At 40.3% G+C, this 72089-nt stretch overlaps 3 protein-coding genes across 8 annotated transcripts in view; 2 read left to right on the top strand and 1 right to left on the bottom strand.

Moving 5' to 3' along the window:
• Window positions 1-8942, top strand: part of rgs12b (regulator of G protein signaling 12b) — a 44237-nt gene extending 35295 nt beyond the window's left edge. For 3 of the 4 annotated variants that reach the window (XM_028597726.1, XM_028597734.1, XM_028597743.1), the window contains exons 7-19: window positions 2560-2729; window positions 2940-3032; window positions 3236-3379; window positions 4402-4584; window positions 4827-4977; window positions 5115-5209; window positions 5462-5674; window positions 5804-5877; window positions 6025-6151; window positions 6253-6349; window positions 6477-6547; window positions 7580-7751; window positions 8165-8942. In XM_028597726.1, coding sequence (XP_028453527.1) covers window positions 2560-2729; window positions 2940-3032; window positions 3236-3379; window positions 4402-4584; window positions 4827-4977; window positions 5115-5209; window positions 5462-5674; window positions 5804-5877; window positions 6025-6151; window positions 6253-6349; window positions 6477-6547; window positions 7580-7751; window positions 8165-8784 — 2210 coding nt within the window. In that variant the 3' untranslated portion in view covers window positions 8785-8942. The remainder of the gene's footprint in view (window positions 1-2559; window positions 2730-2939; window positions 3033-3235; window positions 3380-4401; window positions 4585-4826; window positions 4978-5114; window positions 5210-5461; window positions 5675-5803; window positions 5878-6024; window positions 6152-6252; window positions 6350-6476; window positions 6548-7579; window positions 7752-8164) is intronic. The other variant, XM_028597752.1, reaches the window with a different exon arrangement.
• Window positions 8943-16591: 7649 nt separating this feature from the next.
• dok7b (docking protein 7b) lies at window positions 16592-42400 on the top strand. Of its 3 annotated transcripts, none has more exons than XM_028595316.1 (13): window positions 16592-16685; window positions 16803-16848; window positions 17716-17804; window positions 18201-18351; window positions 21462-21662; window positions 27795-27914; window positions 32147-32254; window positions 32804-33708; window positions 38919-38990; window positions 39566-39611; window positions 39940-40086; window positions 40237-40461; window positions 41088-42400. In XM_028595316.1, exons 1-13 carry the CDS (start codon window positions 16632-16634, stop codon window positions 41207-41209), a joined length of 2286 nt encoding a protein of 761 aa, XP_028451117.1. In that variant the 5' UTR covers window positions 16592-16631; the 3' UTR covers window positions 41210-42400. The 3 variants fall into 3 exon arrangements, with proteins under 3 accessions (XP_028451117.1, XP_028451126.1, XP_028451110.1); XM_028595325.1 differs by having other exon boundaries at window positions 32144-32254; window positions 40237-40434; XM_028595309.1 differs by having other exon boundaries at window positions 32144-32254.
• On the bottom strand, window positions 40685-53386 carry lrpap1 (low density lipoprotein receptor-related protein associated protein 1). The gene is made up of 8 exons (XM_028595336.1): window positions 53084-53386; window positions 52114-52258; window positions 48258-48388; window positions 47527-47647; window positions 45624-45779; window positions 44883-44965; window positions 44191-44367; window positions 40685-42922 (listed from the first exon to the last, which is right to left on the bottom strand). Exons 1-8 carry the CDS (start codon window positions 53243-53245, stop codon window positions 42854-42856), a joined length of 1044 nt encoding a protein of 347 aa, XP_028451137.1. The 5' UTR covers window positions 53246-53386; the 3' UTR covers window positions 40685-42853.
• Window positions 53387-72089: the final 18703 nt, after the last annotated feature.

The following is a 72089-nucleotide window of genomic DNA, read 5'->3' as shown; positions in this document are numbered from 1 at the left end:
AAAAGCAAGTGAATTGAATGTAAGCTTTAGAAGTAATACAGAGTTAGGAGTGATGCTGTCTGTGGACCTAATTGTGAGAATTCTGTCACTGTGCTTTGCATTTACACAGTAATCTCTATCTTAGTGGCTGATTTCCTTTTGCATGCTTAGCTTAATGTACCGTCTGGGAAAAATCTACTTAATTGTATTGTAGTATTCAGTAATCTTACTTAAAGCCCCTGGAAGCTTGGTTTTAAATCTTAAGTATTTCTCTATAAAATTTATTGTTTTCAGGGCCTTTAAAACCTTCCTCTTTGAATATTTCCATTTTATTTTAGTAATGAAGGTGGCATAAATTCTCTCTCTCTCTCTCTCTCTCTCTCTCTCTTGTTCTCTAACTGTGTATATCAAGCTCTATTTATTTTCTATTTTGCAGACTATACTTGTATTTTAAGCAAGCATTTTACTTGTTTGGCTTGTCTGTTTTTTAGGGAAGGATATGGGAAAACATTTACCATTAACTGAATTTTTATTTTGAAGAGGAACATTTGGGAATATTTCATCTCTTGTGCTTTAATATGCAATGGTGTCTGAGACTCCTTTCTTGTTGTTTATAGCCAGACATTACTGTTGTGATAGTGTTGCCCTGTGTCTCCTGCCTCTGTGGCACTGAATAGGATAAGTGGTTAAGACAATAGATAGATTGATTAATGTTCACATCTCATTCACAGCAATATATTTCAATTAATGACTGAAGCAGAAGTCGTAGGAGTCGTTTACTATGCAGTTTGAAACCGAATGAGAGTGAATGAGCTCAACGGTTTGAAATAACTTAATCCTCAGTATCAAAACTTTCATTGATAACATGAAACCGGTGGAAAATGTGCAAAACTGGAAATCACACTGGGATTATTCATTAATAGCTAAGTTTCAAAGTCTGAAATCACACATGACTTACTGGGCAGCATGCTGGTCTTTCAGTTTATTTAAAGGACGTGCGTCGTCTCAGGCACCTGACTGGTGATGCCTTCCCTCTGGCTGTTCTTGTATTTAGTTTTATCTCAACTGAGCATCCCACTTCCAGTTCACCAGGCCTGAAGCTCTGTTATTCTGGGTATTCTCAGCTTGTGCCTTTGCAAGTCTGTCCAAACATTAGGAACACAGACATACTGAGGTCTAGTGGTGGGAAAAATAATCAGCTCACAGAACGATGAAGCGTCCATGCACAAAACTCCTTAAATGGATTGTTAAAATGGCGCTTCATGAGTAGCTACAGTGTTCAAAGTATTAGGCAAATACTGTACTGTCGGGAGTTGTTCAATATTAAATCAACTAGTCTGTGAAAACTAAGTACTACACAAGGATGATGTGTGCAGTGGAGCATGTTGTCAACATACTTTCAACAGAACCGAACTGAACAGCCTGAAGCTGCAGGGATACATCTGTTGCAGTAATAAACAATAGTGTAATTGCGTTATTTTTCAATGTATTGATGTATTGTATTGTGACGTGTTATTTTACACAATTCTCTTGTCTACAACTACAGTAGTTCACTAGTGTCTGCTGTAATCAGGGCTGTAGTACTTTAGTCCGGACTTGAGGCGCTTTTCTGTTGTCTCGGACTCGTCTTGGACTCTGACTTGTCTCGGAGTCGGCATTGGACTCGCCATATATTCTAGTTGGTCTCGACTGAGTCCAGCACTGTATGCTTTTGTTCTAAAGTAACTTCCTCCTTCAAAACAAAACCATTGATGAAGCGCCCTCGTTCAGAAAACAGGCATTAGTTTAATTCAAAATCCATCTAGAACAGGCATTGAGATTGGTCGCCTGGTATACGTCTGGCTGCATCATATACAGTAGGCTACCTCAGTCATCAGGTATCAATCATTTTCATGGCCTTTATTATGCAGGACAGCGGAAGATGTGAAAGGGGGGGGTAGGGAATGACATGCAGCAAAGGGAAGAAGAATATCTGTATGTTAATTAACACACTCAGTGGCCCGAAACACACACTCTCACACACACACACACACACACACACACACACACACACACACACACAGTTGAAATGAATGGTTAGATCAAATCTGTGATATTGGTACGTACTGCAGGGATTGTGTGAGTGAAAGTGTGCTGTAGGTTTGTTAAGCGAAAAGCAAAGCAAAAGACGAAGCAACAGAAAACCACAGAAGTGACATGTGTGGGTAGAGAGTTTTCACTGGACGGGCTGCTACTCGGGCCTTATCATCGCTATGGGCCACACTGTGCTGCTGATAGTGCTGCCTTCAGGTAAAGCCATGCACACAGAGGAAAACAAAACAACAAACAGGGAATATTACTATTTGATTTTAACCATATCACCCATCCCAGACCAGACCACACAGTGCTCATGCTGTTGTGAATGTGCACATAGAGTAAAAAAAAAAAGTATGGAACTCTAGAAGCATAAAAAATTAAATTTTAATTATTGCAGCCTTAATGAAATCACAATGGGGGGAACCCAGAGATTCTCAGCCATACTAAAGTCACCATCACTTCAACTATTTTGATGTTGTGTGTGTGTATCTCCATGTTGTACAGAACTTAACAGCGTGGAGCTGCAGGGCTGCAGCAGCGACAACAGTCTGAACAGTAATGCCAGCCTGCCCAGCGTTCAGAGCCACCGGCGCCACACTGAGAGGAGAGTGGCCAGCTGGGCTGTCTGCTTCGAGAGACTGCTGCAGGACCCCGTGGGAGTCCGCTACTTCTCGGTACTATAGCAGCACTTGGCAGGTGTTGGCCAGCATGATCACATAACAGATAAAAAGGGACTTTAAGCAAACCTTTCTGATGTTGCAAAGTTAAAAGCTGATCAGATTTGCTTCTGTCGGGTGGGTTTTCTGGGTCTTCTGGCTTTCTGTGTATATTAGTTTGCCTGATTTGTGCTTATTTTTGATCCGCATTTAATTCCCGTGTTTCAGGAGTTCCTGAAGAAAGAGTTCAGCGAGGAGAATATCCTCTTCTGGCAGGCTTGTGAGTTCTTCAGCCACGTCCCTGAGAATGACAAGAAGCAGGTAACAGACATTCAAGACATCCATTTACACCCCGATAATGAGGGGAAATGTTAACGTCTTAAACAGCTCTCTTCATTCCTCATCTTCTTTTATTACTGTGTCTATTACTGTTTTTTGTTTTTTTTACCCATACCTCATCCTTTCCTCCACCCACCATGTCCCCTTCTGCCGCTCACTCTTCCTGACTCTCCCACCTTCTCCAGCTCTCTCAGCGTGCCAGGGAGATCTACAACAGCTTCCTGTCCAGTAAAGCCACAACACCGGTCAACATAGATAGTCAAGCCCAGCTCGCTGACGACATACTCAACGCCCCCCGACCTGACATGTTCAAGGAGCAGCAACTGCAGGTAGCGTATACATTGACCACCAATTCAAGAAGTTACTTATCGAAATCACAGGAAGCACGGGGGCGGGGGGGAGAGAGGGGGGGGATGAAAAGAGGCTTTCCCTGAAGAACACATGTATTATTACTCATAAAACTGAATCAAAACAGAACAGACCTCTATTGAAAACACAACATAAGATCAACTATTCATATTTGCCTGCTTTCTAGTATCATGGATGTGAATGGCTTCTTACATGTCCCCATGTTGTGGGGGGTGGGGGGACTCCGGATGTTCAAACTCTGATGAGAGTCACGAGGCGAGAAGGATATCCTCACCATAACCTCCTTTATTTTTACACATCAAACATGCACACCCAAAGACAGACACACACACACACTAACACGCACACGCACATGCACACATATCAAAGCTTGAGATCAACTTTTCCAAAATACCCCTGGGCTCGTTAAGATTTTGGGTCAAACTTATACACGCGTGTGGACGTATGCATACACACATTGATACACACATATTTTGCGCTTCATAATGCGCCACACATTTTCATTGGGAGACAGGTCTGGACTGGAGGCACACCAGCCTGGTACCCACACTCTTTTACTACGAAGCCACGCTGTTGTAACACATGCAGAATGTGGCTTAGCATTGTCTTGCTGAAATTAAGGGACAGACACAACTTATTTTTTATAACCTCGTGGTTTTAGGATTTCAAGAAATCAAATTCATTTGTATGCCCGTAGTCATTTTTGAACATGAGCAACGCCAAAGGGCTGCTCGTGGGATATTAGACTTTTACTTCCTCTCGAATCGACTTCCTTTCTCCCTTCCTCCTTTCATTCTGTCTTTTTTCCTTTTTGTTTCGATCCTTTTGCCATTGCATGTTTTTCCATCCTCTCTTCTTGCGCTTCATCCCCCTTTCCTTTCTAGTTTTGCTTTTTCCTACCCTCCTTTTTGTATGCTGTCATTGCTTTCTGCTTTCAGTATTGCCTACTGATTACAACTTTCCTTCCTTTTCACGCCTTTAGATCTTCAACCTGATGAAGTTCGACAGCTACACGCGTTTCCTTAAGTCTCTGCTGTACCAGGAGTGCATGCTGGCGGAGGTGGAGGGGAGGCCCCTACCTGACCCTTACCACATCCCCAGCAGCCCCACCTCCAAACACAGCACCACAGGCTCCGACCGCTCCAATCTCTCCACACCCAAGAAGGTAACACAATGCAAAGCCTCCACAAACACTTCCACTTGGCTGTGTCTCGTCACAGTATCAACAGTATTATTATCAGAATACACAGAAACATTGGGAAAAAGGTCAATCGTGGCATCTGGTTAGTCTGTATGTATTTCTGTTGGAGTTCTCCACTGGGCTTTCATTCATCCTTTGGTGGGTGTCTATCTGTGTGTTCGCACCTGTGTCTACCCCTCTTCATTTATTTTGTTTGTATCTAATAGGAGGACAAAAAGAGCAAGTCGGGCAGATCTTTAAATGAGGACAGTCGAGATGATTCAGGAGACCGGAAGAAAGGCATGTTTTTCTCCTGGTCTCGCAACAGGAGCTTCGGCAAAGGCCCGAAGAAACGAGAGCTGGCTGACTTTAACTACAGTCAGTAGTTTTAAACGTCTTCAAAATGTTTTTATTTAAAGTGGAGGGATAGTTTTTTACGGGGGATACAGAGATTTGGAATTATCCCCTCGTTTGTCTTTCTTCTAGACGCTAATGATGAGTGTATTCCTTTACAGATTTCTCTGGCAGCAATGGTCGCCGAGAATCCCAGGGTTCGCTGTCTTCAGGAGCCAGTCTGGAGCTGGGGACGTCAGGGTCAGGGAGGAACGAGGTCAGTCTGGAAAGAGACCTCACCATATAATTAGTTTGGACAATAATGGGCACATAGACATTCATTTCAGCACGGAGCATCGTTATCTTCACCCTCTTCCTCTCAATTTATCTGCTTAATTGACAATAGTAAAATAATGTCTGATTTTCCTCCTCTCAACCTCCATTTCCATTGTCTCTCTTATTTTTTTTAACCCTCCTCTCACTATCTCCTCTCCCCCTCCCTGTGTCTGTCTCTGTTTTCTTCCCTCAGGGTGATGTTTCCCGTGGCGCAGTATCAGTGTCAACAGAGCGCGGAGGGGGCAGCGCCCCCTTGAGGCAGTGTAACATTAGCTTGCCCAATGGCTCATGTTGCTCTGTGCCACTGAGGGCCGGAGTGTCTATCAGGGACCTGCTGCTTGGTCTCTGTGAGAAGCTCTGCATCAACCTGGCAGCTATAGACCTCTTCCTGGTCGGAGGGGAGAAGGTAAACGATGATTACAAGTACAAATTATTAATATAATTGCTGCTTTATTTAGAAGTCAGTGATCCCACTTAAGGTTTAGACAATGATTTCATGATGACTTCTCTCTTGTTCTCTGTCTCACTCTCTCAGCCACTTGTTTTAGACCAAGACTGTATGACATTGTGCTCTCGGGATCTCCGACTAGAAAAACGCACTCTCTTCAGGTACAGTAATATGCGGTGATGATAAGCGTTCAAACATTTCAAACCAATAATACTGTAGGAGTACACCTGAGTGTACGTGCCGGCCTTGAAACCATGATCAACACTCATATTGCTGCTACAGAAACGGTTTCTTTTTTTCTTTTCCAGACTCGACCTGGTCCCTATTAACCGTTCGGTAGGCCTAAAAGCAAAGCCCACTAAGCCAGTGACTGAGGTCCTCAGGCCTGTGGTGGCCAAATATGGCCTGCACCTTGCTGACTTGGTGGCACGCATTGTAAGTCAATTCTGGCTGCCTGTAGATAGACAGAAAGAAATGGGCAAACAGGCACTGTATGTGATGATGTCAAACTCATATCGTGTGTGTGTGTGATGCAGAGTGGGGAGTTGGAGCCATTAGATCTAGGTCTTCCTATATCCAACCTGGACGGGCTGCGAGTAGTATTAGATATTGCAGAAAACACTCCTGGAAAAGGTAAGAAACACACATGCAGTTGCTGTTAATAAAAATGTAATCTGCTGTCTCTCAATCGCAACATACTGAACAAAAAACTAGTACATGTATTGTCTCAATTTTGCATCTGTATGTTCCCTTCATTCAGCAGACAAACAGAAAGTAGCTCCCTCTAAGAACCTCGTCCCTGCGTCAACAAGCAGAAACCAATCGACAACAGTAAGATCTCCCACAGCTTCTTATTTTCCCGTTTTCTTCTCACCCTGGAATGTTCCATAACCCACCGAATGTCTCCTCTTCCTCTTTGATAATGTCACGCTACTAAGTGTCTCTCTTGCTGTCTTCAATCACCCATGTCTGTTTTGCAATATGTAAAAAAAAATGTGCGCAGGTGTATGATGTGTGTCTCTGGCAGCATTCCGCCTGTGTGTGACTCTGTTGCTGTGGGGGCCGAGAGCCCTGTCACACTCTCAAGGTTCCTAATGTTCCGTTATTGTGGTCTGCCTGTGGCCGAATGCATCGTCGACTTTTCTCTCTGGTTTGCTGGTTCTCTTTCTTCCATAACAAACCCAGTGTTCGGGTGACGGTAGCCCAGCATCGCAGAGCGTTTGCTGGGTCTCAGAACCTCAAAGACCTCCTCTGTGCACCTGGAAAGAACTTAGTTGGTGGTGGCAGTAGCACTTCAGAATGCTGTGTGGGATTTCTTGTTTTTATTGGGGCTTTAACCTGGTTCATGACCATCTGTAATGGTCATTCATGCTTTCTTGGTTGATTTTTAAAAAAAAAAAAAAAAAAAAAAAAAAAAAAAAAGGTTTTCTCACTTGAGAGGCAGTAGTGTGGCTTTAAGTAGAAGAAAGTCGGTCCCTGTGGTGTTGTGTGTAAGCCTACATGTTGGTGATGCTTAGTACACACAATGTTAAGCCTTGTGGTTGTCTGAATGGAACATTCCACCTGTCTTTCAATTAGAAATTATTGTAGATATAAAGTTTTACTACAGTTATATTGATTATTGTAATTACACAAAACCAACAAATTCATTATCATACTTATTTTGATCCCACTTATTTGACCAGCATCGTTGAAACGTGTGCCCCCAACCCCCCATTAGATTGTTCTCATTTTACAATTAGTTACCCTCCTCACCATCAGTAGCACTGGTCCCTACATGTTGTCATTACTTGTGCCCGTACTTGCGCCATCATGACTTACCAGGGCTCTAATGCCCCGCTCCGCTCTCCTTGTGGCCCTCAGGGGGAGGACAGGCCATCAGGGAAAGCCGGTTCAGCCCACCCCCATGGGGAAAACGGCAAGACTGGGCCCAGCCCTGACACAAGCAGCCAGCCCTTACCCAACCACTCTGTCTCTCACCATAAGGCTCCGGAGAAAAGAAAACAGAAAAAGATTAATGTAGACGAAGCTGAAGGTAAAGACTGAACGACCTCCCTCTCTCCCTCTCTCTCTCTCTCTCCCCTTTGTTTCTGTAGCTTGGTTGCTGTGATCACACTAACCCTTTTGCCTGTCTGGAGTATTGCAGAAGCAGCACCAAATGCTTTCAAAGCTAGCTAGCTACATGTACCCCAGTCACCTCTGCTCACACTGAATGTAGCTTTGACTTGTCTAACTGATTGATACATACCCTTTGCTGCATGTTTTTCTGAATTACAATGAATGTGTTTTACTGTTTTTAAAGATGTTATTATGGGGGATTATTCATTTATATGTGTGCGTGTGTGTGTGTGTGCATGTGCCTATGTGTGTCTGTACATCTGTTTGTGTGTGTGTGTGTGTGTGTGTGTGTGTGTGTGTGTGTGTGTGTGCGTGCGTGCCTGCCTGCAGAGTTCTTCGACCTCATATCCAAAGCTCAGAGCAACCGAGCAGACGACCAGCGAGGCCTGCTAAACAAAAGCGACCTGCAGCTCCCAGACTTTCTGCGCCTGTCACCAGTGGCAACCAACCAGGCTGCGCCTCCTCCCTACGGCCCTGAGCCCAGTTGCTCCACCCCTTATTCCCGTAACCCCAACAACGGCAGCTTCCCTAGCAGCGGTCGCCGGGGCAATAAGGCGAACAGCAACGACAGGGGAGGAGGAGGCGGCGGCGGCAGCGGCAACCACTTGCTCAACTCGAGCCATCAGTCCCAGAGCTTGGACTCTGCACTGGGAACTGAGAGTGGAGGGGGGAGGAAAGCCCAACCACCTCCTCCGTTTCCTGGCACCATCTCCCCCATCCACCCGTCCCAGAGTGGCCAGCGTGGTCTCCTTCAGGACTCTGGCAGGGGAGAATCGGTCCAGATGCTGGAGGAGGACACGCTGTCTGATTTAACTCTCGTGGGAGAGGGGGACATTAACAGCCCCAGCCTCAACTACGTCACTCCCTCTGCCCTACAGTGCAAACCCCACCCCCGACCCCAACAACAAGCACAGGATGGTCGGCCTAGCTCAGGTACTTCCCCTGTGTGAACTCTAAATACTTTTTGAACTTTCACCTCTTCCTTCACCTAACTGTGAGCGGGACTGGAGACCCGATAAAGTCAGTTTGAAGTTCCTCATTGGTCACACTCGGCCCAGAATGCATCCAGATCTCCTCCCTTTATTTCATAAATCCCTTTCCAAAACTACAGAACATTTAATTCCAGAAGTGTAAAATACAGTAAGCAATGTAAAAGACTGAGCTTTTACTACATTATATAGTAGAAATGAGTGTTAATTTAGTCAAACAATGGATATAGTGAGTTATTATATGATATGTATATATGTATGTATGTATATATATATATATATATATATATATATATATATATATATATATATATATATATATATATATATATATATATATATATATATATATATATATATATATATATATATATATATATATATATATATATATATATATATATATATATATATATATATATATATGTATGTATATATGTATGCTCTACCTTGTGCTCAGCAAAGACTATAAGTCGGCCTTAAGATATATATATATATATATAAATATATATATATATATATATATATATATATATATATATATATATATATATATATATATGCTCTACCTTGTGCTCAGCAAAGACTATAAGTCGGCCTTAAGATAAACTAGATCAGACACATGAAGAGAGGAAAAATGGATGCATAGGCTTGTCCAGACATTTCCCTGCGTGGTTTATAGCTGTGTGAACTTTTGAGTGGATCATGGATTTTTTTCTGTAGACGTAAGCTTGAGTTGGTGATGAACAGTGCCAAACTCCCTCCTCCTCCCCCAACCCCTTCTAGTGTACAGAATCTAACAATGCACTTTAGCCAATTACAAACAAGACTTCACACATCTTTACCCATTTTAAAAAAAAAAAATTTTCTCTTTGCTTTTTTTAACATGTCAAAATGTCTGTTTGGTACAGGTGGTTGAGCTGCCATAGGTTGAGAAAACAATTGATATATTTTCTAAAAAAACACTAGCTGTTCAGAATCCACAGTGGTATGGAGGCTACATTACTGTACATCTAAGTGACCTATATATTTTCAATTTATTACATGCTTTTGAGCACACTGCATGCTGACACGGCTGGTCTGACCCCATAAATACATACACATGCTACAGTACCATGAACACGCACATTTGCTCAGCTGTTCTTTTTTCGACTCGAGCACAGTACATTCTGTGTTTCCACCACCGTTCTCTTACCCCAGGCCTTTCTCGTGTCACTCTTAAAAAAAAAAGACCGCAGCGAGTGCGCACACATGCCATCTCGCCCTCTGACCAAATGATCCAGAAGCGTCTGCACTGACTGTACATGACCAGTTTTTCATGCCCCATTTTTCCTCTTTGCACTACATCAGCATCTGTTTTTCCACAGTCTAGCCATCCAACAGTGTTCCAAACTGTCTTTCCCTGCAGGGTTTAAGCTGGACAAATTTGGACTAACAAGTCAAACCGTTTCACTATTTAAAGGTTTCACTTACTTTATCCTGTACTATATTCTCAAGAAGTGATTAAGTTATCCCACGTCTTTTTCATTTTTACAATCTATCAGTTAAAAGTATTAATTTGTATATAGTCAACTTTGTGAAATCACCTTATCGCTGTAGTCATTGTTGAACTGCAATGCAGCCATGTTGTTTCTTCGGTTGTGTCACAACAGAAATCAATTATTGTCTCTTCTTTTCAGTTGACTGTACTGTCTGTAAATAGATCAAATAAATGTTTTAGAGGTTGAACTCTCTGCAGAGCCTCATGTGAGCGGCCTCCTTCCTTTTCCTAAGTCTTTCAATAATATCCGATTTATTCTCCTCACTTCATCTGTTATGAGTGTTGTGTATGTGTGTGCCCCATAATTTGTTCTGTGCATGGAGGCGCAGAGCTGGTATCAGGCATTACATGCATGTTTTCATCTAAGTATTTATATGCATCTTCATATGCTGATTTGTAATGTCAAACACCATGGGCATAACCAATGGTGAAATGAAACTAACTTGTTACGCAGAGCAAAGTTCAAGAACCTCAAAACTGTACTTCAGAACCGGTATTCCCATTTTGTGTTATACTTTTTACTTTTTCTCCACTACGTTCCAGAGGGAACTAAAACATATCTGACAGCTTTAGTTACTAGTTGCCTTGCAATAGTTTTAAATAGCTATATTTAATTTATCTCATGGTTATCAGACCTTAAATGTCTTATTCTGAAATTGACCAACAGCTATCCTAGTTCAAATGACCAGCTAAGAGATTCTTCACTTTATTTTTTTTTCCTCTGACCACCTCACTCCCTCTGTACAATCTCTATCCTATCTCACTTAATATTCCTCTCCATCTCTCTCTATTGCCTCCTCGTGTGTGTGTGTGTGTGTGTGTGTGTGTGTGTGTGTGTGTGTGTGTGTGTGTGTGTGTGTGTGTGTGTGTGTGTGTGTGTGTGTGTGTGTGTGTGTGTGTGTGTGTGTGTGTGTGTGGACTGGGCTTTTGTTTCAGTGTACAAAGCCTTTTGGGGGGACTGGGCTATTAGCTATGCATGGGTTCCCCTCGGCTCAATGCCTTGTTAGTCAAGCTTTGTCATGCTGGCCTCTTTGGTAGCCCACAAACAAAACTAGCTTCTGTTTCTTCCTCCTCCTCTCTCTCACTCACACACACACAGATACTCATTTTCACTTCACTAGACATGCTCGTGCTCACCTACCAACACGGAGCGGCTAGATCTGTGTCGGTGTTAGTTGTGTCTGCGACAGCAGCAACTATATTTAATGGGCCAGATAATTAAAAAAAACATGTCCGTGCAGAAACAGAGGGGAGAAATATATTTGCCTTTTTCGACTTTGTTCCCTCTCACTTTCCACACACTCAGACACTCAAAAAAAACTTAAGTTCATGTATGACTTGATGTATTAGTCTGTGGGATTTTGTTGTTTTTTTTAAGATTATTTTTGGGGGCTTTTCCGCCTTTAATTTTGACAGGATAGCTAGGTGAAAAAATGGGAGAGAAGGGGGAAGACACACAGGAAATTATCACAGGTCAGGTTCAAACCTTGGACCTCTGTGTCGAGGCATAAACTTCTCAGTATATGTCCTCCTGCTCTACCCACTGATCCAACCTGGCCACCTCTGTGGGATTTTTTAAGTGTTCACCAGACGACTGTCGGGGAAAATAAATAGGAAAGGGGAAAAAAACAAGGATCTGTATCTAGATTAGGACAGTGGATAGTGGAAGTTGTCTCCTTTTATGTAGACCATAACATTAACTTGGTTAAACACAATTTAGTCAAATCTTGTTGAAAATCATAACTTGAATATCAAGGAAGTGCTGAGAGTTCTTCACCATAAACCAATCTCTCGGTCTGATTCTTGTTTTCATGCCGAAGGACCCACAGAGTTAATTGTTGCTGTAATTGCATGGGAAAACCTGGTTAGCAGAAGCTGTTGTATGAGTTTTGGCATTGGTGCTTCGATTCACAGGCTCTTGCTACGACCGTTCCATTGTCCACTGGCCAACAAAATAATTGCCTTTTAAGTGCATCAGCAGCGCTTCTCATCTCAAATGGGTCCATCTGCTGGTAAGAGAAGGAACATAGACAATGGTGGAAAGAGAGGAACAGGGGTTGAAAGAGAAGGAAATAGAACATTTTCTAAACTGAGCTAAATATATAAATATAAATAGCCTATATAATATATAAATATATATATATATATATATATATTCTATTTCCACTTGAAATATTTTGTACTTAACTATATATAAGAGTGAGAAATAAAATAGTAGGCCTACAGTTGCACTTTTATGGCACACTCAGTATTGCTCTGCACACCCACGCAGGTGTATTTAATCAAAAATAAAGGTATAGAATGTAAAAGGTTAATTTGTCCCTACAACGCTAACACAGAAGTGATGGAGATGTCAACCAACTGCGCCCACACAGAGGTCTCATCAGGCAATAAGTGGAAACACCTGTAGACCGAGGGTGTGTAGCGTCTTTGAGATGTTTATTCGTAGGCTACCTCTGTTTTAAAGCTTAAAAAAAAGAAGGCATTTTTGAACTCTTGTAACAATTCATCTTACTTGCAGTTGGTAAGTAGGACGATTTTGTACTACTGTATACTGTACATTCCCCTACAGCCATGTTGTGAGGTCACTTGCGCCCAGCGAGGCTTTGAGCTAAATGCTAACAACAGCCTGCTAACATGCTGATGTTAGTGACGTTACACGATGTTAACCACGTTTTCTAGTTAGTTTAGAGTGTTTTTGTTGTTATTTTAGCTTGGCATGCTAGCATGTGCTAATTAGCAATAAACAAATTAAGAGCTGAGGAGGATTACGTATTACGTTATTACAGGTCATCCTGTCTGAAGATACTAGGCTCGTTCGAGATGAACTGCGCCTCGCCTGTAAAGTAGACGAGAGCAGGCGGCGGCAGCCGGGGGCGGTGACAAAAGTCCGCTCTCAAGTCGGACAGTTTTCAAGCTGATTCCAGCAGCATTCAGGCTGAACAGGAAGTGACACAAACACGTGGTTCGATTCCGATTTAATAAAATTTTATCAGACCCATATATCAGCTCCTACAGTCTCCAGTTGATTTTATTATGACAGAGTAGCTGTCAAAATTCTCTACATGTGATCTGTTGCTGTTTTTAATTAACAACAGACTGTAGATGATCTGTAATCTGAACAGATTTAGTCTCTCTGACTTCTAAACATAATTATAATCGAGCCTAATTTCAAGCCAATCGATCCAACAGATACTTCAGTCTGGATAGCATTGGGCCGAACGACAGTGGCATTCATACAGTCATTTAAAAAAAAAAAAATTACACTTCTTAAAAAAAATATTTTAAGTATGTGATGTCGCATTTTATTATCTCTTTATTCCTCCTAATCATTTTTTTTATTCTTTTTACTATTTTTATAATTTTGTATCCTTAGTAGTTGGCTTTCTGTTAAATTGTCTTCTGAGTATTCCGCTTCTGGTATCGATTTGGCTACTGGAGGGTCTTGGCTGTAATATTTCATTTGAATTTGAAAGAATGTAAATAATCTTAATTTCTCTCTCTTCTTCACATACAGAGGGATAAACATATCCTGTAGCTTTAGTCATAGTATGGTGTTTTTCTTTTGTAATTTGACTTCTTCCAGCACCACAGACCTTTCCCACCAATGCAGAACATTTTGCTCATATTTTGTGTTTTCTGTGCGTGTTGCTGGCATGTGTATGGTTTGCAGTGCTGGTGAGTGCTTTGTCATTTCTTTTGTCTCCTGTTTGGTTTGTTTTGTCTTCTCTCTTTTTAAAGCAGCCTCTTCTTCCTCAGGTAAAGACAGAAACAGATGGAGGGACAGGGAAAGAGGAGGAGGAGGAGGAGGAGGAGGAGGAGGAGGAGGAGGTTTCAAAATGCCCAGCAGAAAAACATCTTCCAAGCCCATCCCTCCCTCTCCTTCTCCTCCTATTCCTCCACCACGGCCTCCTCTTCGCTCGCGTCGTAAATCAAAGTCACCTTCATCCCGCTCTAACCACTCAACCCCAAAACGAGCCTTGGATTTGGACGAAATCGGGACTACTATCCCAGAAGACAGCAGGCAAACTGGCCAAGGGTCCCGAGACCTAAGGGGCCCCCAGGGTTCAGAGCTGGACAGGAAGTGGGAGGGTGTGGCCTTGGAGCTGCATTGCCGTGGCAGCAGGATGAGGTCGGCAGTGTATCAGACTTCAGACTTGCCCTCTATGGTCAAAGCCAAGAGACCGTTGGAGCAGAGTGAGGGCAAGGGGCAGATAGACCGGAGTAAATGGAAAGCAACCTTTGTTTGAGTAGCCTGATGTTTAGCTGCTTCACAGAGTGCCTGGCCCGCTGACGTCGTCTATGTGACTCTGACCACACTGATTGTGTCTGCAGCAGCTGGAACATCTGTCTAGCTTTCAAGTTGAGGCAAAGGGCTCGGTGACAACTGACCTGCTGCTCCCAGACTGTACACGGAGGGCTGCTGTTAGAAGATAACAGGCTGAGATTAATCTAATGCTGTGTCCCAGTTCCATACTACATCCTTCTAACTGTACTGTGCAGGGGTGGAAAGTAATGTGTTCACACAAGTTACTGTGCAATTTTGAGGGACTTGTTTTGGACTTTACTTTTCATTGAATGCTACTTTGTACTCTTACTCCATTACATTTCAGAGGAAAATATTGTACTTTTTACTCCACTCCACTTAGTTTCACAGCTATTATTACAAACAAAACATTTTGCCTTATGAAAGATAATGCATATTTAGTTGAAAATGCCCATTACACGGAACACCTCAGAACCCCCCCCCACCCCTCAAAAAAAAAACATTAAATCTTATTTAGCAATCAAGTTGTGAAGGCATTACAAAGTCACAAGCTGATTGATGTCTGCTCAGATTTTGAAAGATAACTTTATTAATATGTTGTAGCCTATATTAACTACGAAAACCACATCTACAGAATTCCTATACAGAGTGTGTAGCAAAGAATTGGGACACAGAAAAGCACTTCCTGGCCTAGCTGAAGACCGTTGTGCCCATGCAGGAGAATAGCCTACTTGTAACACCAATAGCTTTTTGGTTCTGTAGGTTGTAAATCTGTAAATTAAAGTGGCACTTCAAGGATTTAGTATTGCTTTTCCATGAAGTTGGAAGACTTGCAAACAGGCAAACTCGAAGCAGCAGAAGCTGAAATATTCTTTCAGTCCTCATGTTGGAACATACGTTTCCCATAATGCAACTTAACAGTGTCTTGCATTAGGCCCTCCCTGCCATGATGACATCATCAGTGTTATTTTCTCAGTCTTGACCAAACTCCTCCAGAGCCACAGAAGACCTTATACATCTTGTTTTCACAAACTCAGTATGTCAACCACCTGCATTACAACTTAAATATGGACATTTTGAAAAGGGAACCCTGAAACATTGTCAACTGTCTGCATTTCTTTGGATAACATAGTAACGGCAAGATTCTGAGATAAGTGTTCCTGGCACCAGCTAGTTGATTACATTCTCCTGTTAGTCCAGGAATAATTGCCCCTGAACTTACAGAGGCCCTGGAGGTAATACCGCCTGAACAACATCCAGTCCTGAGTCAAGTGCCTTAGAGCAACCCAAGGATTTATATCACAATGGACCTCTGAGACAACAGGGAATCAGTAAAACCAGCAGGACTGCTCTATTCCACTTTTGCCCTCAGGATGTGCTCATTCAGTGAACATATGGGCATATCACATAATAAAGTATTTTCTTGACAAGTATAAGTAATATCTCATATCATTTATTTATTGTTGCGGATTTTAAGCTAAATTACTCGTTTTACATCTCTTAATTGGCATTACTCTCGCGCCCCCTTTTCCAGATTAAACCGGCTTTCCACAGACCGAGCTGAGGCTCCACTGATTAGCATTAAGGCAACCTGAATCCCTGTCTAACACCCGGCTCAGAGCCAGCTTCATGAGTTAAGTGAAAGGTGCGCGAGTTATGCACTTTTAATCGAATTAGCTAGGCTACATTGTAAACAATAAGCACTTGACGCCGGATGACAGCTGTACTAACTTGGCAGGACCCCGCGGTGGGAGGCTGGTATCTCTCCCCGCCCCGGTGGTCTGATATTCGGGGAGAGTGTGCAGTGTGCCGGCGGGGCTTGGGACTGTAAATGCTATTTTGAAAAATGACCTCCCTCTCTCTCCGTGGACTGAGGGAGAGTCACACACACACACACACACACACACACACACACACACACACACACACACACACACACACACACACACACACACACACACACACAGACACAGACACAGCTGCTAGGAACCATGTCAGAAGATGACGGATACAGTTGTCGCAAACGGACAAGTCAAGTTCAGAGATGGAAAAAAGGTTAATTTCTCCAATATTCCTCTTATAGTTAAACTTTAAAATGTATTTTTATACTTCAGGGTCAACTACAGGAATATGCTTTTGTCATTTATTGATTCTTTACAAACTTCTCCACAGTGGAAGACTCGGTGCGTCGTTCTTCGGAAGCCCTCTCCAGTCGCAGGTATGTGGCAACCCGCTTTCATTTTTACAATCCTTTTACTATTCCCATTGAAAATGTGCACATTTATACATCGACAAAAAAAATCAGTTAATACATCCGCATCATTTAGCACTAATATCTGCTTTTCTGCAGTTCTCTGCTTTTCTCACAACTTGTGAATTGGCCGTGAGCCACAGGAGCGCATAGCGCAACATATCAACGTCAACACGTGGGTATATCACGCAATACAACAGCTGAGTTGATCGATTGAGTTTATTTAATTGACTAAATTCGTCTTTTAAAGGGTGCAGACAAATGAGCGATGTATGTCCCCTACATATAAGTCTGGATATTAAATTAAATCTTAAGGGTTTTTAGTGGCAGTTGGATTTCAGGTAACCTTTTTTTTGAAAGATTTCCAGCTAATATTGTGACATTGCCACAGTGTAACCAAGGTTTCTCTCTTCAAGCTGGGCAGAAAATGAAGACAGCATGTTTCAAAACAGAATTGAGTTTCACTTGAGACGCTGTGGACAGCCACACTGTTCCCCTCAGCATACATAAACATTTGGCTCAAGGTGTGTGTGTGTGTGTGTGTGTGTGTGTGTGTGTGTGTGTGTGTGTGTGTGTGTGTGTGTGTGTGTGTGTGTGTGTGTGTGTGTGTGTGTGTGTGTGTGTGTGTGTGTGTGTGTGTGTGTGTGTGTGTGATCAGCTGTGCCAGTGGATCAGTTCATTGTTTTAGGATTTGTTATGACAGCTGTGTGCCATAAACACAGACAAGACACGCAGCGGAGATTACAAAAAAGTGAATCTGTTGTTATTCTGCTATTAAGCACAGAATTGCTGTCTGTCTTTTAAAGCTCCTCACTCTGTGTGTCTCTGCATTAGACTGTCTGTCTCTGCTGGTGTATAAGGAGAAGAAGAAAGGGAAGGAGAAGGGCAGCAACCAGAAGGAGAGGCTCAGTGTAACTCTGGAGGTATGTTCAGCTGCAGCAGCCTCGCTGCTTCTGATCTCAGTGCAGGTGAAACACACCGGTGGCAGCTTTATTACAGCTCTTTGGTGTCGTTGCATCACATACCTCAGGCTTTCTACTGCTATCACACGTACAAGGGGATAGACCAAATAATGTCACTGCCACATGGATGGATAAGGACTTGAGGTAAAAACAGGAACGCAGCATTAAACAAAGGGGAACACTTCCTTAAACTGACAAATCCACCTGGCCTCAATCAGGAGAGACACAACTCTTTTGATTGAGGCTGATACGACTATTTCCATTGAGATAATACAAAGAATACAGCATTAAAGAGAATATTAGTAATACAATCTAAATTCTCAGTGTAATTTACTTCTTTTTTTTTTCCCACCCCAGGGGATCTGTGGTGTAGAGCCAGGGCCCGGATATGACGGGGTATCCTACACCCTCTCCATCCTCTGTCTGGCACACACGCTGGTCCTGGGCTTCAACAGCCGAGACGCCCTGCTGGCCTGGGATGCCCGCGTCCGCTACAGCCTGGGAGAGGGTCAGTGGTTGGACCTTGTGTATATGTCACGGTCTTGAGTGCTTGTTCTAGGATGTGATATGTGAATGATTTATGTACTGAAGAGGAAAGTTAGTTTACTAAGCTGCAGTTGGATTCCACACATCAAGAAATTCAGCTAGTTTTATATCAGGTTAGTTTGTGTGTTTGTTTTAAGTAGCAGAAGCAAGGATCTCAGAGTTTCTTAAAGGTCCCATGGCATGAAAATTTCACTTTATGAGTTTTTTTTTTAACATTTGTTTAATGTGCGTTCCCCCAGCCTGCCTATGATCCCCCAGTGGCTAGAAAAGGTCGATAGGTGTAAACCGATCCCTGGGTATCCTGCTCTGTCTTTGAGAAAATGAAAGCTCAGATGGGCCGATCTGGAATCTTCTCCTTATGAGGTCATAAGGAGCAAGGTTACCTCCCCTTTCTCTGCTTTGCCCGCCTAGAGAATTTGGCCCAGCCATGAGAGAGAGACATAATGGCTTTCAAACGAGCAAAGTGGCAGTTGGTCAAGGCCACACCCCCCCCTCTCTCCTCCTCAATAGCTACAGACACAGAAATGGCACATCCTAAGGAAAGCTCATTGTGGGACTGGCTCTAGTGGCTTTAATTCTGCACCAAGGCTGGATTTTGGGAAAGAGACTTCAGATACAGTATTAGGGCACCACTGAGGTCTATATAAAAGCATCCAAAGAGGACCTTTTAAAAAGCTGAAGTGGCAGTTGTTTTTGTGGATTAGTAGTACCAACTACCCTCTTATAGGGAGTTTTTGTTTCAAGGAGTGACTGATTCAGCATTAGTATCTAAAAATATTACTTAAGTGACATCAGATGCTCCGTAACCCAGTTCTTATTGCCCTGAACATGTTTTAAAGCCTGAATGTGACAGTAAAAATATCCTAAGTCCTTTTGTAATTTGGTTGGCCACAAGGTATGTATATGTAACGGTTTGGCAAAAAAACTTAACTAGAGGTCATTTGCTCAAGGGGCTCAAAGAGATGACAAGTGGATTTACACAGACAGATACAATCTGTCCTCCATCACTGTGGTCATTCTCTATCTGCAAAATCTGCTATCTCAACTTCACAACTTTCTTTTCAGTGAAAAAGTGGTTAGCTGAGGATAAAGGAGAATGACAAAGGACACTGAATCCCATTTACGTATATACGTGAACTGTGCTAGATAGAGTTGCAACAACTTTTGAGATTTAAGTATTATTCGAAGTGTAATGTGGTCAGAAGCAATGTTTTTTTTTTTTTTAGAAATATTACAACTGAAGGGTCATTTTTATTGTTGCACCTCTAGTAAGCCTTTAGATGCGTCCTCTGCACAATAACGTGTTTGAAAGAAGAGTAAAACAAGTGCACCTTTTTTCTGGTACCTATTACCCCGCTAAATTCGGTCCACCCGTTCATTTGATCTCATCCACCTACTCTCTTAACACAGTCCCAGCCAAACAGCTTAAAGAAGACTTAGACCACAAGCATTTCATCGATTGTTAAAAACTCTGGCTTCCGATTATAAGTTTACAGTAGTCAATCTAAGAATTCTAACTTGGACCTCTCAGAAATTACTTTTTACTGCTGTCCAAACTTTCTTTTTAAAATTGGTCTTAAATATGCTCGCTATTATCATGAATTGTAATAACCTATCAATAAATCCAGCCTGATTTGTAGTTGTACTCTCCAGCCAGTGTTAAATAAGGTATTTTGTGCAGTACTGTCAGTATTTCTAAACATTTTTCTGAACAGGTAATTTTTCTTCCCCCTCTTTCCAAAATATCACGTGCAGGATATTTTCGAGGTTCCATCCAACCCCATAATCATACTATCCACAAGCATTCTGTTCTTCTGTCACTATGTGACTGTCTCATCATTTCGTCTCTCTTTGAAACCCTGCAGTTTTGCTAATGCATGTCGGAGAACATTTTCCAGCTTAATAACAGCAACTCTGTTCTTTCCGGTCTTCTGACTGTTAAAATAAAATCCACAGCACATTAAATATTTTATTTTACAATGCAAAACCCACTGTTAAGAATCACAATGTAACTATTTAAACACAGGATTTGTAGCTGTGCTTTCTGTGGCTGAGAATAGTTCTAAACGTATCCACAATTGTCTTTGTATCCTCTTGAAGATTACTACAGCTCTCTTTACCTGACAAAAGTTGTTATCATGCCTGCAGTTTGTCCACAATGCTGCTAGCCAAATATTGAAACCATTTCACCTCAACTTACCCTTCTTGCAAATTATGAATACTTTACATTGCTGTTAACGTTTTCCAAAGCATCCTGATTCCCTACCTTCAAGGCAGCCTTTGGTTTAACATCATTTCATTATGCTAGAAAAACACCTGCTTGAGATTAGTAAACCAACACACCTGCACGATGCTGCCCTCAGCTACATCTTTGAATGTTTAGCTCCCTGCAAGCCAGACTGCACCCAGAGGTGCTCAGGCAGAGAGCTCTTCAGCCTGTTCAGCAGTCTGTTGAAGGTGAAGAGAAGTGAACTACATAAAACCGTTTTTCAAGTGCTTTCTAAACTATTTTTTTTAATTTATTTTGTACTAATTCACGTTTTTCCTATAACTTGTTTAAAAAACCCCACTAATTGTGTCGTACTGTATGTGCACATACTGTACATAGATATAGTGTATGTGCATACTACATGTGACCCTATACAGTATGTGTTTGGCTGCGAGAGGGAGCGACACACCTTGGAGAAAGTGCCATCTGTACAAACTGAGCGTTGACAAATTGCAGCCAGCAGAGCTTAAAGAACTGCTTAATCATCATTACCGCAGCCATTGTTACACTGTACATGAGTGTTCATGTGCTCGTGTGTGTGAGATATGCCCTTTTAGTTAGTTTTTTTTATGTTCACCCTCATTTGTTGTGTGATAAATGTGCTTTATGGTGTGTGTGTGTGTGTGTGTGTGTGTGTGTGTGTGTGTGTGTGTGTGTGTGTGTGTGTGTGTGTGTGTGTGTGTGTGTGTGTGTGTGTGTGTGTGTGTGTGTGTGTGTGTGTGTGTGTGTGTGTGTGTGTGTGTGTGTGTGTGTGTGTGTGTGATAATTTCTTCTCAACTCTGTCTCTCTTTTTCTCCTTTTAGTCCACAGGTTCAGTGTAAATGTCGAGCCGGGTACCAAACTGGAAAGCGGACCCGCGTCCCTCCACTTGTGCAACAACCTATTGGTACTCACCAGAGGCGTCCCTCCTGTCGTCATTGGCCACTGGAAGTTGTCGGCGTTGCGTCGATATGGTGCGGTGCCAAATGGCTTCGTGTTCGAGGGCGGGACTCGCTGCGGATACTGTGAGTAACTCCTGGATTGAGGAACGTTTACTGCTGTGTGAATTTAGACACTGTGGCATGCAGCCAAAAAAAGGCGACTCTTTTAACACTAATAGCTGAATAACAGCTATGGGCAATGTATAGTACCTCACATCCCTGGCTCTGTTGTCTTATTTGTGGGTAACTGACTGAACCTAGAGGACATAAATTCAGGGCAATTTCTGGCAGAGCTACAGTAGAGCTTAATGAGGGAAAAAGTCCACAGGAATTTAAGATGTCTGTCCCTCAGAATCAAACAGCTTCTTTCTATGTTCCCATTTTACACCAATATTCAATCCATCATTGGAAGCACCAATGACAAGACATGTTGCATTTTGCATAAGCAGTGTGATTTAAACCTAAGCCAACACTGTTGGTCTTTTTTACATGTCTATATAGATTTTATTTATCTTGCAAAGCAGACAACCCAACAGGAAACACAACAACAAGTTGAACAAAGAAGAAATACATTTCTACTCAATGAAGAATGATATTTAAGTTGCTTGTTTCCTGTATGAATTGAAGATTATACCTAAAAGATACCCTCAACCAGTAGGAGATTTAAGGGGGAGGTGCCACTCCCCTTGATAGCAAAATGATCAAAATGCATGCCCCTTGTTAACCCTCCATCCCTCATCTTCATCCCCTAATAACAGAGCGATGGCTGGGGCACAGGGGTTCTTTGGTTGAATATGTCTAGTCTGCCTGAATCATTGATCCCCAATCTCACTGAGGTTTATGCAAGTTAGAATCTATAGCCTGACCATGGCTCTGAAATATCAGTAGCCTTACTGTGCTGTACATTGATAATTCCATGGGGCTGTCTGTGGCCCCGCCCTTCTGATAGTTTCGTCTTGGATCTGTAATATACCAATAGAGTCGTTCATGGGGCGGTACGCTGTCACAAAATCCATAAGAATGCATTCAACCATTGGAGACTGATGTTCAGTGTAAGAGTGAGTGAACTTTAAAGTTTAACCAACCAAGAACTCACTGGACCAGTAAATTTGTCCATGTGATATACAACCACTGCAGCATAGATGTCTAAATTACACTTTTTAAAGTGCTTCCCTTAGATGAATAAATTCTCTTTTTTCATTTCTCTCTAGTGCGTAAAGATTGATAGATCTGTCATTTAACACTAACAGACTCCCATAAAAACCTGTGATTTATTCCAGGTGTTTATAGAGTAACTTTATCCACATAAGAAATTACTTTCTATGTATGAACCCACCACTCTGTACGCCTGCCCACCAAATAATGTGGTGTGTGTTTGTGTGGTTGCCAGGGTTTAGGTATCCTCCGAATGTCCCGTTGATGTCGGCATGAATGTGAAGAATGAAAGGTGTGTGTGTGTGTGTGTGTGTGTGTGTGTGTGTGTGTGTGTGTGTGTGTGTGTGTGTGTGTGTGTGTGTGTGTGTGTGTGTGTGTGTGTGTGTGTGTGTGTGTGTGTGTGTGTGTGTGTGTGTGTGTGTGTGTGTGTGTGTGTGTGTGTGTGTGTGTGTGTGTGTGTGAGATAAGAGTTAAAATCTGACAGTGTTAATTTATTGTAGGGACACTTGGCAAAAACTGCTGTGTTCCCGATTTTATTAAGATACCTGAAAATATTTGTTTTACTACCTCTCCTGTATAGTGTAAACTATCTCCTTGCTGACATTTTGTTTTAGAGGTGTGTTAGTGTTGAGGGAAAGTTTGTGTGTGTGTGTGTCCCCGCAAACCGTCTCATGGCTCCTACAGGAATAACCATGAGGGCCCAGGCTCTGGTTTCAGTGTTCTGATGGGCAATGTCTATAAATACCAGCCTCCCCTGTAGTGGTCACTCAGCCAATCACAGGCTGGACAGCTAATCGCTTCACTTCATCTGTATATTACCCAGCAGCCACTGGGGAAGTAGAGAGAGGCCCTCTTGGCGTTGGTGCAGAAACCGAGTGACAGAAAGATGTAAGAGTCAAATCGGCAAGTCACATTCCTTGCATGAGTGCAAGGTAAAGCCGAGTGTTGGTTTACATTTGCACATGTTTATTTGTATTTGGTGAGTACATGTGAGACATACCAGTGCTCAGCAGTGATATTATGTTGTTTTGTCTGGTTTCATCCAAAGCAGACTGTATTTGGGGCTATTACACGCTTACTTGTCGGCTTATTGTCATGTTTTGAGCATTTATGTGCACTTATATCGAAGCAACCGCAGTGTAACATGGCTAAGATGCTGTAGTAACATTGTAAAGTCTATCTTGGAGTCAGCTGTTGTGTGCAAATACCACAATACAATTTGGGTACTTGTAAATCATGCAGAAACATTAAAATACTGTAAATAGAAACACACTGATGTGCTGCAAAGAAAATCTTGGAGCTTGGGAGAGCACAAGAATCTCTTCAGTAACACACAGGGCATTGGTATGCTTGAAAAGTACAAAATACTAGAACATATTTATATCAGGCCATGATCTGTGCAAATGGTGCAGAACAATTACTGGCTAATATTAGGTTGCACTTTTTGAGCACTGTACTTATATCCAACATCTGATAAAATAACTCCTTTACCCTCTCTGCTCCCTAATTTCCCTTGAGGCCTTTTCGCTTCAGCAAATCAGTAAGGGGGGCCCTCGGTCATCTAATGCTGCTGTGTATAAAAATATTTTACCCTTGACTGCCACTGGGCTCTTTGCTGCAGCTGCACTTTGAAAGTCAGCTGTGCCTCGGACGATAAGATTTCTGGCTGCAGAGTAGAAGACATATACCGCATTGACAAGACAAGCCTTACTACTGCTATGGACACACGCGCGCACACACACACTGCCTGACAGCCAACTAACCACTCCTGTGGCACAGTGGGCAGTTGTGCTGTGCAAAGCCTTTTACTAGACAGTAATCAGTTGAGCTGGGGTCTTCATGGATGTCTGTTGGACATGTGCCTTTGGTTGCACCATCATATGCACACAATGTAGCACTGTGAATCAGTACATAGTGAGATCAGTACTCCAGATAATGAGGCCATGATGTTCTGTAATTGATGATATTTGGAGCAGAGCTGTGTCTTAGCTAGATGGAAATTTTCTGGCTTATCAGGTCCATAAGCATTCCTGCTGACCCTGTACCCTACACACACACACACACACACACACACACACACACACACACACACACACACACACACACACACACACACACACACACACACACACACACACACACACACACACACACACACACACACACACACACACACACACACACACACACACACACACACACACACACACACACACACACACACACACACACACACGATCCTCTGCAGAGGTTAGATGTTCCGTCAAGCTTTGTTATCTAGATAAAAGCAATTTTAAGCTGACATGCTATGTCAGCAATCTTTCAATATCCCTCAGTGGGCATAAACACACTCGCACCTCATAATGTAGTACAGTAGTATGTCGATGCACGTGGGACGTTTTTCCCTTAAAAACTATATGATTCATCTTAAGAGGTTTATCCTGAGATAATAAAGTGTCAGCGTATCCTGCAGCAATTTTGCCTTACAGTGTCATTATAGTAGTTATCCATCTTCATCTAGATCAGAAGATTCTTCATTTTATACTCACAATCATGCACGGGAGAATTAAAAGGCTTATAATAAATGGCTATAATCAATATTGATGTGCTATGTCTGGAATCTGCAGTTCTCCCTGGCTCTCCTGAGCTTTTAAGCAGCTTTAGATCATTCAGGACTCCAGACTAATGTTTTTCACTAGGAGCACAGTGGCCCCCAACTGAAAATTTTAGGGGCACAACCAGAAAATTTAGGGGCACACACCGTAAATCAACATGCTAACCAAATATTCACATTTCTACTAATTTCCACTGTATTACTAATAAATACTTTGATAATAGATGCAGATATTGCAAAAAGAGGAATAAAAAAATCATCTTTTTTTATTCCTCTTTTTAGTCAACTTTAGCATGGGTATGTAAACTTCTGAGCACAACTGTATGTATTAATAATACGTCAAACGGCAGGCATTACGGCACTCAGGGACAGCTTCGTTATACCAGACTTATATAATAAGATTTAACAGAACTATATATTATATCCAAACAAGCCTTAGTGATAAAGTTGAAGATTATGTATAATATTTATAAAAAAAACAACTGTGTGCTGTCTGACATTTCCCTCTGGAAACAGCCGGTTTCCCCCAGAGTGGAGAGTACCTGTATTTGGACTGGGATGGCACTGTTCCGTCACGTTTCCCTCTCTACTGGACCCAATTCAGTACATAGATCCAAGAGCTCAGCGTTAGAGAATCTAAATTGGCAGCCAGTCATCATCATGGTCCCTGAAGTCTCTTTTTCTCCTGATTCTTCCATTAGTGTAGGCCTCCTGCAGGGCCAGCAGTGCCATCATGCAGCATTACGCACGGGTTCACCGCAGTATTTCTATGTTTACAACAATTTGTGATTAACACCTTGCCAACACAGCATCAACTAGTGGTATCCCCCACCCCAAGATACAATTTGAAGACGAAAGAAAGTATAATAGGCAAACACACTTTTCTTCATGCAGGTTTTGTCACAAAAGGTATTAAAGTTCGGACTGATGAGGACATTAAGGGTAACAATGCATGAGAGCTTAACGGCTGTATTTTCAGACTTTGACATTTGATGATATATGCACAGTTTTAAAGACAGATATTTAGTTGTTTACGCTGTGTTCAGCAGTTATCTAATTGTAGGGTATTTGATATCCTATATTCCATGAAATTGTATTTAAGATTTGAGTTGGAGGTGTTTATGGAACAAGTATCACTCAGTACAAGCGCAAATAACACTGCTGGATTTAATCTTCATGGTAACGTGGATGATATGTAGTGAAAAAATATGCGTGAGGCATCAATACTTGAAAATCTTATGAGTAATCTTATTCCCATTTTACTTTCTGCAGTCTGACTTCAGTTCACCACCTCCCCATTTGCGTCGCCAATTCCTATTTTGTCTCCAAAATGTGTGTACGCATGGGTCAGAGTTTGCGTAGAGGACCGCACATTCTCCCGTCAAGTTGGTTTTTTATAAATCACAACCTTTTGCGTGGGATGTGGCGTACGCACATTATCAGCCCCGTTTTGTGCGTACGCCACGTTTATAAATGAGACCCCTGGGGAGTTAATTAGCAGCTCCAGCATTTCCACTGACTCAGAAACTACTATAAAATACATTGTAGGTTTCATTTAATTTCCAGTGATGATTCAGCTTTAGGAACTAAATGGTGCTCTGAAAGCACATTTTAATAGCATTGAACACATACTAAATAGGAGTAAGTAAAATATAACCTTCTAGTTTGAGATATATATATATATATATATATATATATATATATATATATATATATATATATATATATATATATATATATATATATATATATATATATATATATATATATATATATATATCTCTCTTGTCCTGTTTCGTCACCTATGGGTTTTAAAATAAAAAAGTACTAGTAGTATTATCTTCTTCTTCATTTTCAGCAGTTTTTTAAATGTTTTGTTTGAAATTATATTCAAAGCAAAGAAACTCAATTTTCTGCTCTACTTTCTCAGCTGTTTTTTTTTCTATTATAGTATCTGCAAACTCTGTTCCATAAGAACAAATATGATTTGTTTACCCAACCCCTGAGTAATGGCTTACTTTGTCTGTTTTTCAGTATCTCAGCAATGTGACATTTTGATGTTTCATTATATATATAAAATATTTTTTTTTGCTTGCCTTGTGTTTGTGGGCTTGAGTGGACGGTGAGGAATGAATTGAGAGACCTTTTTATTTAACCTTTAGAAGAAAGCGTGGTTGCTACTGCAAAGAACAACCTTGCCCTTAAAACAGCCTTCTGAACTTCACTGAATATTGTTTGACCTTGCTCAAAAATGTGATTTTACTCTACATTTCACTATTTACTACAGTATTTTTTTTACTTAACTCTGCCATTTACCATACCTATTAATACTGCTTCATGCTGTTTAATTTTTCTTTTTCTCAACTCCATCATTTTTTGAGTCATCCATTATATACGCATGTCTCTCATTGTTGGTGCTGTCTGTGTTCTCCCCTTCCATCTTCCAGGGGCTGGTGTTTTCTTCTTGTCCTGTTCAGAAGGAGAGCGCATCAGTTTGCTGTTTGACTGCATCGTCAGGGGCATCACCCCCAGCAGGACCCCTCATGGCCTGCGCCCTGTCCTGCCAGGTCAACACACACACACACACACACACACACACACACACACACACACACACACACGCTTTTTCAAAAAATACAATATGCTTGCAATCACTGGTCCCACTGTTCTGAGCTAAAACAATCAATCACAGTAGTATGTAACTGTGACTTCTATTATAAAGGTTTACAGCCTTGTTTAGTGTTCATGTTTAGCATTTGTCAGGCGCCATGCAAACGGAAACACCACATGCTTAAAGCCCCAAGGGTCACCGCATTGATTGAGGGGTCATGCCTTGTGTGTGACTTGTGTGCTATTGTAACGTACTGCTAACTTCACAGGAATTTCTGAGACCACAAATATGTCGACAGAGTTTAGTGACAGTTGGAAAGAGAAAAGTTATACAGGGCACATACCAGGGATCTGACAAATCTGCAATACCTCTGAGTAGACACGGAGACAAGCCCACCTCCCTGTGGTACAGTGGCTTTGGAGATATGCTTTGGAGGTCCTTTTGACCTTCAATTCTATTAGCTACTGCCAATATCAAACTGCGCTTAACACGTTTTGCAGAGTCAGTTATCATTTAAAAGTATAATATTCACCTGGACCCAGTTTCCCAATCTATTTCCATAATACTGATGTATTTTAACTTTCCCGTCTGTAGGTCTCAGGAGAATAATCTATCAGGGAGTTCTCTACTTGCAATCTTGTTCTGCAGAAGGACTCAACCCTAAAGCTTGTTTTATTCATCACATCGATGGCCCACTGTAAACCAGATCCTTCTTATCAGTACAGTCAAGGCTTTAGGAGGCATGTTGGTACATCTAAACTCTGTTCTTTTGTTTAGCTGAAGTTCTAAAACATAACACAACAACCACAACCTTATGACATGATAATGTTACACTGATGGGGCAGTCTGCTGCCTCATGAGCATGTTCACTTTTGATACTTTGGTTGTTACATCTTAAGTAGATTTTAAATGTATGACTTACTTATAATGGAGTATTTTCAAATTGTGATATTGCTCATTTAACTTAAACATACAATATTTGCTGCTAGGGGTCTCAATCTAAACCATGGATGTAAAAACAGACTTTTGATGACGTTGTGAAATTGCATGGGATCATGGGAGTTATCTTTATTCCTAACCACCATTGCTGATTTAAAATGTTTCTGTTCACAGACAAGTTAATAATAATAAAAAATAAATAAATACATTATAACTAGGGCTGGGCAATGATTAAAAGTTTTAATCGGATGATTTCCCTGATTAATTGCGATTAATCACATTGTTGTTTGCAAAATCCAATAATGAATTCAAAAGTAGTGTATAGCTCAATTTTATTTTAAATGTTCTGCCATATGAACGAAAGTGCCATAACATTTGTTCTGCAAAAACTTAACATCAGCATTTTGTTTATAAAGTAGCAGTTCAATAACATATTTAGAGTAAATCTCAACTTAAACAATGTAATCAAAGCAAATACAAAATTAAAGCTTATTGCCACTGCCAGGGCATTCATGTTATCCTGTTTGTTTTATATATAAAATAAAACTGCCCGCAAAATCCTGAGCCACAATCATAATATTAAAACTGTAACTCCGAGGTAATTATTGTTACCCAGTGATGTCCTGTAGTCCCCAGTGAGAGTAACAGCAGGTGCACGTTGTAAAGTTGTCGCTTTTGCCATCCTCTCCTTTTCATACAACTCATGTATTCTTCTTGTGATGGTGCGTCTTGAGGGAATCTCATACCTGCCGTCATTTGTTGCGATTCTCAGAATGTTTCTCAGACATCCTCCACAACACTAACGGGCCTGCAGTCTGTAGCGATCCACTTCACTATGGCATTTGTTAGCTTCTCCCACACGCTGCATCTAACGTAGTCTGCCGACGCGCCACTGTTTGTTTCGTTGAATGATTTGCTGGTATCAACTGTGTGTATTGCATTTAGGTGATATTTCAGACTGGAAGTACTCCGGTGATAAGAAAATTCAACTTTGCCGTGGTTACAAATAACTTTGGTTCTGTCTACTGCGTCATCTGGAAGAACTTTAAAATTAAACTGGCCATGTAAAAGTTCTGTACCCTTCTCCATGTTTGTTGGTTTGTTTATCCGCCAATTCTTTTACAAAATAAAAGCCTGTGAGCAACAGACTTTTACAATAATAAAAGAAATAATAAAAACTGCATTAATGCGCAATAAAATAATTGTCGGCGTTAATGAGTTAACGCGATAATAACGCGTTAACTTGCCCAGCCCTAATTGGAGCAAATCGATAATAAAAAGCACAATAAATCCTAGTAAATCTTAGTAAAACACAAAAGCATAAAATACATAGGAATACAGTCAACAATGTGGTTAAACGAACGCCTGACTATAGAGGCCAGGATAGGCGTAATATGACATGACCTCCCTGATCTTGTCAACAACCTAGCAGCAGCATTCTGGACCAATTGTAAACGATCTACAGATGATTTACTGAGGCAAGTAAAAAAAAAAAAGAGAATTACAGTAATCCAATTGTGTCGATCATAGATGTATAATTAAATCGTGTAGATTCAAACCACTTCCCAAACCGTTTACGTGGTCAAAGCCTCTGCAAAGAACGTAACCTAACTAGTTGTCTGCTCTCATCTCGACTCAAGTCTCTTAGTGCCGGGACTCAGGCAGACAGACTGTGGTGCTCTAACTGGCCAACTTAGCATTTTATTAATCGAATACACTTACAGCTGACAATACGTGGCAAATTTAAGGTTAGCCCAGCGCTGTTAACCGTGTTTAATGTTGCTGTAACTGACTCTTATAACATTAACTACGATTGGGCCACCACGCATTAGCCACTTGTCAACTAGCACATTGTAGTAAGCTCGATCGATAATGAAATATGTCATTAAATTAGGTCTCTACTTAATTACTGTGTTGCAAAGTGGCATGTAATCAAATTATGTGTTACGGAGTATAATTCTGTGACGTATGAGTTGCAATTACTCTTGAACGTATCCTCTGCTGTTTCCCATATTTTGACCATTGACTGTAAAATTAATATTAACAGTCTATGGTTTTAACAGAAGTAAGAGCAACTAGAGGGGTCAAAGGTGACAGTTTTTGACGCCATTGACACGCAAGCAAACAACACTATCATTGATTACAATTAGAGATTGCTCTAATGCAAGTACACAACTAAAAATGTATAACTTAAGTAGCCTATAGTCATTTTTGTCTCTTGCACATGTTGCAAAGTCAGGATTATTATGCAAACAATTACTGCAACAACATTTATTCTAGTGTGAGGCAACTTGTGTCAGTCTGCTCTGAGGCCCACTCTAACCCTAACACATCCAGTGCTGTTAAGCAGCTATAATTAGCGTAGACCAGCTACGTTAGCAAATGTTAGCTGACACCTCACATAGCATAGTGAAGAAACTTGGCATCTACACGTTAGCATTAGCTGCTGCGGTCCAGAGGCAGAGATCCAGGGGTCAGGTTGTTGACACCCACACACACACACACACACACACACACACACACACACACACACACACACACACACACACACACACACACACACACACACATGTATATATAGCAGGCATTAAGTGTGTAATTGGCAGGGTTTTACACTAAATTGATGTTCCAACAGATAGTTGAGGTGCCTACAACCTCCTAGGAGATATTACATTTACAAGCGGGTATAACAGTTGGAGACACACTCACACGCACGGCAGACATCTTAAAGAGAAGGCTGATGCATACAGTAGCACTCTAAGGACTTCTCCCTTAATTTCTCCAATTTGTTTTAAGATACAAATGAGTTCTCTGGCCTAGTTTTGTGAGCTCTGTATTTCTAAAAATACATTCTAGTGCACTGTTTTCACACCTTAGCCTTCAAAAACTAAAATGTGAGTTTTGATTGAAATATTTCTATAGAGGTTTTTATTTACATACACCATTTAAATTGCAGTGGATTCATTCCTATTTGCACTACAAAGTAAAAATTTTATTTAGGCTATGATGAAGACTGTTGATCCTCAAACTGCAGATAGTTCAGTTCTGAGCTTTGCTGTTAAACTTTTACTTTAAAACGTGACAAGGTAAACAATTTGGACAGGAGTTGGTTTGTGTTAGAAAAGAGGACAGATAAAATGTGTTTTCCAGGTGGGTCTGGTCTTTATTCTCTTTGCTTACATGCTCTGAAGATCTTGTGTGTTTGTGCTCATCTTGTGTCTGTGCGTGTCTGTACTGTATAAACAGCAGATCCCTATGCTGACCCAGTGTCAGCAGAGAAACGAATCAGCCAGGAGGCATCAGAGCTGGAGAAAAGACTCAGTATGTTATCTCATTGCAGCCTTGCAAGCAGCACAGGTACGTTATACTGGTAACGTCACCTTCGGTTATATAACCAATATGTGACTCATGTGCATCATCTTAGGACCTTTTAGATGCTGTTTGTCATGACGTACCACTGACTCATCATTGCATGCTTGTGTCCAAAAAAAGGCTTAATCACTGGTCTATATTAATATTGATGAAGCCATTCAGGGAAAGTTTTTGTCATAATTACGTGTGTGTGTATGAGCCAGAAATGTGAAGTTCACAGGATCAGAGGTCCCGTGATTCATTTTTGCTGACTATCTCTAAAGTTTAGAGAGTTTGGAGAAAAACAACTTCACTGCATAGAAAGGCCTGCAAAACACTGGAACCGTAGCTAATGAGAACCATTAATTGAAAACTGATTTCACAGGGTCATTTTACTATCCAGAGCCAAACTAGCGATTTACTGTATATATTAATTAAAGTTCTGTGTGTTTAACAGTTTAACTTTGGGGTTGGTGTGTAGGGATTTCTGTGCGTGTTTGTGTGCAAGTTAATAAATTCCTTTATCGGTATCTGATAACTTTCTCCCCCTCTTAGCTTCCACTTCCAGCTGCAGCACATCTGTTGCGGGGGACGACCAAAGCAGCATCTCCAGCTCCTCCTCCAGCCAATCTGATGCGAGCTATGGAAGCAGACTTCCATTTTGGGTGGAGCCGTTATCTAGACCGTACCTCTCCAATGAGACGCCGTCAAGCTCCTCCACGCTAAATGCTTTGACCAGTTCAGATGACCGGCTTTATGCTGCTGTGATGGGAAGCTCTGGGACGCGTCCATCCTCGGCCCAGCTCAATCCTCGATGTCTCCATGACAGCGGGCGCCAGAGCTCATTAGACAGTGGGATCGGGATAGCGACAGGCAGTCAGTCATCATACTCAGGAAGTGTCTCCTCATATACAGGAAGTCTGGACATGGCCAGCCAGAGAGGGGAGGGAGAGTTTGGCTCCGTGGCCAGCCTCCCTGCTCCACCTAATCCTCCTCCTACACCTCCTGCCGTTCATCCCCCCACTCCTCCTCTTCCTCCCCCTCCTTTTCAGTCCACCCTTAACCTAGAGCACAGTTCTGCTACCTCCCCCTGCCCTTGTGCCTCCAGATCTAGCTCTCGTGCATCCCCGATGCACAGTGAGGAGTATCAAATTCCCAGCCTGCTCGGACTGTGGTACGACACCCCCAGGAGTCTGCTCCAGACCCTGTCCCTGAGGGAACCCTCCGTCCAAGAAAGCCCACCTGAGCTGGCCAGGGACAGCAGGAGCCGTAGGGATGGAGTGGGTAGTCAAGGACAAAGGTTGAGCAACAGCCCCAAAGGACTCAGGGCTCAGCGTCAGGTCATGATGCAGCGCTCCTACTCCTGGGGCAGTGAGAGGGCGCCCTCTGTGGACAGTGAGGGGAGGTCCACACCTAGACCCCTGCTGGTTCCTGGAGGCTCGGTTTGTGGAGAACCACAGGTACTGTTACACTCTGTCAATACACCAATAAACCAGTCAATCAATCAACCAACCAACTAAGCAGATTATAGCATATCAGAGGGAGATTTATTTTATAATATATGATGAAATTAAAACCTCTCTTCATAAATTAGATCACATCAGTAATAGATATTTTACACAGGCTCTATCCCGGGGATCAGAGAGACCATTAAGAGTCCAGGCACCTTAGTGAGACCTTTTTTTTTTTTTTTTTTTTTTTTTTTTTTAGCACATATTATGGCAATCCATCCAATAGCTGTTGAGATAATTTCAGTCTGGACCCAAGTGGTGGGCAGACCAACCAGCCGACTTAAATTGCCACCCATAGAGCCAAATATGTATTACTTTTTCAAACAAATGTAACTGTTGAATGGATCCCAGTATATTGTACATCTTTTGGTTATATATTAAAGTAGAACATTTATCCTCATTAATAAAAAAACAAAAACAATAATCACTTATATACTTACAATTTGGCATATCTAAACAAATGCAACAATTACCATAAGTCATACCCCTTAGGACTTGAGCTAATGGTAGCAATTAATTGCGGTTGAACTAAGAAACGGCAATTACATTAAAAAAATTCAAAGATTGCAATTGGACAATTATTTTAATTGTTACAGGCCTAATTTCGACTTAACCTGCCAATGCATAATGTGTGTTCAGTGGCATATATACACTGTACATAGGTTTTAAATAAATATCAAGGTTAAAGGGGTGGTTCAGAATTTTGGACATAGGACATCATTTCCAAGTTAGCCAGTGTGGTGTTTATCAGTGGAGACTTTTCATTCAGTCCTTCCAGTGCAGAGTTGGCTGGTGCTAGGCTAGCGCAAGTCAACAGTATCTGCTAGCCTGCCACTAAAAACAGTCTTACCTACTCCACAGTACACCCGAGGCAAATAAATTATAACACCGGACTATCAATGTAAATGTCTGTGTTGATAGAATAATGTTAGAAATAAAACTATCCTTGCATCGCATTGCAATAGTTAGGGAGAGTGATATTACCAAGGCTACTGAGAAAGCCGGTTTGCATGACAATCGCACAAGTTTATTTACCTGCCGCTGCAATTTGCATGTAAACTGTCCGAGCTTACATGACTTTTCTGTCAGAAGTTACCTAAAGTTAGCAGTTAGCCCAGCCAGGTATCTACCAAGAGTGTAGCGATACCGTTGGCTAACGTTGTCACTCTCCACAATGCATTGAACTGTAACGTTATCTCCATTAACGTTGTCAGTCTCAATCTATCAATAGCAGCTAGCTTTATTAGCTAGAGTAGCCTACCAAAAGTTATTACCTGTTCATCAGTAGCTGTTGGTGTATCTGGAAAGATGGATGGAATGGCTTTTGTTGTCAGTGACTTGTGGTCCTTTAGATTGCGGGGGTTTTCAAAGTCGTCTGGTCTAAAATGATCACTACACATTCGCCACTTGAGTAGAGTCTCCGCCTTGATATCCAAGACAGCAGCAAGAAGCCACAGTTGGTTCCTTTCTGGATCTCCCAATGGAAATTAGTGGAAACTTTGTGGTGCCCATCTGTTTGGTTTATTTTTACAATTTCTAAATGCACACTGAATCACCATGTTGCTTAGTCCTTAGTTTCTAATCCAGTGATTCACCATGCTTCATTCATACCAATGTACTAGACTACTACTAGTGTCCTGACTGTAGTGTGCTTCTTTGTTTACTTTTTTGTGCAGTACTACTAAATGGAGCAAAGTAAAATTCCGCCACTGCTGAGAAACTAGTCCCTCAAAATGTAATGCGATCATTGAGATGCAAGGGTAGTTTTATTTCTAACATTATTCTATCAACACAGACATTTACATTGATAGTCTGGCATTATAATTAATCTGCCTCGGGTGTACTGTAGAGTAGGTAAGACTGTGTTTTTAGTGGCAGGCTAGCAGATACTGTTGACTTGCACTAGCCTAGCACCAGCCAACTCTGCACTGGAAAGACTGGATGAAAAGTGTTAAACAGTCTCCACTGATAAATAACACACTGGCTAACTTGGAAATGAGGTCCTATGTCCAAAATTCTGAACCACCCCTTTAAGTTTAAATAAAGTCTGCATTGGCCCTACATACAGTGGATGGACAACACCTTACAATACAATAGCACTGCAAATGGCAATTTGTTAAAGTTTGCAATGCTATTGTTTGGGTGTATAGCGAATGAGATTCAGTTGATTCAACTGCATGGTAATTGTTGAAGAGTGTTGTTCAGCAAGTTGCCCATTAAGTGTCTTTTAGTCAATTTTGTTGAGGGTCTACTTTTCTAATAGAGTTTTCCTCGGTTTGGCCTTTTGTAAATGTACCTTTTCCCTTGCTGTTATTACAGAAATTGCAGTGTTTGTGAGTGACATCAGCAGTTCAAGCAGCAACTATCTGGCCTCTTCACATACACACTGTTAGTTGCAGTTCAACCTAATGACTCACTTGGGGGCTTCCTTTGTAATTGTGATTTATAGTCAATGACTATACTAAGGCTCATGGGGAAGTTCAAAACAGCGCAGTGCTTGCCACAGCAGCAGAAAAGCAGGAAGCAGGATACGTTAACATCATTTCTGTTAGGAATATACTTGCTATTCTCTGATTCGAACTGGGGCTCATGAGCATCATAAACCAATAACTTTAACCGTTTGTTAGTTTGCTTTTTAAGATTCACAGGCTCATTCTGTACTACAGTGTACTGTGAAGGCTGCATTCACAGCATGCCTCCTCAGTTTCCTCCATACGAGCAGTTTAGGGCTTTGCATATTTTTGGCCTAATCATCGCAGCGTGTTGAAACATGATGAGAAGATTGAACACCAGACAGAAGAGACTGAACCAAAGCCAGGTCCACCCGCTGAGCCACTGAACCGCCAATAGAAAAAACGATAACTGTAAAAGAGTTAGGTGTGAGTTTTCGTCTCAAGCCAGTGTTGTTTTCCCTTTTGATACTTTTGGTCTGAAACCTCAAAGAAACCCTCAGAAGAGACTTCTGCACATTATGTCTAATTGTGTGAATGCTGATTCCGCAGCATTCACAGTATTGTTATCCGATTTTTCCGTACCATCTTTGGTCGCCTATTACAACTGCATACTGTTGGCTACAAAAACCATTCAAATATCAAAATGTTAAATCCTCTTCAGGCTTCTTTCACTTCTAAATACTACTTATCCCACATACTTTCACCTGCAGACTTAATTCAAACTTGAAACTATTCACAAAACCTTCAGCTATTAGAAAATCGAAATGCTGTATTATGACATTTTTCGACATTCTATACGAATTTTGTATCGCTTTTTCTGACATACTATACTATGACTTTTTTCACTTTTTCGTCATACTATACTATGACTTTTTATCACTTTTTTCAACATGCTATACTATGACTTTTTTATCAATTAATTTAACATAATACAACTTTTTTATGACTTTTCCGACATGCTATACCATTATTTTTGTCCCGTCATACTATACTTTGACTATTTTCGACATACTATTCAATTACTTTTTTTATAGTTTTTCAACATACTATGACTTCTTTTATCACTTTTTTTATATGCCACACTATTACTTTTTTCGACATGCTATACTATGACTTTTTTTTATCACATTTTAGGATATTACTTTTATATCTCTTTTTTCGACATGCTAGACTATGACCATTTTTGACATGCTATACTATGACTTTTTCATGACTTTCAACAAACATTGACATACTGTGACTTTTTTTTAATCACTTTATTCAACATACTGTTTAGACTTTTTATGAAACACTATACTGACTTTTTTGACCTTTTTTCGACATACTATACCATGACTTTTCATCACTTTGTTCGACATACTATGACTTTTTAATCTTTTTTTCGACATACTATACTGACTTTTTAATCTTTTTTTTTTTTTTTTTTTTTTTCGACATTCTATATTAATTTTTTATTTTATACTAGGACTTTTTAGACATGCTGTACTTTCACTTTTTTATCACTTTTTTCGACATCTCATACTATGACTATCAATATTTTTGACATACTAGGACTTTCTATCACTTTTTTGGACATGCTATACTATGACTATTTTTGACAGACCATACTATGAATTTTTAACATGCTATACTATGACTTTTTTTTAATTACATTTTAGGATATTACTTTTTTTGACCTACTATGGTATGACTGTTTTCGAAATACTTTAGTCAGTTGGTACGGGGCTCAGTGGTTTGCACTGCTGCAATTAACACCAGCAAATAGGCACTGAACACTTAATACTGTACTATGACTTTTCTATCACTTTTCGATATACTATGACTTTTTTTTATTACTTTTTTCTGACATGCTATACCATGAATATTTTTGACATACTATACATTTTTTATCACTTTTTTGACGTACTATACTGTCTTTTTTTATCACTTTATTCAACATACTATGACCTTTTATCACTATTTTTGACATACTATGCTATCCCTTTTTTTTTTAACTTTTTTCGATGGATGGATGGATGGAACATTTCAATGAAAGTCGTACTAATTAAAACCTTTCCAACTCTTCTCACTACTTCACCTTCTTATGCAATTGTGCCAGGAATCCAGTTTAGCTTTAGCAATTTAGCTTTTAGGCATTCACAAGCATTTTCTGCAGGAAATGCATTTTCTAGTCAATTTTCTGATGGGTTGCGAAAAGCGCTTCCCACTTATAGCAACTAGCAAGGAAATTCTCATCAGAGCAGGAGAGGAAGCAGCATGCCTTGTGATTTCTGACAGCTTGTGTAGGAGTGTGAGTGTGTTCATTATACATCATGTTTATACTGGAGAGAGAAGGCAAAAGGGGACTGTTAATTAGGAAGTTAATTAGTGATGAAACCAACAGAAACCCTCAAAGAGGAGAATCCTGTTTTATGAAACAGAAATTAGTTTTCTATGTTCATCATTCCTCAACTCTGAAGTATCAGCAGTTCAATGTGGCAAACACTACACATCCTTTCGTGTCAGGTAATGAGACGACACACAAGTTGTATTACGTGCGTTAAAACAAATATTCCTGAAGTTCGAGCGTGCTGCATTATTAGCTGCTGTGGGCAGGAGGAAAATGGTAAAAATCCTAATTTTCACCAGTCTGGACAGTTGCTGTTGAATGTTAAAGTGAAAAACAATTAACCATGCCTCGACGATAACATCTCTTTGTCTCTCCAGTGCAGTCATGGTTTGGACAATTACATTACACCAGAGCAGTGGCGGTCAGTGAGGAACAGATGCTTGACTCAGGTAAGATTTTATCTGCCCATTAGTTCCAGGTATTCTGGAGCCATACAAAAGAGCTTTTGTATGCTTAAAGCAAGACTATGTAACATTTGAAATAAGAAACACACTCTTTCCTGTTATACATGAAAAGTTGAATTCATAAGCAATAAAAACTTGCTCATTTCAATACACTGAGGTTTTTGCTTTTAAAGCTTTAATTGGTCTGGTATGATCAGTAATTAATGGTGGATAATGTTAACAAACTTTAGCTAGATGCTGTGTTAATGTCACAAGTACATGTAGTGACTTTAACATTCCTCTCTACTTGTTACTGTTACACTACTTTCTAACATCACAGATGACCATGGTGATGTCTTTAAAGCATTAAAGCAGGAATTGAAGGCACATTCAATGTGCCATTATTGCCACTTGTGGCTGCAATTCAGCAGAAGATGCAGTGTTGCTTTAAATTAAACATGACAAAAGCATCAAACAAGATTAATTCCTAGAATGTATAACTGTAAATAAGCTGTATAACTGCTTCAAGATCAAATCTGGTTTTAATCGGGTTAATAGGGTGTTTGCCATTCATTTTTTAGGTTGCCAACTCACCATCAGGCCTGTCGCCGTCTGTAGATACACAAGGTGGGATTTTGAATGCAATGTGTATAAGAATAGAATATGATGTATTGCATAGATTAAACTATCCAACAGCATAAAAAGGTTAAAATGAGTTCCACCATGTACTGCTTACATGTTAATGAATCAGTAATGCAATCAAATAAGATCATATACTATATAGCACTGACAGGGCTGACATTTTTGACACAAAGTACGTTTTTGCTGAAATTACATATACTAATACATCATTTTAGCTAAGTAAGATTTTAAATTAACTTTCCTGTAATGGAGTGTTTTCACATTGTTTTATTAATTTTTATGCAAGTGAATGATGTGAATACTTTGTTTACAGATCATCCCCTCCGTGTAAGAGAGGAGCAGTATGATGATGTTGGTGATAAGTTGGCAGGTCTGAAGAAAATGGTGCCCTTACTGCCACCCTCTGCCCCTCCACCTCTGCCTGTTGCACCGAGCATGCATAGGCCAACATCAGCCTGCGGTAAGGCATTTGGGAATTTTTGAATTGTGAAATATAATTTGTCATGGTGTTTTTCTAGCAAGAGTAACTCACTGGTGTTGATATACCAACACCTAATCCTGCTGGTCTGGGACCAGTTTAACAGCAATATTGTGGGATTTTTCCCTTCAGGTATGTTCCAGTCTGCCCTTGAAGCTCCTCCGTCGGTATCCCTGGACTCCGGGCTCCATTGTGACAGCACTGTTAATTATGTTAACATCCCCATCAGCCCCCTGGCAGCTAGAACCAACAGAGAGCTCCTCTACACAGAGCTGGACCTGCAGGAGCCCAGTTCACCTCCAGTCTCCAGTCCGTTCAGTGCTGTCAGAGGTAACACTTTGCAGCTCTGTAGACCCAGTAAGAACACAAAGCCTTAAGTGGCCATTTTAGATCTGACTTTTTCTGCTGCCCCTTTCTTTTCTATCTGGTTTCTGAGGGATATGTCAGCTTTTGCATTCCACGTCTTCGCTACCCATAGGCCTAATGCATTATTAGCATGCCACACCAGCTATCTATCATACAAGTATGTGTACTGCTTCTAACAACTGCACAACCAAAGAAATAGATGACACTGCTACCATTATGACAAAACATTATTTATTTTTTACAGAGGTGCTCATTTTCCAGCGGTCCTTAAAAAAAAAAATTTGGTACACTTAATTGGGAAAAACAATCTTTTAGTACTAATTTATGTGGTATTATTATACATTGACCTGTGAAAATGATGGAATACAAAAGTGACAAAGCATTTTATAACAATCTAAATTCTAAGCTGTAAATTGGAAAATGAAAGAGATCATCTTAATGCATTTTTACAATCGCATTAAATTAATGGTAGTTTTGTTAGTTAAAACAAAGTAACTGATCAATGCATCGTAGGGACTGACAGTGTGATGTGACAATTTTTAAGTTACAGAAAACAAAGTAGAAACACCAATGTCTTCTCTTTTTTCTCTGTCATTACCACTGATTTTCCCAACCAGAAGAGGGCTCCATCAGGTACGCCCACCTCAACATCACTGCCATGGAAACAGCTCAGAGAGTGGGGGCGGAGCATGTTCAGGGTAGAGAGGAAAGACTGACTGAGCTGGAGAGCAGGCGGTGAGGGCCACCAAACACACCCAACTCGACAGTTCATTGCAGATTCTATCTGAATACGCTTAATTGCAGTTGGTCATACCAAACATTGCTACTTGTACTTAACACAGCCACAGTTGTACCAGTGAACAGAAATGTCCACAAACAATCCATTCCACTAAGAATTAGAAGGAAATGTCTGGGAAGTCTCTTACGCAGCTGCCATCTTGGATGTGTTGTAAGTTCTCATATTCTTGTACTTAAATTAGTGCTTGACTTTTTACCACAGAAATAATTGTCGTTTTGCTGCATGGTACTTATGTATGCCTCTTTTAGATTCTCTCAGGTGACTGTTGAGCATTGGTATAAATGGCCTTAATTATGAGGGTATGGCACTGATATTTTAGATAATCTTAAATTCTAGCTAGATTTAGTTTCTTCAGGCTGGCTGTTTTACTAAGAGTTGAGAGATCAATGAGAAAGCCACACTTGAGTCCCAGCCTGCTTGGCTATCATTCCACATCAGATCTTAAAAGCATTTGAAGCATCTTTGAGTTATACCTTGAATACAAATTACATTAATCCAGGACTATGTGGCCCTAACGGCAACATTATTCATCCCAGCAATCAATGTCTGCTTCTGGTCTGAATTGATGAATGAAAAAGCACAGTGTGTGTTCCATTTCTCACCTCCCTCTTGATATCATCAAGACAAATTGTCAAACATTTGGCGCTAATTTATTTTTATGGTGGCAGTTCCCCACTGGTGTGTCTGAGTAGAAGAGAGTTAGAAAAACTTAACCAAAAATGTTAAAAGGTATAGTTTAGATGTTCTGAAGTGGGGTTCAATCATTAGTTAAGTGTACGCTACATTTAGAATATTTTCACTCACTGCTACAACATTCTACAAGTAGAATGTTCATATTCCTGTCTCCCTCTGCAAAAGTTCTTCTTCTGTATACTCTAGCTAATAAAAGGTTTTCTCCACAGTGAACAGCATTTCACCGTTGCTGTCATAATCCCTCATACAATCCCACTTCAAATGATCCGAACTATCCCTTTAACGTCACTACAGGGACAGCTTTCCTCTACAGGATTTGTAAATAGTAACTGCTTTTATTTATGGCAAGACGATAACCATATTAAATTATATTTTTAAAATATTACTGTTTGTATGTTGTTGGCACATGTATCGTACTGATTAAAGATTGCTGTTACATTTCCGGGTTTCTGTGCTTCCTACCTGAATCTGCAAAGCCCTATTCATTTTACATTGATTAGATAATAAACGTAAAATGTCAGCAGACCACGGTAATGATGGATGGGTGTGGACAAATTGTCTGGCCAGTAATGTGCCAATAGTCCTACAAGATGAAGTCGGCTGGCTGTTCCCCAGAAACCGTAAACTATGTAAACTATTCCATCATTATTTTATCTGTACTGTGACTGATCAGCTGACCAGTTTGTTACCCCAATAATGCTAGCTGATTAATAAGAAGCCTCTCATATTCTATACAAACCATTCATTCATTTAGCGATTTCTAGGAAAATCAACTACTACTAACACTAGAAAAGTAGAAAACTAGTTTTTCAGTAGTTAAAGGGGAACGGGGGCACGTAACGTACGTTGTGTGGTTGTAGAGGGAAGTGCATTTAACCTTCATGATCCGAGTTAGAGCTCATTGTGCTCCAGTCCCTCACGAGAGATCTTGTTGGACAAGTCCTGCATATGTTTCTTCATCTGAAATCAAACAATAAAATACATGCATGTTAACATTTAACTGCAAGACAAATTCCTGTACATCTACACTTCAAGTTGTGTGGTTGCAGAGATGTTTAGAACAAAACACCTTGGCATTGACACAAATAATCACATTTAGCAGTTCACTAGCAAAGGTTGGTCAATGTTAAATAAAGGGAATCTGAGGCGCCCAGTCAGCTCAGTTGGTAGAGCGGGTGCCCTTATATAGAGGTTTACTACTCAACGCAGCGGGCCCGGGTTCAACTCTGACCTGTGGCCCTTTGCTGCAGGTCATTCCCTCTCTCTCTCCCTTTATGGCAAAATGTAGATGGTATATTTTAAAGTGCTCATTTCAGGTTCATAATAGTATTTAGAGGTTATATCAGAATAAGTTTACAAAAAACACCATATTTTTGTTGTACTGCACATTGCTGCAGCTCCTCTTTTCACCCTGTGTGTTGAGCTCTCTGTTTTAGCTACAGAGTGAGGCATCTCACTTCTGTTACATCTTTGTTGGGAGTCGCACATGTGCAGGAAGTACTGCTAGCTTGTCAGTTGCGGAGCATGAGGGCGTGCCACGCTAGCAGCTAGGCGAGCATAACGTTTGTTACAAAGTGACGCACGTTCATCACAGAAGTAAAGGCTGGACTACAGTAGAGCTGTTTGGAGCAGTTTGTGAACAGTGTTTTCTGTTGGAGATGGTAAGTCCCTTTGGGGTGGACTTTGGGCTTTTTCACTTTGTAAACCTATTACATGCACAAAAAAAGATATATAACACAACAAAGGAAAGGGGAAAAACATAATATGAGCACTTTAACATCAATCAGAATGTACTTAGAGATAGTTTGAACATTAGCTGGTATATCACATAATTAAATTGTACCATTGCAAACCAATTATGGACTGCAACACAAATTATGCATAAGAATTTATCTAATGTGATATATCCTAGATTTTTTTAAGGTTAAACAAAAAACATTCCTTTTGGAGTTCTTGAACACTTTCCAGCAGCCTTTTCTTTATTACTAAAATTGGTTGTGTTTGCAACAGCAGAATAAGAGACTCCGCTCTTTTACAGCAGGAACAGTATCAGGTGTTAACCTTTGTAACTGCTTTTCTCAGCACTAAATCATTGTTTTATTCGTAGCCAATTTTGCAACATTAATAGTTTCTGAAGCAGGCAAGCAGTCAGCCACTGGACAGTAGCTTTGTGTTGTTTGACGGCAGAATGGAGTGTAAGAGCTAAAAAACGTTTAATCCCTCCTTACCTTGTAACTCATCTCCCTGGTCTTCTCCGCTAGCGTGTTGTACTTTTCCTGGTTCCTCTTGATGTGCGCTTTGTCTCCTAAAGACTCCACGTGTAGCAACTTCTGGTGGGAAAGCTCCAGCTGCTCCTGGTAATGGCTGTGCTTCTCTACCTTTGTCTCAAAGTGACGCAGCTCCTCCTAAATGAACAAGGAAAGGAGGGTGGCGAACACAGAGGGGTGTAAGTTCAGTTCACCTTCAATTACATGCACAGCTGCACAACGGAGCGGATACGCATCTCAGGTAGTGACACGAGAGGTAATGTAACTAGAAAGTTCTAGCTGAATGTTTCTCTGTGACACATCTGACCTTAAAGTCAGATAGCTTTAAAAAGAATTTAAAACGAGTGACTGTGATTCTCTGCTCATGGGTGAAAGAAGCACAATCAGGGAGAGGAGTGGAATACTTTAGCCTTTTCAATGTGTATCGCATAATGTGCTCTTTAGGCTTCATGCCTTTGCATACACAAGTAGTACTCAGCTACCAAGTACACTACAAAAGTTAGTACACCAGTTACCAAAAGCGCACTTGACTAAAGTTTCTCAGAGTTTGACTGTAGCACTCTAATGAAACAAAAAGTGTTGAGAGAAAGTGAGAAACAAATCGGGGAAAGCAGATGTGTCCAAAAGACTGTCACAAGCAATTGAAGAGCTACCTTGAGAGAGTCCAGCTCGTCTTCACTCAGGTTGGCTCTCTTGGCAGCCTCCCACAGTTCAATCACACGGGGCTCCCGAAACTCTGCAGAGGAAGAACCGACAAGAGACAAAGATGAAGTGGTAAACAGTCCAAAGAGACAGTTTGGAGCCTGACCAAGACTTGCACACTTAAGAGGGAGGGAGCTTTGAAAAGGAGGAGCAGTCACAGCAGACATTTTATAAGATACAATCACAACAACAAGCCTAGCTGCTCAGTAATTTGGTATACACGCACAATATGAAAAAACAAAACCGCTTGCATTCACATCTCTGCTGTCACTCCACAATGCTGCACGTATGAATCACCTTCATTTAAACCCCCCTAACCCCAAGCTCCCACTGAAACCTGCACATCTGAGAACACACACAGACTCTGCAGTACACTCAACAAAGAGCAGAACAAAACTATAAGAAAATTCAATCAGAGAGTAATTAATGTTTTCTCCAGGTTATAACACAAGGACAAGCTGGTTTACATGACTGGATGGATGCAGCCATGTGGGCTAAAAACTAAAATCACAAAACACCTAAGCCGATAGCAAATCAACGCTGGCCAACTGTGATACGGCCGAGTCAAGAGTGTGTTATTAGGATTACAAACCCCAGTGATTGAGCAGATGAGATAAGCTCAGAGTGAGACTGCGATGCACAAAGAGACTAGCTGTGTGTGTGTGTGTGTGTGTGTGTGTTTTCTCTCTCACCGCTGTCTTCAGTGAAGCCCTCATGGCTGAGCTTACGGAGGCGCTCAAAGCCCTGGTTGAGGTCTCTCATTTTCTGCTTCAGGTCCGTGTGCTTCTGGTGCAGCACAGGCTCTTTGGCATCGCCCTCCAGGGGAGAGATCACATTCTTGTGTATTTCTGCTGAGGCAAACAGCCAGAAGAGGGAGAGACAGGGAGGAGAGGAGGTGCAGGGGTAGGGAAGGAGTCAGGTTGGGTAGGTGGTTTAGATGGGAGCGAGGCCAGAGGAGTAGAGGAAATGAAAGAGGGATGAAACACAAAACCATGAAGAATAGAGAAAAAAAAAAAAAGGTGGAGGAAATTAAAGCAATAAAAGTGACAAAGAAAAACAGCATTCAGGAGAGTTTAGTTATAGCTATAGCTATAAAATAACCTGTAAAACTTTTAGGACATTTCAAAGGACTGCCTTTTCCTTCATAGATCACATTATCACATTTTTCATTCTATTTTACTCAAGAACCTTGAGTAGCCTATAAGCCAAATCTTACCAGTCAATACCACAATGTTGTTATGAAATGCCTGCCTGCCTCACTCTAGGACAGTAATTCTCGAAGTGAGGTCTGTGTCACTCTGAAAAGTTGTCAGATTCATTCATTTAAATTATCAGGGTATAAAATATTTTTTATCAAAAGGCTTTATAGTTCAATGAATGATATTTAAAATTTTAAATATACTATAGTTCATAGATTATGTTCTAATCTAACAAATTTGAAATATCGATATGGAATCCACATGTGATTTAGCCTATGTATGCACTAAGAATCAAACACTTCGACTTAGACTCTTGATATCTGTGTGTGTGTGTGATTTGAAATGCACTTCAAATTAGCCCTTTTTGTCTTGATTTGCCTTTGATATTTTGTTTGTACTGTGTTGAGATGATGCAAATAGGTTTAATACATGTCTATTTCTTGTGTTGTTCTTTCACGTCACTAAGACTACAGAAGTGTAAAAAATGGGCTATGTCAAATTATTCCAAGGGACATACATTAGGGGGTCCGTACAGTATATTCTCTATCTTATAAAGGGTCATTGGCTGAAAAACAATTGAGAACCTCTGCTCGAGGAAAAGGTGAAGAGATAAAAAGCGGCTAAAGGCCAACTGGACAACGGTTGACATTTGGATCAAAAGAAAAAAAAAACGAGATTAAATGAAGACTGGGGAAGGCAGTAAAAGTGTGCATGGATGAGGTGGTGGTGTTGTTGTGGAGGCACACAGAGACTCAAGGCAACATGTGATCGGCTCAATATTTAAATGCATCAGACAAGCAGAAAAAACGCCCCTGGCTCAATCACCGCAAACGTTAAAGCTGTGGAGCGGTAGCAGCACAGTTCTGGCACAAAACAGCTGCAAAGTGGCAGTTACGTCTGAAGGAGACGCGTCTGCCTTCCTGAAACACAGTGGGGCCTGTCAGCTCAGCTTAGAACTCCCAGCTTGATATGATGTGACGAGCACTGATAGAGCACAGAGCGTTGGGTGGCAACATGTGCAGTCTGATACCTTCCACCTACGTGTATGGCCACCAGACTGAACAAACACACAGAGAGCACTTCAGACTTGGGACTGATTTTTGGATGGCTGACCTGAGCAACAGCAGCACTGAAGGAGGGTGATGAGGTGATTTATCCTTGCATTAATTTACTTTGGAAACTGCCCTGACTACTAAAAAATATAAATCTGGCCTTATTTCACAGCAAAATTCTCCAAGTTTTATTTGAATATGTAACTGTTAAACGTAATCTGGTATGGGCTGCGAACGCAAACCTGGGATCAGAACAATAATTAATGTATGCCTGTATACAAAAACATCTAGTGCTGAATAGTATGGAGGAGGAAAGGGCTTAAAGGCTCATGAATCTGACTCGCCCTCTGTCCTGCTGACGGTATCCATGAGGATGGTGTACTCGTGGATCTTGTCCTTGTGATGCTGGAACTCCCTCTTCAGACTCAGCAACTCGTCGTTGGAGAACTTCCCGGAGCTCTTGGCCTGGTGGGGGGGTGGGGGATGATACAGTCATCAGAGACAGAAAAGGAGTTAGTCTCAAAAGCAGCCGGAGAGTAACAGACATGGTTTGGATTAAGAAGAATGCCAGGTGGTGTTCTAAACAGGATCGCTGTCTGACACAATTGGTATCTATATGTCACAACAGAACTTTACTACTCTGGTCCTAAAGCAACTTCAGACTTGAAATGTGTAATTTGGGAAATTCTGATAGAGAACGCATCTCTATTTTCTTTCCTTAAATACTGTAGCTACATACTTCCTGAAACAAAAGTTGTCAGAGTACAGGCTTTTGAAAATTATATTTTTATTTTATTTATTGCAGTTACCATGCAAATGTAAAAGCTACATTAAAACACTTCTGGTGCTGCTGGGTGAGAACCTTGTAAAAAATGTTGTGATTTTTAATGAAACAATTATTTTGAACTGATTTGAGATCAAGAATTTAAGAGCCACGTGGATTTTTTAAATCACCAGCAGCAACAGAGAGCAAAAGGTTCCACAATGACACTACAAAGAAAGAGGGCATAAAATCAAGGCATCATTTCCAAAACATATTTCAATACTTCTCCTTCTCCTCTGCACACATACACACCTTGTTCCACAGTTTGTCCAGCCTGGGATCATCAAATATGTCTCCCTCTTTGGTGTCGTGGTCCTTCAGGGAGTTGCTCTCCAGTGATCGAGTGTCTCTTTTGCCATCCATTCCATACTTGGCCAGGATCACTGCATAACACAACAGAGACTTTTTACTAAAAGGCTGTGCAATAAATGAGCCTGTCATGAGTCTGTTAGGAGCAACAACTGAGGCTGTCGGGAGAGGAAACTGCTTGACAAGCAAAATAATCTAAATTGACTAAATCATCGAAGAAAGACTTTTTGATGAGAAAAAAACATTTTACATCAAAAATCGCCCAGAGGCCCACAACGCTTGAAAGCAGCTCATTAAATTCAGAGTCACCACCACACATTTGAAAAAGGACAGCACAGGGAGTAGCATCTCTATTGAATCAGCTGCTGAAAATGAGCTAAGCAGGCCAAGAAACAACGATTAGAGTCGGGGAATCTAACTTCACTATTTTCTTCACAGAGCAGGTGATATTCAGGTGATTTTTGTCGGGACACAGAACACTAACCCTGAACAGACAAGGAAAAGTACAGAAGACAATTATTTTAAATGCATAAGTGAGGATGTTGCCATTTGTTTGGTATTTCTGTAAATTATTTTGTTTTATTTACTATTGTTAGTCTTGTGCAAAATATAACAAAAGCTACAGAATTTATTAGCAGTTCCGTCCTCTCACAATATTTCAGACCGCTACATAACAATACAAAGTTGGAATTTGCTCTGAAGAAGCTCTGCCCTCATTATTCTGCTCTAGTAAACTGCTAAGGAAGCTGCTGATTCAGCAACATCTCAACCTGCTGGTAACCCATCAGTGTCACTTATTAACTACTGATACTTCATTAGAAGAGTGTTCACATGCAGGGGACACGTTTTAAAATACTCAAACAGAATGCAAGAACTTGTAGACAATCTCTGCGCTATTGCTGGGCTTGTATACTTCACATCTTATAGGTTCAGCTGAGACTCTTGACGCAAGTGATGTGCAATAAATGCAAACAATAAAAATAGCTTACATTCCCAGATCAACTAATCAACAACAAGAAAGGTGTCAGGATTTGTCTTTAGGCATATCAAACTTGCTATGAAATGAAAAGTACAAAAATAAGGAGACAGAAATAATTTTTGAGCCCAATTAGAATGACTCACAGAGAAGAACTTGATTCAGCAAGGAGAAGGTGACTTAAGGTCCTCCTTAAAGATTCATATTTAGCTACAAAGGAGCAGAAAGAGACACTGCTGCTCTGCCTGGAAGGTCACTCCACCACTGGGGAGGGAGGACGGAGAGGAGTTGAGTGCTGCCTGAGCTGCCAAAGGGTGGAAAGGGTCCACTGGGTGCTAGTGGCAGCATGCTAAACAGACTGGTGTGTTGCCGGCTAACTGCCTGCAGATACTGATGTGAAGTATTCTTCACACATTCATACACCAGCTCCAGACTTAATCAGGACTGGATCTTCTTAAAGCAAACTGCAGGGACAGTAGCCGTGTCTGAATTGTTAATACATTCTTCACAGTTCAAGTATATATTGAAGAGTACTACATGTATGTGATTTAGTATCACGAATGCAATGTGCACAGCATACTCTCACATCTGTAAGTGACAGCAATTCAAATTTAGCTGGTATGCAAAAATAATAGTCTCGCATTGGCAGACCTTAATGCACGGTGCTGTGGAGGAGGGTCTGGCGAGTCCACACAGCATTCTGGGATGGGAGAAACACGTGTTCTGGTTTATTGGCATTTAAAAGAAATCACAATCGTCTTTGGCGATGCTAAGCGCCAGACGGAGCCACGGTGCCGCTGCAAAATAGCATCAGGAAGGCAGTTGTTTTGGTGGAACATGTTCGTTCAAAAAATGTTTATTAAATGAATGTTTAGTCGTGCAACAGAATGGACAGATAGTCTAGCTAGCCGTCTGGATTTACCCTGCAGAGATCTGAGGAGCAGTTAACCATAGTCCTCAGAAATCCACCGGAGTTTAGAATGCCAACACAAAGAAAGCAGAAGGTAATGGACATCCGGCCAAAAAGAGGGACATCTGGCGGAATTCCGGCAGCACCGGAGCAATCCCTGAAGTGGAACGTCATTGATATAGACTACAAAACTAAAAAGTTAAGACAAACTAGGGCTGGGCGATATGGACCAAAAGTCATATCCTGATATATTTTGGCTGAATATCGATATACGATATATATCCCGATATTTTTTTCCGCAAAGTGAGAGCAGTTCAGTCAAAGCCAAATATGACATGTCACAAATAGTTTCATAGAAACCGGCTATTTCAGTGAACAGTTGCAAAATCAAATGAATAAATAATAAACAGCTTCATGATTAAATGCTCAGCTGTTCAAATAACAATATAATGTAAACATAAATACTGTATAACAACAGGAGTACCTTTTTTTTTTTTTTTTTAAATCAAAGCTCCATAAGGTGCACATTTAAATAAAACATTCCCTTTACTGTAATGTAGCCTTTAAAACCAGGAAAAGACACTTATGTCATATTACGATATCCAAAATCTAAGACGATATCTAGTCTCATATCACGATATCGATATAATATCAATATATCGCCCAGCCCTAGACCAAACCCTCCCTGATCCATTGCAAGAATGAGTTAAATCTTTTGTGCAAGTCATTGAAACGGGTTAAGGATAAAAAAGCCCTTGAATTGATTTATTTGAAACTCTTTATTTTATTATTAAATTTATTTTCTTTTATATCATTCTTTATGTTGATTTGTAAGGTATAAGCTCCTAGGTTTTGTTTATATGCTTGACCCGAGGCAATGGCTCTGTTTTTTTTTTAGGTGGATTTGTGATTGTGCCTTGTTTGTATGAAAAAAAATAAAAAATAAAAACATAAAATTGCTCAAAGCATATAGACATCTGAATGTGTCGATGCTTGGTGCTGTTCCCGCTACATTAACAATTACATCAGGTATACAAAAATCTTATATGTACTGATAGCTTTCGCATACTAAATGTGAATGCTAACACTGCACATAATGAAATGTGCATAATTTTACTATGAAGTATGGATACAGCTAATCTTCAATACTAAAAGAGAATTTGTCAAGAGATGTTAGCAACAATCTAACCTTAAAAGGGAGGAGGAATTATATTTCTTCTTGGCCGATGCCGTGCAAAGTAACACATTAGTTATTATACCAGCCAAAGGGCAAAGTTTATTAAATAATCTATCATATCCAGAACAATGTATCCCTTGGCTTTAGTATTAATTATGGGATCCTGATAGGTTCCAGTATTAATGCCCAATGACAACTACTTTCGTATATTAATTTGTGCTATCATTAGCTAAATCCTCAGTTTTTTTTTTTTGGTGAAGATTCACCATGTATGCTTTGACTAAAATAAAACTCACCTCAACCTGCTGAATCTGTGGCTGTCTTTAACTGGCAACACCAATGCACTTTCCTAACCTAATCTGTCAGGAAGGTGCCACAGACTGGAGCCTCAATACAATGTGCAAGACACAATGTTATTAATCTTTCATTTTTTTAAGGGAGACATCAGCATTTCCAACACAGATTCTGATTCCTAAAACTTAGAGCTGGCCAATGCTTTATTCAATTATGTATGTATGTTAATACCAGTTTTCAGCTTGGAAGCTTTTGAATTGGGTGAACATATAGCAAATAAACTTTTTACTTGACAAAAATCATACAATTTCAGCACAGAGCGTGACATTGCCAAGGTGGATGACTGCATATTTAGGGCAGGCTGACTCTACAGTGAACTCAGGACAAAGTGAGGACATAGTTCAACTATCCCTGACTGCACCAGTGGACAGAGCTGTCTCACCATTGAAGTTACGTCGGAGTTGGGCTTCTTTCTCCCCGTTCTCATCCAGCCCCTCCACCTTCAGCTTCTTCCACTGGAGCTCATCTTTCTCCTGGATCTTCAGGTCACTGTGCAGCTCCGCCTGCCGCACTGGGGACAACTGCATCTATCAAAACCCAAATAAGACACATGACATAACTGTAGTTGGAGGGAAGGAGAAAGTTTGAGGACAGTGAAGGCTAAGGAGTGAGTAAAATCAGACAGCAAAGAAAGAGTGAAACAGTGACAGAGCAAATGCACTGTATGATAGAGGCAAATTATGTCCTTGGAAGCATTGTTAATTATAATTGATTAATGAAAATCTCAGTTCCTAGAGAAACTTCTATTTACACGCTACGCACTTCAAAGCCCAATTATATTCCCCTTTCAAACATGATGGTAGATTTCAATATCATAGTCTGCAATGGCAGAGTGCAACTTGATTAATGTAGGCCTAAATGGACTTGCAGATATGCTCACATTGCTCTGCTCCTAAATGTGTGTTTTGTCAGAGTAAGAAATTGGTCTGCCCACATTAACCTACAAAAGTCTATCTCTGATTTAACACATTTGCTTTTGCTTTTTTTTTTGGTTAGAATTATAATAACTTTAGTTAGAATGCTACAGTCTTCTATTGTGGACCACCATGAATACAAAGACTAACTAAATTATGCTTGTCCACTTAAACACCTGCATTTGTGCATATAGTGCATCATCTCCTGCTTATCTAATTAAACCGCGTATATTAAGGCTGTATTTTCATTTAGGCTAATGTTACTTTGATATTTCGACTGTAACGTTACTGTAACTGTTGAAAACCGCAATAGCCAAACTGTAGCTTCTTTCATTTCATTGACCGACAGCAAACGTTATTTGTGTTAGTGTGGTCGTGTTTGCTACAGCTTCACGTTAATGTTAACCGTACAGATAATAGTTTGTTTCATATACGTACCCGTTTAGCCTTCTCCCACACCTGGCTCAATTTAGCTATCCTGAACTCCACCGGCTGTCCATCACTGCCGCTCGGCTTGGGCTCGTTAAATTCACGAGAGTATTTCCCAGCCATTACACCGAGGCCGAAGCACAGAGCAACGACTAAACACTGCAGCTTCATTTTAAAAACAACTATGCACAGCCAACGACAGAAAAAAATACTAGCTAGGCAAAAATTAGCCCGACAACACTACAAACGTTTCTGTTGTGGCTTACTGGAGTACCACCAGTCATGTGCTCAAAATGGGAGGGCACTTCCTTTATAGATATGCATTCCGGGATATGTAGTTTGTTGTCTCAGTCCCTGTGTTATTGTTAAAGCGGATACGACGTTTTTTGAACTACAATTTCTGAAACGCCACTCTGCGCGGTTACCTGGCAACGAAGGTTGCAAAAAGTCTGAGCAAATAGAAGGCCTCCACGCGTTTTATGACTAGATGCTGCTCTCGCAACTTCTGTACGGTAATGTTATGATGGACTGTCCGTTAACATATACAGCAGAAGTTAAAGGGGTTTCCTGGTGTGCTCCTTACGAGGTGGGGGTTTGTAACAACAGACACATTATGGGGTAACTCACTTTCAAAAAAGACCTAGGTAAAAAAAAAAAGTAGCTCTTTCTTTTCTTTTTTAAAAGATTATATGCCTACATTCCCACAAATACTGTGTTCCTAACAAGTAAATTCACATTAAGATTCGTCAAAACAGATATTTTGCAAGTACTAATATTTGTGCATTTTGCGAAAAAGAAAAGTGGAATGAATTTATGTTAATTAAATTGATGGTAGCTTAGTTGTTTGAATTTGTAATATAATATGTTACTATAGAAATGTAAAAAAAACTAACAACTAAACTGAATTGTTGGCCATGTTTTCCTATAACTTATGTTTTCCTATACAAGAAATGTATATATATATATATATATATACATTTCTTGTATGGCTTTAACTGCATTTTTGGGCCTTTATGATAATTTGAGAATGACAAGAAAGGGGGGAGAGAGAGGGAATGACGTGCAGCAAGGCGTCAGATTCAAACCTGAGCAACAAGGACTCAGTCGCATGGGGCGCATGCTCTCAGGTGCTAGAAGTCGCCCCATTTTAATATATTTTAATGAACACATGGAGAAAAAAAGGGAATTGATCATAGAGCATTGCTAAACCAATTACAGCTCCCAATCCTATCAGACTATGTAAACTATGTATTTGATATTCTAGGTTTGCTTATTACTAGATATTTGTCCTGCTAGCTGTTGTAAGGATATCTGAACATTTGTTATGTTTGATACATAAAATTTTTTTTACAGTACTGGACCAAAGAGTTAAAAGGAGTTGAAGACACATTCATACACACATTATGATTTAGCGATTTATATTGTTCATCTCATATTCATGCCAGCCAAGCTAATTGAATTAGGAGACAGAATGAGTGCAAGCTTTTCTTTTATTATCGATCTACTGAACTGATCTACTTGACTAAATTGTTTAAATACAGCATTCATGCCAACACACCGCAATACCTGAACTGAATTCAGTTATTAAACTATATTAAACTGGGAGAAGGAGAGGGGAAAGTGAGACAGACGGACAGTCAGACCAAAAGACATTATATTGTACTCCCTCACCCTGACAGTATTTTTTTTAGAACTTTAATATCGATAAATATCATTCAGCTGAAAGTGAATTGAATTAAAGTGAGACAGAGAGATATAGATGAATATTGGACTTGAATATTGCAGCAATTCACATCTGCTCAACAAATAGGAAATAGGAATCCTATTGGAACTGTTATTAAAAAATGATTTGATCGTAAATTACATTGTTTGAAAACCAGCAAAAGTCAATTTAATCATCTGGAAATGGATGGATTTTATTTGTGATACTATGGAATTTGGAGACACAGATCACATACTGTATAAATAACCCAGGTGTATTATATTCTATAAATGTAGTGCTATGTTATTTTACCTTGCAGTTATATATTTATTTAACCTGTAGCAGTTATTTGCAGCCACATAAACTGCTGTTGAATGGATCAAAGACAAACTTGACTCAACAAGATGGCTTAGCTATGTAATCGCTGCAAATAACTTTAACACATTTGTATTAAGTGTCTTTCCTTAGAGACTAAGTAAGCCTTGTATACTCTTTACTCGCCAAGATGCATTTGTTCAGTTAGTCTCTCATTGCCAGACCTTCCTCCACAGTGTTGCGGAGGAGGGTCTGGCTAGTCCACACAGCATTCTGGGATGGGAGAAAAATGTGCTCTGGTTTATTGGCATTTCTTTAAACCAATCACAATCGTCTTGGGTGGCGCTAAGCGCCGGATGGAGCAACTGTGCCTCTGCAAAATAGCCTCGTGAAAGAACTTGTTTTGGTGGAACATGTGTACGTTTAAAAGTTGTTTTAGTCATGCAACAGAAAACTCAGATTGGACAGATAGTCTAGAGAGACACTTCAGTGTTTCCATTTTCTTTCTTTATATTTCTACCACACAACAATTCAGAAGCAAATATATTATGTGTGACTCCGTTAATTGATCATTTAGTTACTTTTCAGATTCAGATTAATAATACAAAATATAATCAACAAATAGGTTATGATAAGACTTTATTGATTCCCAGGGGGAAATCCACGAGCTACCCGGCAGACTGTGTTTGCACCCAACATTTTAGCATTTTGAAGATATGTTCTTATTAGTTACTACAAGCTGTCTACCAAATTAATTCCATGTGTAATTGGGTTAATATAAATCCAACCCTGACTTCCTGCATGTTGATCAGATATCACAGGTGGTGTTCCTTTGCATATGAGGAGGCACCATAAACTAGACCACTTTGTTGTGTTACATCTCTATTTACTGCACCTCCACGTAACAGGTTTTTGCTTTAACGAGCAAAACAAGTCCGTCAGAGATCCGCTATTGCCAGAGCCACGCTTAATCAATGTGTCGGCCTATGAAGAGAGTTGGCTGGCTTAAATTGAAAAGGTTAACTTCAAAAGCGCTGATATTTTGTCAGGAAACAATTAAAAGTGTCACATCTGTCTCAGCTTCTGACACACCTGCAGCCTCTCTGTGTACACACACAGATACACACACACACACACACACACACACACACACACACACACACACACACACACACACACACAATAAATGAAAAGTGAGTACAAAAATGAATGAATAAATGGGGAATGATTAAAAAAATTAATTTACTTGCCTTTGTAAACCTTTTTCTTTCTTATCATCATGACATATATGCATCACTGATCTACATCATCAGATGACAAATACATAGCATTCAAACAACAACCCAACCAATAAATGTGTGTTGATTTTCATAGCTATTATGAGTAAAACCTCTTTTTAAATCAACAAGTGAGTCATTTCTGAGAAAAACATTGCTGCTTTTCTGTAGTCTTATTAAATATATCCTTGCACTGCCTTGGATTACTTGACATATTTGCACATATAATCAGTGGGATTCAATTGTAATGTGATAGACCACAGAAAGATATAAGAGAAAGATATAATAGAGATTGAGTTTTGGGTGTTGGTTTGGTTAAGCCTGGACAAATATGTGTCTGCCAGTGAGAGTCTCTGAAGAGTGAGAAGTCAAGAAGGAGAGAGAAGGATATTAGGCCATTGGGAGACTGCGGCACAGCAAGCAGCCCACAGGACTATGACTGTTGCATAAACTATGTTTGATGACAGCATCATTTTGTCTCCCTTTGGCTCCCATTAAATGGAAAGAGAGAAATTGACTGAGGTGGTTTATGGGAGCAGTGAGACACAGAGCAAACACAGTGAGTGAAAGAAAGCAAGAAAGTGCAAATAAAAGAAATAAGGGGAAAGAAATGAAGAAACGGGGATTGAGATAGCAGGTGTTTTGTCAGCAGGTTGTGTTGTCCTGTGGGTGTTAGGGAGAGTCGTAATGAAATAAAGGATATATTCAATCACTGACCATGAACAAACACAGTCATTAAGACCAAGTCATTGCAATAAACAGGCTTCGATCATCTTATTACTTGTGCTAATTTAACTGCAGGGAACAACAGGAACAGACATCACATTAACTTAGAGTCTAGCTTGGCTCGAATTAGCTCCTCACTAATAAAACTTTCAGCATTTTTTTCTAACAGCTATTTCATTTTACTTTCAACAGTGCTGGGAATAGTTCCTATGCGTGTTATTCAAATAGCAGTATGCCTACATTTTGCAGTAGCTCGGTGGTAGAGCAAAAGAAAAAAAGAATGCATATTTAATGACTGCAGATATACCAAAAGGATTGCTGATAAAAGAAAAGAAAAAATATTTTCCCTTGCCATTTATTTAAAATGTTATATTTTCACTTTTTAATTGTCACCTTGCAAGAACAGCAAGATGAGCCCCCGGAATTCTGAGCTACAAACACTAGGGTTTAATATTATTTCCACCTGTGCAAAAAAATTTATATATTGGGTTGTTTGGCTTGATTTTAGGTCCAGACGGCAGATTCTGGCGCAGTGTAGAGGAGTTGGACAATATAAACAGAACTTTAATGAATGGATCAGGTATGACAAGATCATTACAATGTAAAAAAAACTCCATAACATGTAAAGGTCTTGCATTCAAAATCCTACTGAGGTAGAAGTACAGCTAAATATAAAAGTATATTATTAAATGTGCATATTGAATTATTAGATTATTAACACTGATGCATCAATGTATCAGTTGCATTTTACTGTAGTAGTTGGCCGATGTGGAGCTAGTTTAGTCCAGTGGTTCCCAAACAATCGGCCCCCTCCAAAAGATAACACGATAAATCGGAGGGGTTGTGAGATGACTTATGGGGCAGGAAAGAAGAAAAAAGTACCACAAATCTGTTTTCATTTTTTGGGCTTTTCTCTTTTTGTGAAATAGTGGATAATTTTACCTCCTTGGGCTTTGAAGAGTTATTTAAATAAAACCATCTGTGAACTTTAAAGGGGAAATGTCTCTTTGGTCGAACTGCTAACAACTGAGAGGTGACAAGCGGCTCCAACTAGACACTTTGTTTTGAGGGTCTCGCTTTTGTGAGCCAAAAAGGTGTGGAGCCACTGGTTTAATGTCCAGAAATGCATTGTAATATATAAACCTATGTTTTTTTCCCATGTAAAATTCTTAATTTAAAAGGCAATAGTGTCAGATAAATGTAGTGGAGTAAAACGTACAATATTTCCCTCTGAAATAAAGAGTATAAAAGTAAAACCTTGTACCTGAAAGTACAAGTATCTCAACATTGGAAATGTAATATGTAATTTTCTTCTGCTAGTTTTTTGTATGACGTCGTAAAGTTGCGTGGGATCATGGAAGTTGTTGTCTTTATTGTTAAACAACTACCAATGTGGATGAAAATGTATTCTGTTTGACGAGAATGTATTAAGGTTTTATTCACATTACGTTTAGTAACGTTATTCATGTCATATCATTCTAATGAAATAGCCGCAGTGTTTCCCACATAATAACTAACATAATTCTATTTGTGGTGGGCCAGTTAGCAAGCAAGCTAACATTACCCAGCAGCTAAAACCACAATATCACAATATATTTCACATGTCAGTATGCCCTCTCTGATGTTTTTTAGCACCGGGGGGGAAAGGGATTTGTTGTACTCCCCGCTGAGAGACTTACTTCGCTGGGTGGGGTGGCGGGCGGCAGCTCCAGGGCAGACCGGAGACCTTGGGTTGGTCGCTGTGGCAGCTCTACAGTATTTCAGCAAGTGAGCGCCAGTGACTGGCCCTGATATATCTCCATCACTGAATCTAATGCTTGAGTTAAATGCATTATATGGACTTTATGTCGGTTAGAACTGTGATAACAAGTTTTTGCATGTGTATGTAAAAATACATATACAAAAATATGTATATACATATTATATACTGTGTGTGTGTGTGTATATATACACACACACACACACACACACACACACACACACACACACAGTGGCACTCATACGTTTATGAACCCATGCTAATGTTGACTAAAAAGAGGAATAAAAAAAATCATCTTTTGGAAATTGATCTTAATGCCTTAATTAAGAAAATGAGGAAAAATCCAACCTTTAAGGACACCAATTTTCTTTTTGAATGAATAATTTATCATAAATAAATAAATGTTCTTCCTTAAAATATAGGGGGCACAAGTAAGTAAGCCCCTATGTTAAATTCCCATAGAGGTAGGCAGATTTTTATTTTAAAAGCCAGTTATTTCATGGATCCAGGATACTACATCCTGATAAAGTTCCCTTGGCCTTTGGAATTAAAATAGCCCCACATCATCACATACCCTTCACCATACCTAGAGATTGGCATGGTTTTATTTCAGTTAATCTAATAGCTGGTTTGATTTGCATTGAGAGATGATTTTATAGAAAGTATAAAATAAGATTTTTTTATTCCTCTTTTTAGTCAACTTTAGCATGGGTTCATAAACTTATGAGTGCCACTGTATATACTGTATATATTATCAGATTTTAAAGTCAGCGTCTGTCTCTTCTCTTTCTCTTTCATCTGTCTCTCTCTCTGTAGCAGCCCGAACCAGGCCTTTGAAATAAATGAGGAAGATATCCCAGAAGTCTCATACAAGAAGAGAGAAAAAAAAAAACATCTTGGTTGTTCTTTGCTGCAGCTAGTCTCTGTTATATGAGCCACATCTAGTCCAAATGTGTCCGATGTTTATCCCTAACATAGGGATCATGTACACCTCTCACACTTTACATTTTAGACCACAATATTTGTACATCTTGAATTTGTTTTTCGCATATGGTTTCATCCATCACCTTGTGCTTCTCTTACGGACCGTTTAAGCCTAAATATATATCAAGTTGCTTGTTCTTAGCTATGCAGTCGCTGTCCTGCTGTTTCTTTCAGTACAGCATTTATATAGAGTCTACATTTTACGGATTTATGCCTGCATCTCTGTTTCAGAACCACACACCTTAAACCTTTATTCCAATAAAACACCTAAAAGGAACATCTTTTCTCCAAGTCCTATCGATGCCCCATGCAACCTTTTAAAGACCAGCCAAAATATGCCGTCCTTCCCAATCACCAAAACAAGGATCCTAAGACAGAAAGTCAAGAGAGCATTGAAGATAAAAAAAAAAGCCTCTAGTTTTTCCTGGTATCCACAGGTTTGCTTGTCGTCATTTTGAGCATTTCAAAATGATCAGTTCCGAGCACTTTTCAGTCTGTCAGCAGTGTGGGACTTTCAACTTCCAGCCTGAAATGTCAGCGTGAAATTGAGTTTTCTTTTAATATTGTGCCAAAAGGCAAGTGATATAATATTGCAAATTTCTGTAGAGCTCAAAATTATTCAGTGAAGGAAATTACATTGTTTAAAACCTGAATCTCAAGAAAAGAAAACACAACACAGGCTGCATAAGATTTTTTTTTTTTTTTTTAAATGGATGATGATCTACAGGTGATTAAAGATTAAACACATAATACATTACTTTACTATTATGTAGGCTATTTTATTGTTAACATTATTATTTATTAATAAAAAAAAATTTAATTGCAGTGTGACTATAATACTCATATTGCCATACTTGATGACCATTTTATAAAAACAATAGCTCACTTCAGGCCGTGATACGTTGTGATTATCTTGTTGGGCTGAACAACGTCCATAGCTGCTATATAATCACAAAATACCATGGTTTGTTGTGAGCTATTGCTTAATTATACAATGTGATATTTTATTACAAATATCATCATTATTATGGGATGTTATTCAGTTCAACTAGTGACTTTTTTTAAACCTGCACTGCAAGTACTTTTGTTCTTTTAAAGCTGGCGACCCAGATTTCCTGTCTGTCTTTCAACTATAAGGGTTCTATTTTAAAGCTTACTGGCATGAATGGCAATGCCTTTTTAATGGGAAATGGATATGGTTGATGTGTCCGTAATAGCATGAGTAATATAATGTGCAGTGCTGCCATTGACGCGACCTAACTGGCCTACACTCAGCTTCACTGGAGTTGAAGAGAATCATTCAATTCACTTACACCAGTGGAAACATTCACTGTAACTATACTTCTCATTTTTGAATTTCTCTAACAGCTCGAGCTATACATTCCTATTTTTCAGCTGTTTCTATATTACTCACTATTTATATTATATTACGTCACTATTCACATATAAAACCCATAAACCCATAATCCCATCATGTTTTGCACAAGTGATTTGTTGCTTCTAATTAATAAATAAGAAACCGCAGCCCCACCTACAGTAGCTCGCTGAGTTTGGCTTAGCAATGTGGTTAGTCCTAAACCACAGTGTTGTAGTCGAGACTACCTAAACCGAGACCAAGTCATCACCAAGACCAGAGTGTATCGAGATTGAGACAAGACCGTGACTTTGAGGGGTTGAGACAGAGACAAAACCAAAACCAACGCAGGACGAGACCGAGTCAAGACCAAGACCAGATTTGTGTTAGACAGCCAGAGTTTCTCCTGTCTCCTGCATTCAATTTTTTGGGAGTGTGTGTAAAGGGGGCAGGGAGAGGGAGGTTTGCGGTAACAAATTCAAGTCAAGTTATTGGTTGCATTTGCAAGTTTTAACAAATAGGCCTAAATCAGACAACGCACAGGCAATTTAGTGATATCCCTGCAGTTGTGGTCTTGACCGGTCTTGAAATAAAATCCTGAGTCCTCTTCATCCGAGACCGAGACAAGGCTGAGTAAAAATGCGGTCGATTCCGAGACAAGACCGAGACCTTAAAAAATCTCGGTCTTGACCGATCTTGAGTACTACAACACTACTAAACCATTCTTACCAACCAGTGCACACTAACTGCAAACCATGTTGTGCTAAACAGTTTTAAAGCCACAGTAGAGTGCAGCAAATACAGACAGACAGGGGACAGATTTTCTAATAATTCCCCTAGGAAATTTCTAAGACTTAAATTGAGACTAGCTGTTATTTATCTATGTATATATTCACCCATATATTATAATATATGGCATACCAAATGTTCAGTACTACATTAAGCATACATAAATTAAAATTCATACAATATATCAGTGTAAGTGAATTTAAATGTTTCTTCATTGACATGGATGCAGTTCAAATGCTGAAATCCAGTTGAATTGCTGTCGACACAGATAATGTGTAGCGCTGCTCCCTCTTAGTCGATTAGTCGACTAATCGGTCGTTTTGGTCTTAGTAGACTAAAATTTCTTTGGTTGATAAGTCATTTTTTATGCTTATTCATGCTTAATTACTCTTTTCCGAGAAACTTATGAGCACATTTATGGTAAACACAAGATTTAAAGTGGTGCTTTGGCAGGATTAATTGTGGAGAAACTCAGTTTTACAGATGGTTAATTAACTACATTTATATTGTGCTTTTCTAGTCTTAACCACCTCTCAAAGCGCACAGCTCTGTCAATTAAATCAACTAATCAATTAGTCGACAAAATTGTATACGTTGTTAGTTAAAATGTTAGTTGACTAAGAATTTCTTTAGTCGAGGACAGCCCTAATAATGTGACAATTATATTACTCCCAATACATTATATAACAACAACAGTGATTAGACGAAGAATGTTCATGTTTGTCATGAAAACTTTTGTTAGTGGTTAAGCTCAGGTAATCACAAAGGTTAAAGAAAAAATGTTAGGTAATGGAAGATAGAATAATTTAGTAAAGATCATGGTAACGTTTCAGTCAAGGTAAATAAGCAAAACATTTGAAGTAAGATTATATGGATGTCTACAAGGTCAACCTGGACTTAACTTACATTGTGTTATTTAAATGTCAAAGTATGGCCTGTTTATAGTCATGTGTCCTCTTCTTAATGCGTTTGTGGTGAGGAAATGTTATCCGGCATACTGACTGTCGGAGCACATTAATGGTAATTATATTAAATATCAAGGACAACATGAAGTACCTGTTTTATCCCAGGCATGTGTAAGGACAGAAAATGCTGTGGAATTAAACCATTGACCCATCAGAGAACATGACCTGGGAGATGGAGTGTGGCGGTTCACCCCCAACTTGCAACTGTAAAAGACCCTTTTGATTCTGTATTTGTTTTAATACACTAGCTATATAGTTTATAGAATATTTAGAAGTGCTGGATTTAGAAAAAGCCACATTTCCAAATCTGTCTGCTACTTCAGCACCATGGACAGCACCATGGATTTATCAATACACAGCGCAGTAAGGCAACTGATATTTCAGAGCCATGGTTGGGGCCATAGATTCTAACTTGCACAAACCTCGGTCAGATAAAAGACCAATGAGTCAGGCAGACTAGACTAACATATTCAACTAAACAACCCCTCTGCCCCTGTAATCTCTCTGCTACTAGGGGATGAAGATAGGGGAAGGAGGGTTAACAAGGGGCATGCATTTTGGTCATTACATTCCCCCTCAAATCGCCTACTAAGTGTGTGTGTGTATTTATGAAATAATGACAGTGACTATGATGTCACGCTCATAGTGTGAATAAATCAAAGTGTTCAATATCAATTCAACAATTTTGCCAACAAGAAAATATACTAAAACCAATCAAATCACAGAGAAAGATTTAAATAGTTAATGCAATAAGTGATTCTTTGGTCCTATGGAAGCTGTTAATCAAAACACATTGTTAACAGCAGTTTAAAAACATTTTATCATTAATATCCTAATCCAGGCTAGAATAAATGTGTAGAAATGTAATGCTTCTTCTCCTGTCCTGGCACAGCTTGGAACACAATAAGATTACATTACATTATTACATGTCATTTAGCTGACGCTTTTATCCAAAGCGACTTACAAGTGCTATATATCAGAGGTTGCACGCCTCTGGAGCAACTAGGGGTTAAGTGTCTTGCTCAGGGACACATTGGTTGATGTATTGCAGTGGGAATTGAACCCAGATCTCCCACACCAAAGGTATGGGTCATATCCACTGTGCCATCACCACCCAAGAAATAATCTTCCTTGCACAGAGAAAAAAAGATCCTCTCCTACAATTGATTCACATACTAAAATTGTTTGCATATGCATTCAGCTAAAATGGATCATGTTTGTGTATATGCAAAACACTAACAAAAAAAAACCCAGACCAAATCAAACAAATCAGCAACAACTGTTTTTGTGGTCTCAAAAGAAATCAATAATTCCACTTTCTTCTGCACTTCAACAGAAGTTGTAATTATTATACTTTTCCAATCCCAGTGGGAAAATGGTGTAAGTACATTTCTTTATTGATATTATCATTGTTTTAATGTATAAATCTTTGGTGACATTAGATATTGGGGAATTACTTCAGATTAAAGCTTTAGTGCGTAACTTTCTTTTTTTGTGATCAATTTTTTATTAGCACCTTCAGACATACAAAACAAATTCCACAATGTGTGACAGGTAATGTCAGATGGCGCACAGAACAAAGAAACACAAATTGAACAACAACAAAGACAATCTCCCACCCTCTGCAGTCTCTAGGAAAACAAAACAAACAAACAACCAAACAAACAGAAACCACACCTAATCACTCTCCTCTAGTTCTTGTGGGGCTGAGGTCATTAAGTCTGATATTTGTGCTGCTGCGCTTTCCCATAGGCTGATAGTTGATGATCTGGCTTTGTTAATCCTTGCTGTAGAGAGCTCAAGCATAACTATGTCTAGAAAATACACCAACTACTGTTTTATACAAAGCGAGTGAGGGGGGAGCACTGAGCTATCATTTTCTTTGTTGAAGTTGAGCCGTGCTAGCCAAATTTTCCTCTGTCTCCCAAGCAGGTGTAATTTAGAGTCGTCATTAAGTAACAAAAGAATCAGGTCAGTGGGAACAAAAGGGTGCAAAGGGTTTGTTACCAGACATTAAGTGTGCATTGCGCCATATTGGGGTATTCAAATGCCACTTATTGGTGTAGTGTAGTTGCTCCTCCACCTGTTTAAAGTTGGTCAATGTGTTGGTGATAATAGGGCAATAAGCTAGCATACACTTTTTTGGACACACACCTGCAAAGGCAGGGTCTTGCAGTCTTAGACTTGCAGTGAGGTTTTGCTCTATTTCTCTCCATGGAACTATAGATGAGGGGTCCATTTACACTCTGAGGGCCCGTAGTGGAAAGGCTCTGTGATACACTATAAGGTTGGGGAGGGCCAAGCCTCCTGTGTTTGTGGTACGTTGCAGGGTAGAGTATTTTAGCCTAGGTTGTTTATTATTCCAAATATACTGCCGAATTAAGGTATCAAGTTTCCAGAATGACTTCCAGAAATGTATTGGTGGGGGTAAGTTGATCATTGTACTTAAGAAATATATACGAGGAACCATGTTCATTTCAACAACAGCAATCCTGGACCGTAGTGATGTCGGTAGCGCAGACCAATTGGCCAGATCCCTTTGAACACTACTTAATATAGTTTCATATTTGTCTTGGACAACTCGCTGTAGCAAGTGTATGGTGATGCCCAAAAATGTAATTTTGCTTTGGGTTGGTATTGTAACACTAATGGCTGATGTCACATGCCTGTTGTTCAATAAAAGAAGATTAGATTTTTTTCAAGTTAATTTCATAGCCGGAGATTGAGCCAAATTCGTTGAAGATCTTAAGAATTTTTGGAATAGAGTCCTCAAGATCAGAGAAGTACAACAAGTGCCCCGCTCGGATCGGCGTACATTGTCTGCAGCATGACGCTTTGGTATAAAACCTGAATGGTCGGGGTGGACTAGCTTCTCGATAAAGCGCTCTAGGCTTTATCAGTGTTTTCCCTTTTTTAACTGTTTTTAATGCTGACTTAAGTTCCTCTAACGTTATAGGTTGACCCAGTTCTTCTGCATCCTCTGGGTCAAGAAGAGGCATGTTTAGTTCTTTTAGGAACTTCTGGCACTGTGTCGGATCTGGGTTGCAGGAGGACTCATACAACTTTGAATAGAAGGATTGAAAAGTGGCGCTGATATCCTTAGGATTTGTTGAGATACCTCGGTCTGTGCGGATGCTATTGATAGGAGCTCTGGATTCGCTTTGTTTTAATTTCAGAGCAATGGTTTACAGCCATTAAAATAATAATTTTGCCTCACTCTGTGCATTATGAATTCAGGTGTCCTTCTTAGCAGATAATTTAGCTCTGTTCGACTTGTGACTAGAAGAGTATGTGTAGATTTAAAAAAACAAGTCTTAAGAGACTGCTCTAAAGATTTACAGCGTTCTTCCAACTCCGCAATCCTTGCCTCTCTTTTCCTCTTCAAGTTGACCACCAAGGAAGATGTGAAATCTCTAATAAATCCTTTAGTTGCCTGCCAAATAAATGCAGGGTCATAAACTGAGTCAGTATTGATTGATATAAACTCAGCCAGTTTGGCTCTAAATTCTGCATCAAAAGCTGTGTTGTGGAGAAGGGAATTATTAAATTGCCACCTCCTAGATCTTTCTCCTAACATATCACAATGGAATGTGGTTATCAGCGCATTGTGATCGGACAGAATTGCTGATTCTATTGCTATCGTGTGGAACATTGCCTTAAGCTCACTGGAGCACAAAATATAATCAATGCAGGGGTGGGTGAAGTGATGTGTGGAAAAGAAGGTGTAATCCTTGCTAGTACGGTTGTGCATCTTCCATATATCTGTAAGATGGTGTGATTCCACAACTGCTCTAAACATGTCTGATATATGTTTTTCGGCTTTTGTGTGATTGACCCCTGATCTATCCTGAATTAAATCTAGTACTGCATTCATTCAGTCTTCCCCTATAATTAGTGAATATTCATTGAGAGAAAGCAATTCATTGGTTAGGTGCGGGGAAAAACTTTCATCATATGTAGATGGTGCATATACCAAAACAAAGGCTATTTTCTTACTCATTATCGTGGTACATATATAAGATATCCTGCTGATAGGTCTTTACTACTTTTTTCTACGGTGAATGCGCATTTCTGCGACAGCAACACAATGGAGCCCTTGGTTTTGGTGTCATCACTAGATGAGGCAGCAACCTTAAAGTATTTATTTTGTAGATGATTTACATCTCCTTTACACAAATGTGACTCTTGTATAAGTGCCACGTCTATGTTCTTCCTTCTTAAATAGTCCATACCACACTTTCAGATTTTGGGGGGAGGGTAGCAGGTCGTATGTGGCTCTGATGATAAAACTCAGCCACACTCCCTCCATCTGCCAGATGTCACGCCAGCTGAGCTTTTTCTTCTGCAGGCCCTCCCAGTTGGTCCATCTCCCCTGCTTGGCCATTGAGACGGCTTTGGCATGTTGCTCTCCCTCCTCCTGTATCCTGACTTCTTCTACCACTAGTTGTCTCTTCTGCACTGATTTTGCTTTGTGCCACAGAGGAGTATTTGGGATGAGTCCAAACCCTGCCCTCCCATGCTGTACTTGTCCAACCACATCTCCAAGCAGGGGAGATGGACCACATGTCGGCCTCCACATCGAGCTCCGGACAGAAAACGTCCGCATCTGTGGCTGCAGTGAAAGCGAACTCTGTCCCTCCGTGGGTTGCTCTCACGGTGGCTGGGTGGATGAGCGGGTCCGGGGTGCCCCTAGCATGTATCTCGTGTTGTGCTCCTTCAAGCTCCCGATGCCGCTTGGTCGTGAACGCGCCAGTCAGGCTGCATCAGATCATGCACCGTAGTTCCCTTCGTCTCAAGCTCTGCCCTGATGTGTTGCAGCAAGGCATTCATTTCCGTTAGCACTCCCTTTATTGCATTGTAAACCACTGATTCAAGCACACTTAGTTGCTTTTCCAAGACCTTAGCGATCAAGTCCTCCATGTTCGTGACTGCACTAGCATCGATTGCTATGTTAGCCTCTGTTAGCTGCGGCCATGTTTGCAGATTTTTGTGTCCGAGTGTGTAGCTAAGACGACAACGGGACCTGTTTTCTCGCACTTGCAGGCAATTCACCAAGTCATTGTGATAGCAGATAAAACGATTTTTTGGCGTCAAAGAAAAATAAATAGACCTGGTGGGTACGAGATGTCTAGTCTTCTGCTGGTCACGTGATCTCGGTAATGTGTAACTTTCTGATATTAATGAACGTCCATTACATTCAAGCCATTGCCAAATAGGTTGCTGCAAAGCTATTTAAGACTATCAGCTCCACACAACTCTCTCTGTATTTCTCAGTATGGCTATGTTCAGAAGATTGTGTCGCCCGGTGACTTTCCCGCGCAAGAAATTCGAGTGAAGAGAAATACCTTTTCTGAAGAGTCCATCTTGTTTTTTTAATCCTCTGTGTCCTCCTTCAGGGGCGGATCTAGAGGGGGGCAAGGCTCTACAGTGGGGGGGTCAGCTGTCCCCCCTTGGCCCCCTGTCGATCCACCCCTGAAGGAGGACACAGTTAGCAGCCCCCCTAACTTTGGTGTTCAAAAAACCCCTGCCCCTCAAACACTTATGTCCTTGCATCAAAGAGAGCAGAGTGGCGGGCATGCAGTGTGGCAGGCATGCAGAGCGGCGTTCGCACAGTCTGGCTCGCACACAGCAAGTCTACTGTCGTGTGGTGGCCGTGCATCCCGATGAAAACTGGAGCGACTGAGCTGCCCCCGAGCCTCTGAAGGTGAAGTAAGTTTCCCCAGGTGAAGTTTAAACACACGTTTAACTTAAAGTTAAATTTCTGATAAATGTAATGTATGCTAAAGGCGAGCCAGCATCAACAACAGCGCATCTATTACGTTAGCCAAAAGTCAAATCGCTCTCTCGTGATTTGTAAGAGCGTTCTGCCCTTTGATTAGTTTTGATTTTAGTTAAGACAAGAACAGCATAATACAAAATATTACAAACTGGCATGTTTGAGTTCATAACATTTACAGAGGGTCGCCGTTTCAGTGGCGTCATCTTACAACACACTACACAGTGCTTGCTGAGACCGATCATTTGTATGTGATTAGTTAAGGAGTGCTATAAAATCCACTTCCTCTCACATATCACAGCAATAAGGCTACACAAATTAAACTAGATGACATCCTTTACTGTCAAACTGGGAAAACAACAAATACAATGGGATTTAGAAAGCTAGTCTAAACATAACTGTTGTGTGCATGTATTAAATCTCTTCTGATTTTATGTTTGTTAGGCTACTTATTAGCTACAGGACCCTACAGTGTAATGTAATACAAGGATAACCAGAGCTTTTCACATCTTGACCTTTGTAGGCCAGAGTACCTGGAAATATTAGCTGAAGCGTAAAAGTGGGGATATTGCCAGCCAAGAAAATTCTGAGTAGTACACAGGAGGAAGAGAAGGAGGGAAATGAAGAAGGAGAAGGCAGTAAACTGGAGAGACCAGGTGGGTCAGAGCAGGAGAAGACCACAGAAGGAGATACAGAAATAATTGAAAAAGAATTGACTGTGAGGGATGAAGAGGAGGCTGCAGATTCAGAGAGAGGGACAGAGGCAGGGAGTGATCAGGAGGGGGCAGATGAAGATGACAGGGAGGAAGAGGCCTGCAGTTACCCCTGGACCATATGGTCTGTTTTTATTCTCCTTCCATATACATTGCAGTACAGTAGCATATTATATCAGTTTTTGGCTATTTCCATTTGGTTGTATATGTTATAGGGTTAGATATGTAAATATTTACATATATACATAGATTAACTAATGATGTTTTACAGTTTCTCTATCATAGCATTTGTTTGATCATAATTACTGATAAAATAAGACACATTCTGTTCTACTTTCTATTCTTTGTCTGTATCAGTAAATATGATCAAGCCAAATTTCAAATTTCAGCTAAATTCAATTTCATTTATAGTACCAAATCGTAACAAGAGTTCACTCTTCTCAAGACACTTTACAGATAGAGTAGGCCTAGACCACACTCTATAATTTATAAAGACCCAACAATTCCCCCAAGAGCAAGCATTTGGTGCAACAGTGGTGAGGAAAAACTTCCTTTTGGGCAGAAACCTCAGACAGAACCAGGCTCTTGGTGGGCAGCCATCTGCCGCTGCCGGTTGGGACACAGAGACGGACACAGAGATGGATACAGATGGACAGTCATTCCCCACTCCCTATTGTAGTTTCTGTCAACCTGAACAAACTGCACTGAACTTTTCTGCATATGGTCTGGGAGTGTGAACAGGTGCATGAGTTTTGGAATAAAACAACATCAATAATCTCTGATGTGATAGGATGTCAAGTTCCTACTGACCTGATTCTTTTGTTACTTAATGACAACTCTAAATTACACCTGCTTGGGAGACAGAGGAAGATTTGGCAAGCTGGCTCAACTGCAACAAAGAAAATGATAGCTCAGCGCTGGCTCCCCCCCCACTCGCTTTGTATAAAACAGTGGTTGGTGTATTTTCTGGACATAGTTATGCTTGAGCTCTCTACAACAAGGATTAACAAAGCCAGATCATCAACTATCAGCCTATGGGAAAGCGCAGAAGTACAAATATCAGACTTAATGACCTCAGCCCCACAAGAACTAGAGGAGAGTGATTAGGCTAGGTGTGGTTTCTGTTTGTTTTGTTTTCTTTGAGACCGCAAAGGGTGGGGGGTGGGAGAGGGTCTTTGTTGTTGTTCAATTTGTGTTTCTTTGTTCTGTGCGCCATCTGACATTACCTGTCACACATTGTGGAATTTATTTTGTATGTGTGAAGGTGCTAATAAAAAATGTATCACAAAAAAAAAAGATAATGTAACTATGACTAGAAATAATAGTTGTAGCAGTACAGGGCTCAGCAGGGTGTTGAGGGGCATAGTAGGGCATAGCAGTGCGTTTACATATGAAGGTTCCCATGTACCGTCTTCCCCTGCCACCCTGCCAAGATCCGCCACTGTCCTCCTTGCATACTAGCAACTGTGTGGTGGAGGGGTGGGGGTGCGTGCACGATCACGATCACGTAAGGCTTGTATCATCTGGACGCGCCGACACTGTTGTTGTCATTATTTAGAATTCCTCATGGGGGAGACAGAAACTACACACTATAGCTTTAAAAAAAAAATCTGTTGCCTTGCGGTGTGTGTGTGTGTGTGTGTGTGTGTGTGTGTGTGTGTGTGTGTGTGCGTGCGTGCGTGAAAGAGATGGACTGGTGGTGGTGATTGTGGTGGTGGTCGATTCAATATTCATTAAATGTTCTCAGTCTGCTGACCTTTTCTTTCCTCCGTCTCTGAGTCCATGCTTCATTTGATTCAATAAGAGACGTTAATTTACAAAGCAAACCTTCACTTACAGGTTTATTCCCTGGAGGTATTGCTTTGTGTATAGAGAGGTGAGGAAAGAACAGGCCCAGTAGATAGATCAGCTGAGATGGGATGGATGACAGTGGAATGGGAGAAAGAAAGACAAATAGGGGTGGCTAAAGAACCTGTTCAGAACCATCTTTAACCTGTCATTTTGCGAGTGGGAGAAGGACAAATACCAGTCATTTGTGCTCTGACGTGATCCTTGACTCTATGCGGGTGTACCAATTAATTCTTTCAAGTCCACTGGAGAAGATAATTATAGGTTAGCTGGAAAGTTTGATGTGAAGTTTAAAGAAGATCCTTAAATAAGAATATAAAGGAGGATTAGGATATAGTTGTTTGACTGAGACAACTGAAACAGAACAGCAGTGCATAGGTGCACACTATGCATTCACCTGGGATGGCAAAATAAAACTGGTGTTTACTGGCAGGAATGATTTGTATATCACGTTGACAGGTGATTCAGTTCTCTTCCATATATTAGACTTCAATTCATTAATGCATTAAGCAATTTGTCATGAAAAGCATGTCTAACTGGTTTAAATGGTGGGAGACCTTTAAAGATGAACTGACAAAGACTATTTTTTACAGCATTTAGCATGTTAATTTGGGTCCAAGAGTGTGTAGTATGTTTTTCAAAGGAGAAAATGAGACTTTGTGTGTGTGTGTGCGTGCATGTGTGTGTATGTGTGCGCGCATGTGTGTGTGTGTGTGTGTGCGTGCGTGTATGTGTGTGCACTTTACTCATAGTTGAGATGGCCACTGACCAGAGCCAAATGTCTTGACTGCCGTAGGTAGAGAGCAG

The sequence above is a fragment of the Perca flavescens genome, chromosome 2 (assembly GCF_004354835.1).
Source record: "Perca flavescens isolate YP-PL-M2 chromosome 2, PFLA_1.0, whole genome shotgun sequence".
NCBI lineage: Eukaryota > Metazoa > Chordata > Actinopteri > Perciformes > Percidae > Perca > Perca flavescens.
This window is presented reverse-complemented; position numbering and strand designations above follow the sequence as displayed.

What these genes read in the sequence shown, in the direction of transcription:
- dok7b (XM_028595309.1), top strand. Translation starts at nt 16,632, where the DNA reads ATGACGGATACAGTTGTCGCAAACGGACAAGTCAAGTTCAGAGATGGA. An exon ending in GAAGCCCTCTCCAGTCGCAG is followed by an intron (nt 16,849 to 17,715) that starts GTATGTGGCAAC and finishes TCTCTGCATTAG; the next exon opens with ACTGTCTGTCTCTGCTGGTG. An exon ending in CCGCTACAGCCTGGGAGAGG is followed by an intron (nt 18,352 to 21,461) that starts GTCAGTGGTTGG and finishes TTCTCCTTTTAG; the next exon opens with TCCACAGGTTCAGTGTAAAT.
- lrpap1 (XM_028595336.1), bottom strand. Translation starts at nt 53,245, where the DNA reads ATGAAGCTGCAGTGTTTAGTCGTTGCTCTGTGCTTCGGCCTCGGTGTA. An exon ending in TGTGGGAGAAGGCTAAACGG is followed by an intron (nt 52,259 to 53,083) that starts GTACGTATATGA and finishes GGGTTTTGATAG; the next exon opens with ATGCAGTTGTCCCCAGTGCG. An exon ending in ACTCCGACGTAACTTCAATG is followed by an intron (nt 48,389 to 52,113) that starts GTGAGACAGCTC and finishes TGTGTTATGCAG; the next exon opens with TGATCCTGGCCAAGTATGGA.